Genomic DNA, 72,089 nt, shown 5'->3' on the forward strand with positions numbered 1-72,089 from the left:
CTAGGCAATGCATTAGTTACGGATCTTTTTGGAATTGATGTACGTATATTGGGTGCAAGGAATATGGGACTCATTGCAAAAATTAGACATGGAGGTTTATAATCAGTGACATAATATCAAAAGAGGACTCCTTAACTTGACATGTTCCATGTGGCTTAAGCAAATTGTGAATAAGATGGGATGGAAATTAGGTGGTGAGAGACTCTTCAAAATTTGATGAGGTAAATGCACCGATAGTTTAATAAATAGAAGAATCTCTTTTTAACTTCATTTGTTATAAGATAGACAAGAGTGAAAAGAAAAGAAAAACGAATGTCAATACGAATGTCAATATACCATCCTATCCTAGTTCCTTTGATTTATTTTATCGACGGCAAGGCAAGTGCATATTAAATTAGTTACGATAGAAAGAAGCATACATGTAGTGTTATTTTGTACATTTTGGATACTTCTGGGCCAAACAAAAAAAAAAGGACAAATACGGTAGTCTCTGTACAATTGAATTAACACAAGCACTTCTCTCTTTTCATTTTTAGCAACATCAAAGATATAACGTGAAAGAACAAGGATGTATATAAAAAGTTCACAGTTTTGGTGTTTTCCAGTAAGCATTTCCAATTCTTGAAAATTCAAATTCGCTAGACTTGTATCTACAATACTTTAGCATGCATTTGACATGTTACTAGTCATTAGAATACACTGTATCTTTAATTGTGGAGATTTATAAGTTGTCAGGGGTCACATGATACAACATATGAGACTCTCAACTTTTTATTACTATTAGGATGGATCAATGAATCATAGTCACTAAGCGCACATGAGTGTTGAGTCTAGCATATTAACAACTTACAATAACTGCACACAAGCGCAAAAGCTGAACCTAAAATGAGAACTACATTTGCTTTTTGAGCTTTGGGCTGCTTAATAAAAAACAAAAGCAAAAACAAAAACAAATGTAGACCATAAATCAGAATTAGCTCTTGCATGAGCGCTTCCTTAACTTGATGCAGCATGTATCACGCGGCTTAAGCAAATCGTGAGTGAGATGGGATGGAAACTATTAGGTGGTGAGAGACTCGTCAAAATTTGATGACGCAAATGCACTGTTTGTTTCATAAATAGAAGCATCTCTTTTTAAACCAACTCGTCAAACCCATATTGATATGTCAAATTTGGATATGGATTCCAGTCCCAGAGGTTCACCTTTGCCACATGACCAGTGCAGTTGGTGCACGAAATCCCTTCCCATTGACAGCAATCGCCGCCCAATCTTTCGAAGGGATCCTTGAGATCCTATTTAAAACTAAGAAGCCGGCGCACTTTTCTCTTCCTTGATGCATATTTTCACACTAGTGATTAGAACTCCATCACCCAAATAGAAACAGAAGTTTCTATCAGTGTGTATATATGAAGATGCCAAAAGCAAAAGGAGCAAAAAGTGAGAAATATTGAGAGGCTTGAATAAGTTTGAATACAAAATATCCATTATACAAATCAAGCTTTCTCAATTTGTTTGTTGTAGCATGGCTACTGATCAATAAGTGAACTAATTTATATATATATTAGGAAAATGAGTGTAAAAATTTATCTGAACGTCTTCTACAAGTTTGCAAGTCCGTTCAGACTCTGGTAGTAGATACGTGCATTGATGCATTCTCATGACTTTGGCTACCAAAGCAAAGTATCAATAGTACACCATGTTGTTGAGGATGAAAAATCTTCTCCATGTATGTGCTAAAATATGAATATGGTTTGCACACTTTGGGTTAGGTTTTATTCTTCTCCATAAGGAGGTATATATAGGAGCTTACATGAGTACTTTACAAGGAAATAGATACAGTAATCAATTAGGATAGTATCTCCTAATTATACAATGATTTGTCAACTATATAGAATAGGAAAGTAAATCCCGTAATTAATCAAGGAAATAAATGTCCTTGATTAATTAGGAGACTCACGTCAACACTCCTCCTTAAGTTGGTGCATATATGTCACCAATGCCTAACTTGGTAAGTGAGTCATGAAATACTCTACCATAAACAGCTTTTGTTAAGATATCTGCCAGTTGATCTTCTGATTTTACGAATGGTAGGTGGATGATCTTCTTCTCAATTTTCTTTGATAAAATGTATCCACCTCAACATGTTTGGTTTGATCATGTTGAACTGGATTATGGGCAATATCGATAGCTGACTTGTTGTCACAATGCAACTCCATTGGCTTTTCTGGCTTGAAGCCCAATTCTGTCAAGAGTCTTCTGATCTACAATAATTTACAAACTCCGTGAGCCATTCCTTGATACTCTGCTTCTCCACTAGACCGAGAAACTACATTTTGCTTTTTACTCCGCCAAGTGACTAGGTTACCTCCCACGAATGTAAATTAACCAGAAGTAGAGCGTCTATCTGTAATGGAACCAGCCCAATCAGCATCTGTATATACCACAACTTCAAGATCTCCATTTTTTGAGAACATTAATCCTTTTTCAGGGGCCGACTTTAAGTATCTTAAGATTCGATCAACTGCATTCCTATGAGAAACACTAGGTGAATGTATAAACTGACTAACCACACTCACAACATATGCAATATCTGGTCTTGTGTGTGCCAGGTATATCAACCTTCCAACAAGGCGTTGGTACTGTTCCTTATTGGTTGGTTCTTGGTTCATGTCTTCACACAACTTGTGATTCATCTCAATGGGTGTGTCAGCAGGCTTACATCCAAGCATTCCTGTTTCAGTGAGTAGATCCATTACATACTTCCTTTGAGACAGAAATATACCAGTTTTTGACCTTGCTACTTTGATTCCGAGAAAGTACTTCAAATCACCTAAATCCTTCATCTCAAATTCCTGAGACAAATACTTTTGCAACTTCAATTGCTCTTCTGCGTTGTTTCCAATTACGATTATGTCATCTACATAAACAATCAATGCGATAAGTTTTCCTTCATCATGCGTCAAGAACAGGGTGTGATCTGAATTACTTTATGTATATCCAAAATTCTTCATAGATTTAGTAAATCTGCCAAACTATGCCCTGGGAGATTGCTTTAACCCATATAATGACTTTTTGAGCTTGCAAACTTGATTTTTCTTGTTAGGAGCTGAATTACATCCTGGGAGTAAGTCCATATATATTTCTTCTTCCAAGTCTCCATGTAAGAAAGCATTTTTGACATCAAACTGATGTAGTGGCCAATCGAGATTTGCTGCTAGAGACAATAGGACTCTAATAGTGTTAATCCTGGCTACTGGGGCAAAGGTCTCCTCGTAGTCTATCCCATATCTCTGTGTATACCCCTTCGCCACCAATCTAGCTTTATATCTTTCAACGGATTCATCTGCTTTGAGTTTCACAGTATAAATCTACCTGCATCTTACTGTCTTCTTTCCATGAGGTAAGGGCACGAGTTCCCATATGACATTCTTTTGGAGAGCTCGCATTGCTTCATTCATGGCTTCTTTCCATTTTGAGTCTTCTAGTGCTTCAGTTATACTGTTAGGGACATATATGTCAGCCAACTACTTCACATAGTGCACACGTGACTTTGATAATCTGCTGAGAGATATATAATTATTGATGGGGTATTTCCCTTTGGCTTTAAGATCTACTTCATATTTACTCGAGGTTTACCACGGTTCTTCATTTCTGGAAGCTGATATGTAGGCTCTGTGCCTTCTGAAATCAAATCATCATGGGATATTTCATTAGTGTTATCAGTTTCAGGAAAATATGTTACCTGAATGACTTCCTCAGCAGGTGATTGGTGTGGAATTGGAGTTGAAGCGGGCAAAATCTCATAAAACGGTTCAATTTCCTCCTCCTGATTTTGACAGCTTGGAGACAACTGATTGTTTTCCTCTGACGACCGGTCGCTGTTTGCTGGCGACTGGTTATTTTGAAGCAGGTTCTCAGTATTTGAAGAACTAAGGGGGGGTGACCGGTTGCTTTCCATTGGCGACCGGTCGTTTTGATGTAGAGTGATGTCCTCGGGAAAAAAATCGAGAATTGGAGCAGTGGTGGATTCTCGATTCTCCTCATGGGCTGTTGAAAAATATAAGTTATGTTCCCGAAACACAACATCCATGGAGGTAAAGACCTTCTGACTAGGGGGATGATAACCCCGGTATCCTTTCTGATGAGGTGTATAGCCAATGAAAACACACTTTTTGGCTCGGGGATCCAATTTGCTTCGTTGGTGATCATGTAAGTGGACAAATACAAGACAGCCGAAAATCTAAGGTTCCAGGTTTGGGGTGGGAGGTGTTTGGATATGGTCGTGAAGTGTTTGAAGTGGTGTTTGGAAATTTAGGATACTAGAGGGAATCCGATTGATAAGGTATGCTGCAGAGACGACGACTTCGCCCCAAAAAGATCGTGGCATATTGGCACCAAAGAGAGAAGCACGAACGACTCCCAATAAGTGTCTATTCTTTCTTTCAGCCACCCCATTCTGTTGAGGAGTGTAAGGGCATGAGCTTTGATGTATGATGCATGGTCTTGTAAGAACTGGTTAAGATCATTATTGAGAAATTCTTCGCCATTGTCAGAACGAAGAACCTAAATTCTGGCATGAAACTAAGTCTCCATCATTTGATAAAACTGTTGAAACTTGGAACTGACTTCCCCTTTAGTTTTGAGAAGGGAAATCCAAGTCATGTGTGTGTAATCATCTATAAACGTGATAAACCATCGAGCCCCTGCTGAAGTGGCAATTTTAGCAGGTCCCCAAACATCAGAATGAACAAGAGAAAACGGAACCAAACTCTTATTTGAACTTAATGGGAACGGGACACGATGGCTCTTAGCCAATTCACACGCATCACACTGGAAGCTAGAAACATCAAGACTGAAAAATAATGATGGAAATAACTTCTTAAGATAACTGAACGAGGCATGCGCAAGACGTTTATGCCATAACCAAATTTTGTCTATCTCCCCCTCAGAACGAGTTCCACTGGTTGTGAAAGCTTGACCAACCTTGCTCTCACTATCTGGTGCCCAGTCCAAGTAGTAGAGTTTGCCTTGCCAAGTACCACAATCAATCGTCTTTCCTGTGAGGATGTCTTGAAAAACACAATGATTTGGCCAAAATGTTATAGTACACCCCAAAGTAGTAGTAAGTTGTGCAACAGATAAGAAGTTATGGTCCAAAGATGGAACAAGTAATACAGAATCCAGATGTAGGGAAGTAGAGAGAGATAGAGAGCCCTCCCCAACCACAAGGGAGGGGGTACCATTAGCATTAGACATCACTGACGGAGTGGAGGATTTGAGACTAATAAGTTGGCCAGGATCAAATGTCATGTGATCTGTAGCACCCGAGTTGATAATCTGTGTGGATTTTTGAGAGGACGTATGAAAAGTAGAACCTAAGGTGGTGGCGATAGAAGCACGAGTCCGGGTAGCCGGGTCAGCAGGATTGACCGCATGCTTCTGTGAGTCTGGAATAAGGGGGAGAATCGTAGGGGTTCCTAACATCACAGTGGAAGTAAGATGTGATATGAGAATGTGAGGAATTTTGATTGGAGGAATTTGATTTGAGGAATTTGATGTATGAATTTGATGTATGAATTGGATTTGAGAGGTATGTGTATAAGATTGAAGGGTATGTGTTTAGGGATTTTGATAAGAGGATTTGAGGGATTTGAATTTGGGGAAAAATATGAGGAATTTGATTTAGGGTTTTGGATTTGAATATGAGAAATTTGAGATAAAGGTTTAGAGACAACCTAGGATCGATTGCTCTGATACCATGCTAAAATATGAATATGGTTTGAATACTTTGGGTTAGATTTTATTCTTCTCCATAAGGAGGTATATATAGGAGTTTACATGAGTGCTTTACAAGGAAATAGATACAGTAATCAATTAGGATAGTATCTCCTAATTATACAATGATTTGTTAACTATATAGAATAGGATAGTAAATCCCTTAATTAATCAAGGAAATAAATTTCCTTGATTAATTAGGAGACTCACGTCAACAGTATGTAGTGGCCCCTATTGAAATCAACGGGGTGTGCAAGTTGCAACTGGTGATGGTTTATAATTTTTGGGTCAATCAAGTATTAATCACTATCATTATCATCTTTGCAGTTAGAGCTGCAAAGAACGTGAAAGAAGGGCAAGACTTCTCCATCACATGGTAGGAAGGACAAGGATATAAAAGCTCTTAAGTGTCACCGTTATTGCTTTCTGACTTATTCTTGTTTGTTGTAGATGGTGTACGTTCATAGCCATATATCTTTAAGGACACCTTTGGTGCTTGTGATTAGATTGGATTTGATCACTCATGAAATTCAAGACTTAATTATATCCACAATAAAATTACTCAATGCATTATTTATATACGTCTAGAAATTGGCATACATTTAGCATGTTCATATTACAATACACTTGTGGGCAGTTTGAGTTGTCAGGGATCACACCATACTACAGGCGAGTCTCTCAACTTGTTATTTTTATTACAAGATGCATGCATACACAGCACATAGTCACTAAGCGCACATGAGTGTGGAGTGTAGCATCAACAACTTACATTCACCATGCACAAACGCAGAATGAGAACTACATTTGCCCTTTCAGCTTTGAGCTTCTAATTCAAAAAACTAAAGCGAAAAAATGTAGACAAAAAATCAGCATTAGTTCTCGCATGAGTGCTTTATTAACTTGATATACACCATGTACCATGTGGCTTACGCAAACTGTAAATGAGATGGGATGGAAATTAGGTGGTGAGAGACTCTTCAAAATTTGATGAGGTAAATGCACCAATAGTTTCATAAATAGAATAATCTCTTTTTATTAACTTCATTTCTTATAAGATAGACAAGAGTGAAAAGAGAAAAAACAAATGTCAAAATACCATCCTAGATCCTTTGATATATTTTATAGTTGTATTGATGACAAGTGCATATAACATTAGTTACGATAGAAAGAAGCACACATGCATATTGTTATGGTTATTTATTTTTCTTGTTTCTTTGTTTTGACAATCTCGACGGTATGAGAGAAATTTATTGAAGAAATAAAAGAGTAACACCTAGAAGGGACGACAAGAACCAAAGCCCCACATGAGATCCAAAAGACAAAGGAAAGCACTAATACAAAACACACCAAACCAAATTAAAAAAACTAGCAAAAACAACAATTTAAAGCCAAGAAAAGTTCCAAAAGTAAGCTTCAACAGCAACAGGCGGACCAATAGCACACCAGAACTCATATGCACATTTTTATTTTCTCTTCATATCATAAACTCCCTTGCCAACGAGCGACTTTCAATGCAATTGTTAATGCTACCTTCTCTTTGACGTTGTCAAAGAAATTAAAATAGGCATACCTCCATGACTTCTTTAGGACCAACGTTCCACAAACAGCCCAAAAGCCTATAATGAAACCAAGTGCCATGCTAACGTAAAACCAAAACATTTCGTTATCATCTTTACTGTGATCTTCTAAAGGAAAAGTCTGTCTTGAATGTGTATCATCTCCAGGGCAAACAATTGAAAGAGGAGCCCCACACAATAGCGGATTACCTTCATAAATAGATGTATCATTGAAGGTTTCAAGTTGGTTGACCGAAGGTATTCTTCCAATTAAGTTGTTGTAGGACAAGTTCAAGTGAGATAGAGAGGTTAAAGAAGAAAAGTTTTGAGGGATATGACCTGAAAGGTGGTTGTGTGAGAGATCAAGAGTTTCAAGCCAACGTAATTTTCCGATGCTTGAAGGGATCTTTCCAGTTAATCGATTCATCGACAAGTTCAACGTACTCAATTCAACGAGACTGCCTACTTCTTCAGGGATTTCACCTTCAAAATTGTTTGACGAAAGATCGATGATGTTTCCCCAATAGGCTAATTGGACAGCATCATATTCGAGTTCTTTCCCTTTGGAGGTTATTGTTGTTTGTCCATAATATGTATCATAGAATACCAAACCAAGGTGTACAGCATTAGCATCGACTAGACAAGTCATATTTTTCAAACACTTGGGAATGGTCCCTGAAAAGTTGTTGTGAGCAAGGTCTAGGACGCGAAGGTATACAAGATTGCAGAAATGGTGAGGGATATGCCCACTTAAAAGGTTGGATCGCAGTTGTAACAGTTGCAATGTGGACACGTTTGATCCAATCCATAAAGGTAGGTTTCCAGTGAATTTGTTGTGTTCAAGATTAAGGGCTAGTTTGGCATTGCTGTGCTTTTAAAAAAAACTGATTCTACTGTGCTGCGAAAATAATCAGCTGTGAAAAAAAGCTATTAGGCGTTTGGTAAACTGTTTTTGAAAAACTGCTGTGAGTAGTCAAAGTGTTTGGTAAATTTTTATCAGAAGTGCTTTTAGTGTGTATAATGACCAAAAAGGACATGATGATAAAATTGTTTGTTATTTTCTTCATTCTTTTTCTACTTTAAAAAAAATAAACCAACTTCACTACATAAATTTTTTTCTTTTTTTAATTCACACTTTTTTATCAAAAAATTTAATCTTAAATTAGCATACATATTTTACCATAAATTATATATTACTATTGTAACAAAAGTAGTTCTAAATATTGTTATATTAATAATAACAATGTCTTTTGAGGGCTTCGAACATAACAAATATACAAAATTGTTCAATTTTAAAATGCCCCAATAGATCACTACAATACAAAAAAAGCTAATTAGATGCATTCATTAAACTTGTAGCGATGCTATTTCTCAATGCATTCATTAGCTTCTTTTTTTGGTTTCCAATGGTTCTCTACAACGATTTTAACTAAAAAAACAACCACAATGCTTTGTGAACAATAAATTCAAGTCCAAATATGCTATTGCCCACACCATACATATATATACTCAAAAATTGTTTCTTTCATAAAACTTGAAGATTCAATAGTAATTACACAGTTTACCAATCTTGATTACAACTATATCCATACAAAATACCATATCCATAAAATTAAACTATAATTAGAAATAGAGGAGCTGCATGTGACTGCTCATAAATGATGCCCATTCTCATCATCATCATCATCTTCTTCTTCTTCTTCTTCTGTACTTTGCCTTTCACAAATGGACAAGACCAGATGGTAACGTACACGACATGGTCCACATATAGATAAATTTTGGGTTCACTGGAGAACATAAAAGAGTTTTTACACGAATACAAAGTTAGTTAAGTAGTGAATGAAGTAAAACTATTCTGTACAATTATAGCTGATGCAGTCCAAAAAGAATATATGTCTAATAACTTAAATAACAATAAAGAGAAACAAAAACCTCATGAAAAATGCTAGAGTATAAGTTACATAACTGAATCGATGGATAGAGAACTCCACAGGCAGCGAAACAGCAACAAAAATTGTCAAAACAGTAGCAAGACCATGTTGGAGTCAAGGCCAAAGATCATATTTCCTGTGTATCTTCTTCCATTCTGAATTATGCTCGTATTCAAATACTGTAACTCTATTTCAAGTGCACCCCAAAAAATTTGTCTAAGGCCAGTACATAGGACTTCATAAAGGGTGCGATAAAAAATATTGCCCCTTAATTGATAAACAGAACCAAGATCCCAACAGCACACCAAAACTATATACCAACCACACCTACATAATATGGACAGAAAATCCTGATGTTCTGATCTCTAACCACACCAATGACATTCATTAGGAAAATACAAAAGATGGGTACCCTGCATTTCTAACATTTAAGCTAAAATTCACTGCCAGCTAATACAAATTTGAAAAGATAGCAAGAAAATTGGCTAAACAAATGTTCACAGCAGACTGAGCAAGAATCTTCCAACACAATAATAAGGAAGAAGTTGAAACCATGACCCAATAAAAAATCTTCTAACACAATAATAAGGAAGAACTTGAAACTATGACCACTAAAAAATAAAAGCTTTATTTACCAAAAATCTTCCAACACAACAATGGACGACAACTTAGATGGAACAGCAGTTTCAAAGAACAAGATTTTTTTTTTTTTCATTCTTGAGAATAGAGAAGCCCGTAGATCTGGAGCTAATGGCTTCTTCACTCTTTTCTTGTCTTGTAACTAAAAGAGAACTAAAACTAAAGTCCAAATGAATTATGTTTGAGCTTGAAGACAACAAGGTTAGGACAACGGAAAAATCAACACGGGACTTGACTTGGGGACTTGGGTTGCAATTATATATATATAGATGTATGTATATAAAGAACCAGATTGGCCTAGCGGGTTTTGTTCTTGAGATTTTGGAACTGTACCAAACTATACAATGAGCTATGAACAATGATGGTTGGGTAATCTAGAGAAAAAAGGCATCTAGCACAGACATGTTTCAGAGAAAGAGAAACAGAGACAAGTATCTGACCCAAACGCCAATTGAAAACCCCAGACCAAGCTAGGGAGAAAACAAAACCTTGCCAAAAAGCAACGAGAGACAAACCCAGTGCAAAAAACTCTCCCTCTATCTCTCTGTCTCTCTGTCTCTCTCTCTCTCTCTCTCTCTCCCGTGTCTTCCCCCTAAAGCCCCAAGAACACAAAGCCCCCAATCTCATAGAAACCAAAAAAAACCTAATTTCATAACATATATAAACCCAAAAATCATAAATGTAATGAAAAGATGAACTTACTGATGAATAGCTGATTGTTGTTAGCAATTAACTTCCTTGATTGAGACTGGAATTTTGAGATAGGGGAGGAAGAAGAAGAAAAGTGAGAAGAGCAGAGAGTGAAGGTCTCAGAGAGAGTGAAGGTCGCGTGATCTATTTTGTGAGAGGGTCAAACGTTGTCCTTTCGTAAAATATTTAGGGGCATTATAGGAATAATGAAACTTTCATTAATCAAAAAACCGGCTCTTTTTTTAAGCAGATTTTGAAAGCTGGGTATTGGCAACTTTGAGTTTTTGCTTTTTATGATGGGTATTTTTAAAATAAGCGTGTTTTTTTGGGTTTACCAAACACCCAACTCATGCCAAATTTTTATTAAAGCTGCTTTTTAAAAAATTTAAGCGGGGCCAAACGCCACCTAAGTATGCCCAAATTAGTGCAATTTTGCAAGGAAAAAGGAATCTCACCACCAAAATTATTATTATTCACCTTAAATTGTTGAAGAGAACTTGGGATACCCATTGAACTTGGAATATTACCAGAAAGATTGTTGTGTGAGACATCAATAACGGATATGCTGCTCCACAAACTCCATTGTTGAGGGAATTCTCCAAATAGTTGATTGTTTCTAAGCGAAATGATTTCCATATCCTTCATGTTGCAAATTGAGGGTGGAATAGTACCATTGAAATGATTCTCAGAAACATCCAAATGACTCAATTTGGGCATCAATTGGTCTAAATTGGAGGGAATTGGCCCAGAAAATAAATTGCTTTGAAGATCAAGGAAGTTGACATTAGTGGGCCAAAGTGGAAGTGGGCCTTCCAATTGATTATGACCCAAATTGATACTCTGTAGCTTTGGAAACTTCAATTGTAATGGAAGCCTTCCACTGAAGTTGTTGTAAGATAAATCCAAATCTGTGACTTGGGAAGATATCTTCGACAACCATTCCTCTGGTATGGAATCCGAGATGAAAGTATTACGAAGACTAACATATACTAGTTCAGTCTGAGATTGAAGCAATACCCAAAAACCATGACCTACTCTGCAATCTCCAATGTGAAGCGTGTGGAGCTTGAAAGAAGGAACCCAATCATAAGCCACGTTTAAAACGAGGGACATGGGCTTTGCTTCTTTCTCATTGAATATTGAAATAGCTTTTAATTTGGTGAGATTAATGAAATGGGCTTCTGTTAGAATGCCTTCCCAGGAATTATAGGACAGATCCAGTTTAACTAGCTTGGAGAGTTTTCCCAAACTTTCTGGAATGGAGCCGTTCATATTATTATAAGACAAGTCCAGTGTTTTCAAGGATGACAAGTTTCCAATAGATTCTGGAATTGAACCCCAAAGTAAGAGCACCCCAAGGTTGAGATGCTGCAAACTTTTTAACATTCCTACGGAGGTCGGCAGTTGGCCTTCCAGCCGAGAACCAGACAAATCTAGCGATTCTAATACTGCTGTATTATTTGGACAATTTGACAAACTCCTCCAAAATTCTTCAATTTTCTCACCATCAAATTCGTTCCTACTAAGACTTAAAAACTTTAGTTTGCACATATTTCCAATGACTCTGGGAATTCGACCTTTGAGGCCAAACTCAGTTAAATCTAGGTATTCCAGATATTTGAGGCTTGCAAGTTCACCGGGAAAAGAACCACCCAAAGAATTCCCACTCAGATCAAGTTTTCTGAGGCTGGTAAGATTGAAAAGCCAGCTGGGAAATGAAGAAGTATTGAAGTAATTATATGACACATCAAGGACCAAAAGTGAGGTGAAGTTAATCTTCTGTAGTGATAGTGGAAGGCTTTCAATGAAGCAATTAGATAAGTGTAACTCCAATAAGGAAGGAAGCATGTTAACATGATGCAGCCAATTTGTAACTCCAGTGCTGCTAAGATTCACTCCATTGAGATTGAGGTATTTTAGCGAAGAGAGATGAGAAAGCCAATTCAAGTTTTTGGAATGCATTTCTAATAAGGGAACATAATTAGAAAAGGAGAGCTCAATATCAAGATAGTTCAATTTTGATAAGTTACCCAGAGAATGGGGAATCTCTCCTGAAAATGATGCAGAGGATATATTGAGATACCTCAAACTTTTAAGCTCCCCAAAGAACTTAGGAATGTGAATCCCATCAAAATCATTGTAGCTTAGATCCATATAATTTAAATATTTCAAGCTAAGCAAAGAAGGATTTATCTTACCCCCCAAGCAAGACTGCTTATAAGCCAACTCGTCCCACTCTTCATCATACCTGACATATGTATATGGATTTCGAAGGTTCAGCTTGGCCACATGACCGTTGCGGTTGTTGCACGAAATCCCTTGCCATTGACAGCAATCGTGACCCACCCAAGAAGAAAGCCTTCTAGAGGGATCCTTAAGATCCCGTTTAAAACTGAGAAGCGCACTTCTCTCTTGCTCAATGCATGATCTCACAGTACTAGTGCTTGGAACTTCATCAACTAAACAGAAACAAAGGTTACTGCTAGTGTGCAGATATGAAGATGCCAAAAACAAAAGGAGCAAAAAGTGAGCAATATAGGGAAGGTTGAATAAGTTTGAATACAAAGTATCCATGATGCAAATAAAGTTTTTCTCAATTTGTTTGTTGCAGATGGTTACTCAATGAGTGAACTCATATATAGGAGGCAAGGCAAGGCAATAAAAATTTATCTGAACATCTTCTACAAGGTTGCAAGTCAATGGTTGTGGTTCTACAAGTCAATGGTTATTTTACTAGAGAACATTAACCAACACGTTCTACAAGTTTGCAAGTCTTTTTCCTTATCATCACTTTAACCTACAAAGAACGTGAAAGAAGGGCAAGACTTCTCCATCACGTGGTGGAAGAACAAGGATATAGAAGCTCCTAGACCTTGACCTCAGTGTCATCGTTCTTATTTATTGTCTCTCTATCCATGACGTTCTTATTCATTGTCTGATCCTTATTCTTGAAAATTCAAAATCGCTAGATTTGCATCCACTTTGGAAGCCCACACGAAAATTAGCATCGACCTTGACAAGTCATGCTTCCAAATTTCCAAACCGTGTCTTGAAAAAAGTTGGAGAATTCTTTAGAGATATAATTAAATTGATTGTCACATTCAACTAGCTACTGCAGAAAATAAAAAAGCCATCCCTATCTTTTCCTTTGTATGACCAAAAAAAAATATTTTCCTTTGTATGCGTAGTATGGGAATACTTTATTTAAATATATATTTTTTTAAAATAATAAATTAATGGAACAGAGTTTTTGCAGTGAATCCAATTGCAGCTTCTGTTGTAGATTTTGGAGTACTTCCTGGGCCAAACACCAAAAAGCCAACACAATAGATCACCCAATTGCCATTTCAAGACTCACAGAGAAGATCACCCAATGCTTGCTTTTATGCTCATTGCTGCACTTGTCATTGAAACTTTCCTTTTTAAATATTAAAAAAAAAACTTAAAAAAAGTGACCAAAATGGAAAGATGCTACAAGCAAATACATACAAGTGCTCTTGACCAAAAAAAAATACATACAAGTGATATTAGGAGAGGGGGATTCGAACACGACCTTAAGTGCAGGGTAATTATGTTTAACCACTTGAGTTACAAGCCCCTTGTGCAAGTATATTTTGTTTGGTGACAATACAAATTTAACAAACATTAGCATTTGGATTTGGATGTAATTGTTTTTTTCTCAGTCGTTTGACACTTTCCAAGTTGTCTTGAGCAAGATTGAGGCCTTACCTTAGCTATAGCTGAGAAGTGATAAGAAAACAAGGTACAAAAAACGAAATAGACGACGGGGATCCACCGTCGTTGTCATGCTTTGAAAACCGTCGTTAAATCGACCGCCGTCTTTTTGGGTGTCAAATTACGACGGCTTTTCACCGTCGTTGTTTATCTGTAAAGACGACGATTTTTAAAGAAAATCGTCGTTGTTTGGAGGTAAAGATCGTTAATTATAGGAGGAAAGACGACGGTTTTTAATAAAACCGTCGTGTATTGTAGGTTAAGATGACGGTTTTTTATGAAAACCGTCGTGTATTGTAGGTTAAGATGACGGTTTTTTATGAAAACCGTCATCTTTACATATAATAGACGACCCTTTTTTTAAAAACCGTCATATTTACTTCACAATAGACGACCCTGTTTAAAAAAAAACCGTCATCTTTACATATAATAGACGACCTTTTTTAAAAAAACCGTCATCTTTACATATAATAGACGACCCTTTTTATAAAAACCGTCGTTAATTATCTGTAAAGACCATGATTTATTATGAAAACCGTCGTCTAATAAGTTCCCAAACTGCTACATTTTAGTTCTTTCCATAAAAAAACTTGTAAAATGAGCATAAAAAAGACCATCGAGAACCTGCAAAAGGAAAAATATATAAAGAAAATGATGGTGAAAAGAGAAGGTAACAAATTTTGAACAACAAAAAAACATACGACTCGCATAGAAAACCTGCAAAAGAAAAAGTTATAAATCTGCAAGCTTCCTCCTCATCTCCTGAGAACCAAATCAGAAAATCTAAAAAGAAACCATAAAAAAAAAATATATATGTAAACAAACCAGACAAATCAAGAGAGACAGAAAATCTGAAATCAGGGAGACGAAGAACATACCAGAAACGCAAAGAGACTAATCCAGAATTCACTAGCAAAATATAGAAGGATATTGAGAGATTAGGTCACTTTCAAATCAAACCTTTCATGAGAGTGTTTTAGAGAGCTCAAGAGGGTTTCAAGGAGGAAGAGGTTTTCAGAGACGGGGGAAGATCTGAAAATTTGTCGAGCGCGAATTCACTTAAGCGGCCTTTTTTTAGCATGTTTTAAAAGACGACGCTTGTTAATGAGAGATAAGGTTTTCAAAGACGGGGAAAATTTGAAAATTTGTCGAGCGCGAATTCACTTAAGCGGCCTTTTTTTAGCGTGTTTTAAAAGACGACGCTTGTTAATGAGAGATAAGGTTTTCAAAGACGGGGGAAAATTTGAAAATTTGTCGAGCGCGAATTCACTTAAGCGGCCTTTTTTTAGCGTGTTTTAAAAGACGACGCTTTTTTAAAAAAAACCGTCGTCTTTACATATAATAGACGACGGTTTTTTTTAAAAAAGGGTCGTCTTTACATATAATAGACGACCCTTTTTAAAAAAAAACCGTCGTCTTTACATATAATAGACGACCCTTTTTAAAAAAAACAGTCATCTTTACTTATAATAGACGACAGTTCTTTAAAAAAAACCAGTCATCTTTACGTATAATAGACGACGGTTCTTTCAAAACAATCATGTCTTTACCAAAAAAAGGACACTTGATTTTTAAAAGACGACGCTTGTCATACCTGCTGTCGTTGTTTTTTTGTCTGATTTGAACTCTGAAGAAAACCTTTTTAATAAGACGACGCTTTTTTATTTGTCTGCGTCGTTATAAAAAAATATTCAACAGTACCTCCGTTTTTTAGTTGTTTAAGTCACTTATCCACGACGGTTTTTTTTGTTACCGTCGTCTTTTTAAACACGACGACGGTTTTTTCTTCTACCGTCGTCTTTTTCTGGTCGTCAATTTCACTTTTTATAGTAGCACATTCAACTATTTATTGCGGAAAATAAAAAGTCATCCCTGTCTTTTCCTTTGTATGGAGTATGGATATGGACCACATTATTCAGTGAATCCAATTTTAGCTTCTGTTGTAGATTTTGGATACTTCTTGGACAAACACCACAAAAAAAGAGAAAGAAAAGAAAAAAGAAAAAAAGAAGACAAAATATAGTAGTCGCACTTCTCTCTTTTCATTTTCAGCAACATCAAGGATATAACGTGAAAGAACAAGGATGTACATAAAAAGTTCACAGTTTTGGTGTTTTCCCGTAAGCATTTCCAATTCTTGAAAATTCAACATTGCTAGACTTGTATCTACAATACTTTAGCATGCATTTGACATGTTGTTACTACTCATTAGAATACATTGTATCTTTAATTGTGGAGAATTATAAGATGTTAGGGGTCGCATGATAACATAAGAGACAATCAACTTTTTATTACTATTAGAAAATGCATCAACGGATTATAGTCACTAAGCGCACATGAGTGTTGAGTCTAGCATATTAACAACTCACAATCATTGGACACAAGCGCGAAAGCTGAACCTAAAATGAGAACTACATTTGCTTTTTGAGCTTTGGGCTGCTTGATAAAAAAACAAAAGCAAAAACAAAAACAAATGTAGACCAGAAATCAGAATTAGTTCTCGCATGAGCGCTTCCTTAACTTGATGCAGCATGTATCACACGGCTTAAGCAAATCGTGAGTGAGATGGGATGGAAATGATTAGGTGGACTAGTCAAAATTTGATGACGTACGCATGGGCAACTACACCAATTGTTTCATAAATAAAAGCATTTCTTTTTAAGCCAACTCGTCAAACCCATACTCATATGTCAAATTTGGATATGGATTCCAGAGGTTCACCTTCGCCACATGACCGGTGCGGTTAGTGCACAAAATCCCTTCCCATTGACAGCAATTGCCACCCAACCCGGAGGGATCCTTGAGATCCTGTTTAAAACTAAGAAGCGCACTTCTCTCTTCCTTGATGCATATTTTCACACTATTGATTATAACTCTATCACCCAAACAGAAACAGAAGTTACTACCAGTGTGTATATATGAAGATGCCAAAAGCAAAAGGAGCAAAAATTGAGAAATATTGAGAGGCTTGAATAAGTTTGAATACAAAATATCCATTATACAAATCAAGCTTTCTCAATATGTTTTTTGTAGCATGACTACTGATCAGTTAGTGAACTAATTTATACATAGTAGGTATAAGAGCTTGTAAAAGTTTATCTAAACGTCTTCTACAAGTTCGCAAGTCCATTCAGATTCTGGTAGTAGGTACCGACATTCATGACTTTGGGAATTAAAAAAATTCATTAAAGATTCATCTCTGCTTCTTTTGAAAGCAGCTTTGAAAAGCAACCCATAGCTTGCTTTTAAAAGCTACTGTCAAAAGGTCATTGCTTTTAAAATAATCGGGATATTTTTATTTTTACCAAACACCTTAAACTGCTTAACTTTAAAGTGAAGCAGGTTTTTGGCCAAAAAAAGCAATCCCAAACGGGGCCTTAGACCTGCAAAGAACGTGAAAGATGGGCAAGACTTCTCTATCATTTGATGATATCATTAAATTCAAGATATGTTATCGATGCTAATTTCTAGATTTTTTCCCAATGTGTCCCTCCCAGCAATTGCAAAGAATGTTAATCGATGACTTTCTTATTCATTATCTCTATCCATGACGTTCTTATTCATTGTTTGATCCTTGTGCATTTCCAATTCTTGAAAATTCAAAATCGCTAGAATTGTATCCACTTTGGAAGACCACATGTCTTGCAATATGTTTTTGTTTTTGTATCCATGGAGCTGCTCCTTCTCATTTGGTCCATCATTTTATCTTACATTTACTCTCTCTCTCTCTCTCTCTCTCTCTCTCTCTCAAAAGACGTTAAACCTGTTTAAAATCTACCTCTCATTATTATAGTGAAGGGGAATGCTAGCATGTGTCATTCCTTTGTCATGGGGAATGCTAGTATGTGAAAATAAAAGTATTTTGGACCACCAAATTGGCATTATCTCTCACCAATATGGTACTTGCTTGTGATAATAGCATAATGTGAATAAGATGGAATGGAAATTAGGTGGTAATAGGCTCATCAAAATTCTATGATAAACTAGAAAAGAAAAAGAGATTTCAAGGCATTAGCTTGATCACATCAGAGATTTCTTTACATAGCTTTTAATTTAGGGGTACGCGTTTGGAAGAGATTTCAATAATAAACTAGAAATAAAGAAATAGAATTAAAAAAGACCTTAATGCAGGATGTATTTGTGCCTTTTATATGCTGGGAAAAGTCGAATTTTATATCAACAAGCAATATGTTTAAGCAAAATATGAGTGAGATGGAATGGAAATTAAGTGGCGAGAGGCGCGCATCAAAATTACTATGAGCAAAGGCACCGTAAGTTCACGTTTGAGGTCAACCCAAAGAAGAAGAAACAAAAGGTTTGGTTACTCTTTGGTACTATTGGGCTTTCTACATGGTGGTAAAATGTACACATAGCAGAACCCAGTCAGTATAAGATTTATATAAATATTTGTTATATATGTATAAACAGAGTTCTCAAATTAGGATAAATGAAAGCAACCAGAAATTGCAAATAACGTGAAAGAAGTGCATGTTGGAAAAATGGCTCACCTAAAGATACAAGGTTGGTTTTTGGCGCTGAAGGAGGATTTTGAGTTTGCCTAAAAGCGACCGGTCGCTAGGAATTTGCGACCGGTCGTTTAGAAGCAGTTTCGAAGTCTGGAGCAAAATCAACGGGCGACCGGTCGCTAGCTCTTTGCGACCGGTCGCAGGAAGCACGAGCGATCGGTCGCTTGACATTTGCGACCGGTCGTTTAGAAGCAGATTCAAATCTGGAGGGAAAGACTTCTGGCGACCGGTCGCTCATTCCTGCGACCGGTCGCCCCTGACGTGCTGTGATGTTTTGCTTACGTATTTTCAACTGTCTTTTCAAGGGCTATCGCTTTCCACAAGTTTGCAGGTGCTTAATGGGTCACTTCTGAGGTAAAAGAGGGTTGACTACCTGCTGGATAGTTGGGAGAGCACTCATGGCTAATTGGTTATCTTATTTTGAATAATCTCCTCTCCATTTTCTGGTTTAATGGAGGTGGCTGAGTGGGATTGTATTACCTACCTGATCTGACCCTTAGTCTAAGTGGTGACTAAAAGAAAAGAACGTGGAGGACAATCAGATATCCTATCTCTTGTCCATTGGCTTGTGTAGGTAATGGGATGAAGTAAGATAACACAAGGGAGAAAGCATGTTGAATATAGGTAGTGGCAGAAGCTGGAAATGATAGTTTCAGGTTGAGAGAGTTTCTAGCTGGAGTTTTTTCAGAAAAACCAAGGGGAGAGCAAGAGAGTTCTCTAAGTGTATCAAGGTGTTGAGCAAGGGTGTGAGAGAAACAGATTGTGAGGGTAGTGTTCTAAGGGGGTTTCCTTTTGTAAACCAAAGTTGTAACCTATCTTCATTAGTGAAATTTCTCAAGGGGATCACCAAGAGGATGTAGGCAAATTGCTGAACCTCTATAAACACTTGTGTCATTTGTGCTTGGTTAATTTTCTGTGTGTGTGTGTAAGACTCATCCATCATTGAGTTCTTTGTCTAAAGTCTATCAACAACAAGATCTCTAAGGGCAGTGAGTTAGTCATTAATTCACAACAAGTGGTATCAGAGCTGTGTTTGGCAGCTGGAGCTAGTTCTTCTCTTGGAGTGCTAGTGTGTTGAAGATGGCAAGTGACTTAGAAGCTGAGAGTGGTAGCAGTTCACAGCATGTGAAGCAACCACAGGTAGCAAGCATGAAGGTGGAGTTAAAGCCTTTCACAGGGAAGGAGAACTTCACTCTTTGGCAACGAAGGATGAAGTCAGCTCTTACACAACAACAACTCCATGTTGTGTTGGTTGGCAAAGAAAAGAAGCCAACGGGCATGACGGATGATGAGTGGGGAGTACTTGACGAGTTAGCCAGAGGTGCCATCGAAAACTATCTCTCCGACGAGGTGCTCATCAACGTGATAAAGGATACAGCGAAGCAAACATGGGAGAAGCTCGAAGAGATGTTTGCAGGGAAGTCGTTGTCCAACAAACTCTTCCTCAAGGAAGAGCTCCTGAATCTTAAGATGGAGGAGGGAGGAAATCTAATGGAACATCTAAGTAGTTTCAATAGATGTGTTGCTGACTTGCAGAGAATGGATGTGAATTGTAGTCCGGAGGATAAGGCTCTTATGTTTGGACTATAGGCACGTTTGAACATTAAAAACTGATCCTCAATCGCGCAAGACTTGTGGCTGCTACATTACTCACTGAATAAAGACTTTTTTTAATTTAAATTTATTGTTTTGCAAATAACTGGCTGCTCCTAATCACTTTTATTGTTTTTTTTGTTTTGCAAAAATCAACGTCTCTTCTTTTATTGTGTTTTTTTTCAATCACTTTTTTCTTCTTCTAATTTACCATTTTTTTCATTAAAACCCAGTTCATTTCACTCAAATTTAAACTCTCTCTTTTTTCTTTTTTTCCCTCTAAACATTTCTGCAAACAACGTCTATAAATGAAAATGTAGTTTCATAATCTCATTCAAATATTAATTTTTTTTAGTTAAAATGTTCATAAGAAAAAAATTAACAAAATATAAATATAAATTTCGTCACAAAAAAATTTAGAGCCCAAATATAGAGCCTACCACCATTGTGGGAAAGATACTTTTAAAACACATAATATTCCTTTTGATCTCTAAAAGGGCTCTATCCGCCATATTTAAACCCCCACCATTGGGCTTGTCCTAAGGGTGTCCAAGAACTAATTTTCTGACTGCACCAATTGCAGCTGCTGAGGATGAAAAATCTTCTCCATGTAGTGGTCCATTTGAAATCAACTGCGTGTGCAATTTGCAACTGCAACTTGAATGTCATGATGGTGATGGTTTTATAATTTTTGGATCAATCAATTTTGTTTTTAGTTGAAGTAGATAGTAATATTAGAAAGCACCGAAAGGAGAGCAAAAGCACACTAATGTCAAATATTAATCACTATAATTATGGTCATTGCTAGGGGTGTCAATTTCCTATACGACCCATTACACGACTCTCGAAACTCGCACAGAAAAAATACGACTTGAACCACAGAGCGGAAAACAAAATCAGAAACGGGTGTCATAATGGACGTCTATAAAAGGAAACAAGAGGAGAAAAAAAAATCACAACTCCTCAAACTCATAAAACAAAAAAGCTAGCTCCACCCATTTCTCACAACTCCTCAAACTCAGAAAAATCTAAACCCATCTCGTCAAACTCAGAAATAAAATGGCCTCTTCATTCCCATTCTCTTGATCTATACCTAGCTTCGCCAACATAGACATGGGGGCAAGGGGCTGCACTAGTGTGGATGCCCTACTTTGCTTCCTCACAGGAACCAGTGACCTTAAACGACTCATTACTCCTTGACAACGATGCTCCCATTAGAGTTGCAAAGAATATCGAAGGCCCTACTAGAAAAATGCTCTATAGGGACCCTTTATTAAAGACCAATATAAAAGCAATCTCTATAGAATACTATTAGGGACTGATAATATAAAATGTTATTGGATATGGATTAATAATTTTCATTACTAATTATTTGAATAAAGTAGAGAATAAGGCACGGAAAAACTTAAAACCGTGCCTAAAACCCTCCATCATTTCTAGTAAGGCATGAACCATCTCAAAGACAGTGCCAACTAAAGACTTTATACATCGGCTAAATTATTGAAATGCCCCGTTGAAATTTTGGTTTACAGTTTAGGTCATCATGAGATTCTATTGCCCATGTAGTGGTTGATGCCAAGTAACTCGTGCATATATTACATATTGGCTCCGTGGACGTGCTTAAAATAGGTACATAGTGCACTGCTCTTGGTTTGCTTTCATTCATTACAAATTGTGAATCCCCCGGCTCTTCTTGTTTTGTACAATTAAACTTGATATTTGCAGCTGTGGAACTAGATCCTTAATGTTTTGAGAACGTTTTTGTAGCTGTGGAACTTGTTGATGCTTTTTTTGGGAGGTCAACTTAGATAGGGAAGTCTTGGGTCTTCAGCAGGGAAGAATGTGAGGACCTTGGGTATTTGGAGAACCTGCAGAAGACAAAGTGGAGGAAGCGGTCGTCAAGCTTCGGACACCGGTGTGGTGCCTGCTGAAGGCTCTCCGACGCTTAAGTCAGCTATAAGTAGTAATTTTGGCAGAGTAACAGTAAAGGTGAGAAAATAGTTACCCCTTTTGTCTTGGGTAGTGTTCCTTATTTATAGGGAGGTGAAAATGGAAGGCTTGCACAAAGTTTCGATGTGAGACTTTGTGCAAGTTGCTATGGTGGTGACACGTGTCCCTGGAGGCTAGGTTCGGCAGTCGGGAGCTTCGGCAGGTGTTGGTCGCCTAGGAAGAGCGTCTTCCTTCGGCAGCGAAGAAGGAGTGTCTTCCTTTGGCAGGGAAGAAGACGTGTCTGCCTTGATGCTAGTCGTGTTTTTGCTAGATATGCTCGGTTGATTATGGTGTAAACAGAACTAGTATCTTCATATATAATATTTGGTTCAATGGCAATGGTATTTGTTTGTCGATGATATTCAATATGCATAATTTTCAGGCTTGCTTACAGTAAGAAGGCCCTACTCCTAGGCCAATTAATGATGAAGCGGCAAAAGTAAGGTATATTAATGCCTATTGTAGTAATTAAATGAAACAATCAAACAATTATTGCAACTACTCATTACCGTATGATGGACGTTGTGTGTTTTATGCAAGGTCTTAAATATCGATAGTTTCGGAAATATCGGTGGTTCAAAAACACAGAAATATCGATGGAAATATCGGGAAAATATCGATATCGATAAAAATTGAATAAAAACCATGGAAATTATGATAAATACATGGAAATTTTTAATGAAACTTTAGAAGAAGTTTATTTAGTCAATCATCTATTATTTTGACACAAAAAATTGGAAGGAAATGCATTGCATAGTGGGTTTGAGTGATTTAAGTTGATTATATTACGAGCTGACAACCAACCCCTAGTATATTGTAATTTTTTGAGAAAATAAGAAAGAAAATACAAAAAATAAAAGAGAGAGAGAGAGAGAGAGAGAGAGAGAGAGAGAGAGAGAGAGAGAGCAATAGATTAGCCACTTGCCCTGTAATTGTTCCTTATTATTTGAGTTAATTATGTATCTAGGGTTTAGGGTTTAACGTTTTAATCCCTAAACCGTAAACTCTAAACTCTAAACCCTAAACCCTAATCCCTAAACCCTAAACCCTAACCCTAAACCCTAAACCCTAAACCCTAAACTCTAAACCCTAAACCCTAAACTCTAAACCATAATCCCTAATCCCTAAACCCTAAACCCTAAACCCTAAACCCTAAACCCTAAACTATAAACTCTAAACTCTAAACACTAAAGACTAAACTCTAATCCCTAAACCCTAACCCTAAACCCTAATCCCTAAACTCTAAATGTATGTCTAGACTCTAGAGGACCGAATTGTTTATTTGATTTCAGGTTACGAAAGAAATTTTGTATAACTTATAAAATTTGTATCATGTCACTTGTTTATAAATAATTATTCATTATTTGTGATTATAAACTACATATCAATTGTGACTGGACACATTTTATTTTCTTCTCAAGATTCTTTTATCTACTATACTACTATTTCCTTTAAAATGTTCATAATTTTTTTTTAAAGATGAAATAAGATTTAATAAATAAAAGTTACATAAAAAAAAATCATAAACTACTATTTATATAACATTTCTAACAAAAACAGAAAAACAAAAGGCTTAATATGCCAGCAGCCCAAATGCCAAATAACCTAATTAATAACCCAAATCCAATTAATAATAATAACCCTACTTTCTTTTTCTTTTTTTATGAGAGAAGGGGGTTAAAGAACCCCAAAAGAAAAACCTAACCCTACTTTCTTAACTCAGCCGCCACTCCCATCTTTCCTTTACCTCTCTTTTTTTCTTTTTTTTTTTCTTCTTGCCTCTCTTCTTTGTGCCGACACTCTCTTATCCTTTTTTCTTCTTCTTCTTTCCTCTCTAACCCATCCTTGCTTCTTTATTCAAGCCTTCTTTCTCCAAATCAGATCAGATCCACTCTACTGCCCAAATCTGCCGACTCCATCTCCTTTCATCTTTTTTGTTTTTGTTTTTTTGGATAGCTCTCTATCTCCATATCCTTGAAGTGGAAAATGCAAATCAGACCCTTGATGTCAAGCTTTGGTGGGTATGGGTTCTCGGCGACACAAAGGCTAGTAGCAACAGCAAGTCTCCGATCGAATTGCTCGCCGCGAGATCTCGATATTATCGATAATTTCGATAATATCAAGATATTATCGATAATTTCGATAATATCAAGATATTATCACCGTTTGTGTGTTGACGTTGCTCGATAATATCTGGAGCGATATATCGGCGATATTTTCGGCGACAATTTTGATATTTGGACGAAATATACTTGGGTTGTTTCCAGAATATCGGCTTGCAAAAAAAACGATATTATCGCCGATCGGCGATAATATCGATTTTTTAGACACTGGTTTTATGCAATGATGTTTTGTAGGATGAGTTGGAGGAACTTGAGTAGAGGGAGCGGGATAAACAACCATGAAGGAGCAAGAAATGTTGCAGAGGTACAAAGTCCATTGTTGAATGTTTTGGTTTGGATGCAAATAGGTGGGGAAGCTAGAAGTAATAGGACTAACAAAAAGATTGAAAATTGGTTTATTGGCTGACTTTGGTGCCATTTTGTATTTATTGGGTGAAAAATATTGAAGAAAATATTTTGATGTGCTGGTGTAATTAAATTCACTTGTTGACCATAATGACATGCTCTAGATTCTATTATTTGTTGAATACATTAATGTAACTTGGTAAATATGATTGAATTGTGCCCAATTAAAATATTGGATAGCAGGGTTTTGAGAGAATGAAAAGGAAATTAATTGGAAACGGAAAAAAAAACCATAAATGTTTTAAAGGCACGGATGGAGGATGGGTTACAAATATATAATAAAATAATAAAATAATATAAAGGCACTGATATCTGTTCCTAGGCAATGCATTAGTTACGGATGTATTTGGAATTGATCTACGCGTATTGGGTGCTAGGAATGTGGGATCCACTACAAAAATTAGGCATGGAGGCTTATAATCATGGACAGAATATCAATAGAGGACCTCTTTAAAAGATACGGATATACATCAGTCCCTAATACTACAATATGCACTGTTTTCAGTCCCCAAAGAAGGCAAAAGAGTGATAGCACTCAGTGTCTTTTGAACCTTTTTTTAGTAGTGTGGTTGCAGCTTCTATTGTAGATTTTGGATACTTCTTGGCCAAACACAAAAAAAAATAAAAAAATATTGAAAATTGGTGAATGTTTTGGTTTGGATACAAATAGGTGGGGAAGCTAGAAGTAATACGACTAACAAAAATATTGAAAATTGGTTTATTGGCTGACTTTGGTGCCATTTTGTATTTATTGGGTGAAGAATATTTAAGAAAATATTTTGATGTGCTGGTGTAATTAAATTCACAATGGCATGCTCTGGATTTTGATGCTTTTTTTCATGTTCTGATTGTACTAGAGTAATGAATGAATGTGCTATTGTTAAATTTCTTTGACCTAACTCCGTTTTAAAGGACTAAATATATACTAGATTCCATTATTTGTTGAATACATTAATGTGACTTGGTAAATATAATTAAAATATTGGATAGCAGGTTTTGAGAGAATGAAAAGGAAATTAATTGGAAACGGAAAAAAAAAAAACCATAAATGTTTTGAAGGCATGAATGGGGGATGGGTTACAAATATATAATAAAATAATATAAAGGCACTGATATTTGTACCTAGGCAATGCATTAGTTATGGATGTATTTGGAATTGATGTATGCGTATTGGGTGCTAGGAATGTGGTGAGAGAGTCTTCAAAATTTGATGAGGTAAATGCACTGGTATCATAAATAGAAGCATCTCTTTTTAACTTCATTTCTTATAAGATAGACAAGAGTGAAAAGAAAAGAAAAACAATTGTCAATATACCATCCTAGTTCCTTTGATTTATTTTATCAACGGCAAGTGCATATTAAATTAGTTACGATAGAAAGAAGCATACATGTAGTGTTATTGTTTTCTTTTTCTTTTTCCTTTGTTTTGACAATCTTGACGGTACGAGAGAAATTTATTGAAGAAATAAAAGAGTAACATCTAGAAGGGACAAAAAGACCCAAAACCCCTCGTGAGAGACACAAAACACAAAGTGAGTAAAGCACACTAATACAAAACACGCCAAACCAAATTAAAAACTAGCAAAAGCAACAATAAAAGCTAAGACCAGTTCCAAAAGTAAGCTCCAGCAGCAACAAGAGGACCATATCACAATCTCCCTTGCCAACGAGCTACTTTCAATGCAATTCTTAATGCTACCTTCTCTTTGATGTTGTCAAATAAATTAAAATATGCATACCTCCATGACTTTTTTAGGACCAACGTTCCACAAACAGCCCAAAAGCCTACGATGAAACCAAGTGCCATGCTGACGTGAAACCAAAACCCTTCGTTATCATCTTTACTGTGATCTTCTGAAGTAAAAGTTTGTCTTGAACGTGTATCATCTCCAGGGCAAACAGTTGAAAGAGGAGGCCCACACAATAACTTATTGTGTTCATAAATAGATGGATCATTGAGGGTTTCGAGTTGGTTGCCCGAAGGTATTTTTCCAGTCAAGTTGTTGTAGGACAAATTCAAGTGAGATAGGGAGGTCAAAGAAGAGAAATTTTGAGGAATATGTCCTGAAAGGTGGTTGTGTGAGAGATCAAGAGTTTCAAGCCAACGTAATTTTCCGATGCTTGAAGGGATCTCTCCAGTTAATCGATTCATCGACAAGTTCTACATACTCAAGTTAACCATACTGCCTACTTGTTCAGGGATTTCACCTTCAAAATTGTTTGACAAAAGATCAATCATGTCTCCCCATGCGGTTAACTGGTAATCCTCATAATCGAGCTCTTTCCCTTTTGATATTATTGTTGTTTTTCCAAAATATGATTCAAACCTAATGGAATCATCATGGCATCGACCGCTATCTTCAACTAGACAAGTCAAACTTTTCAGACACTTGGAAATGGTCCCTGAAAAGTTGTTGTGAGCAAGATCTAGGACGTGAAGGCATGGAAGATTGCAGAAATTGGGGGGGATATGCCCGCTTAAAAGGTTGGATTGCAATTGTAACACTTCCAAGGCAGGTAGGTCTGATCCAATCCATAAAGGTAGGTTTCCAGTGAATTTGTTGCCTCCAAGATTAAGTAAGACCAAAGAAGTGCAATTTTGAAAGAAAAGAGGAATCTCACCACTAAAATTATTATTATTCGCCTTAAATGCCATAAGAGAAAATGGGATACCCATTGAATTCGGAATAGTACCAGAAAGATTGTTGTAGGAGACATCAATAAGTTGTATCACGCTCCACAAACTCCACCGCTGAGGGAACTCTCCAAATAGCTGATTGTTGCTTAGCGAAATTCTTGCCATATTCTGCATGTTGCAAATAGAGAGTGGAATAGTACCATTCAAATTATTCTCAGAGAAAAAAAATTGCTTTGAAGATCAAGGATATAGACATTAGTGGGCCAAAGTGGAAGTGGGCCTTCCAATTGATTATGACCCAATCTGATAATCTGTAGCTTTGGAAACTTCAATTGTAATGGAAGCCTTCCACTGAAGTTGTTGTAAGATAAATCCAAATATTTGACTCGGGAAGATATCTTCGACAACCATTCCTCTATGGAATCCGAGATGAAAGTATTATAAAGGCTGATATAGACTAGTTCAGTCTGAGATTGAATCAATGCCCAAAAACCATGACCTACTCTGCAGCCTCCAATATGAAGTGTGTGGAGCTTGAAAGGAGGAACCCAATCATAAGCCACATTTAAAAGGAGAGACACGGGCATCTCTCTATAAGAATTTAATATTGAAATTTCTTTTAAACTGGTGAGATTTATGAAATGGGCTTCCGTTAGAATGCCTTCCCATGAATTATTTGATAGATCCAGTTCAACTAGCTGGGAGAGTTTTCCCAAACTTTTTGGAATGGACCTGTTCAAATTGCTACTAGAGAGGTCCAGTGTTTTCAAGGATGACAAGTTTCCAATAGATTCTAGAATTGAACCCCGAAGTAAGAGGCTCGAAAGGTGTAGATGCTGCAAACTTGTTAACATTCCTAAGGAGGCCGGCAGTTGGCCTTCGAGCCCACAATCAGAAAAATCTAGTGATTCTAATGCCATTGTATTATTTGGACAATTTGACCAACTCCTCCGAATCTCTTCAATTTTCTCACCATCAAATTTGTTCCCAAAATCATCAAATGCGTTCCCAAGACTTAAAAACTTCAATTTGCACATATTTCCAATGACTTTGGCAATTCGACCTTTGAGGCCCAAATCACTTAAATCTAGGTATTCTAGAGATTTAAGGCTTGCAAGTTCATCAGGAAAAGGACCATCGAAAGAAGACTTGCTTAAATCAAGTTTTCTGAGGCTGGTAAGATTGAAAATGAAGAAGTATTGAAGAAATTATATGACAGATCAAGGACCGAAAGTGAGGTGAAGTTAATCTTCTGTAGTAATAGTGGAAGGCTTTCAATCATGCTATTAGATAAGTGTAACTCCAGTAAAGGATAGACAATTGCCTAGTTCAAATTAACTGAAAACAAACAAAATTTCTTTCAAATTTTATATTTGGATATATTGGTAGTTTTATTGAGTCCTTAACTAGTATCTTCATATATAATATTTGGTTCAAAGGCAGTGGTATTTGTTTGTCGATGATATTCAATCTGCATAATTTTCAGGCTTGCTTACAGTAAATTATATTAATACCTATTGTAGTAATTAAATGGAACAATCAAATAATTATTGCAACTACTCATTACCAAATGATGGACGTTGTGTGTTTTATGCAATGGTGTTTTGTAGGATGAGTTGGAGGAACTTGAGTAGAGGGAGCAGGATGCAGGCCGGAAGATGATGAATAAACAACCATGAAGGAGCAAGAAATGTTGCAGAGGTACAAAGTCCATTGTTGAATGTTTTGGTTTGGATGCAAATAGGTGGGGAAGCTAGAAGTAATAGGGCTAACAAAAAAATTGAAAATTGGTTTATTGGCTGACTTTGCTGCCATTTTGTATTTAGTGGGTGAAGAATATTGAAAAAAATATTTTGATGGCATGCTCTGGATTTTGATGCTTTTTTTCATGTGCTATTGTTAAATTTCTTTGACCTAACTCCGTTTTAAAGGACTAAATATATACTAGATTCTATTATTTGTTGAATACATTAATGTGACTTGGTAAATATAATTGAATTGTGCCCAATTAAAAATTGGATAGCAGGTTTTGAGAGAAGGAAAAGGAAATTAATTGGAAATGGAAAAAAAAAAACCATAAATGTTTTGAAGGCACGGATGGAGGATGGATTACAAATATATAATAAAATAATATAATAATATAAAGGCACTGATATTTGTACCTAGGCAATGCATTAGTTACGGATGTATTTGGAATTGATGTACGCGTATTGGGTGCTAGTAACGTGGTGAGAGACTCTTCAAAATTTGATGAGGTAAATGCACTGATGGTTTCATAAACAGAAGCATCTCTTTTTAACTTCATTTCTTATAAGATAGACGAGTGAAAAGAAAAGAAAAACAAATGTCAATATGCCATCCTAGTTCCTTTGATTTATTTTATCGACGGCAAGTGCATATTAAATTAGTTACGATAGAAAGAAGCATACATGTAGTGTTATTGTTTTCTTTTTCTTTTTTTTTTGTTTTGGCAATCTCGACGGTACGAGAGAAATTTATTAAAGAAATAAAAGAGTACCACCTAGAAGGGACAAAAAAACTCAAAGCCCCTCGTGAGAGACCTCAAAACACAAAGTGAGGAAAGCACACTAATACAAAACACGCCAAACCAAATAAAAAACTAGCAAAAGCAACAATTTAAAAGCTAAAACAAGTTTCGAAAGTAAGCTACAGCAGCAACAGTCGGACGAGTAGCCCACCAGAACACACATGCACATTTTTATTTTCTCTTCGTATCATAATCTCCCTTGCCAACGAGCTACTTTCAATGCAATTATTAAGGCTACTTTCTCTTTCACGTTGTCAAAGAATTTAAAATATGCATACCTCCATGACTTCTTTAGGACCAACGTTCCACAAACAGCCCAAAAGCCTACAATGAAACCAAATGCCATGCTAATGTAAAACCAAAACATTTCGCTATCATCTTTACTGTGATCTTCTGAAGTAAAAGTCTGTCTTGAACGTGTATCATCTCCAGGGCAAACAATTGAAAGAAGAGCCCCACACAATAACGGATTGCCTTCATAAATAGATGGATCATTGAGGGTTTGGAGTTGGTTTCCTGAAGGTATATTTCCAATCAAGTTGTTGTAAGATAAGTTCAAGTGAGATAGGGAGGTTAAAGAAGAAAAGTTTTGAGGGATATGTCCTGAAAGCTGGTTGTGTGAGAGATCAAGAGTTTCAAGCCAACGTAATTTTCCGAAGCTTGAAGGAATCTCTCCAGTTAATCGATTCATCGACAAGTTCAACGTATTCAATTTAACCATACTGCCTAATTGTTCAGGGATTTCACCTTCAAAATTGTTTGACGAAAGATCAATCATGTATCCCCACGAGGCTAAATGGTCATCTCTATATTCGCGCTCTTCCCCTTTTGACGTTATTGTTGTTTGTCCATTATATGTATCAAAGATCGGGAAACTCGTGCTTACAACATTAGCTTTGACTAGAGTAGTCAAATTTTTCAGACACTTGGGAATGGTCCTTGAAAAGTTGTTGTAAGCAAGGTCTAGGACCATAAGGTTGACAAGATTGCAAAACTGATTGGGGATATGCCCACTTAAAAGGTTGGATCGCAGTTGTAACACTACCAAGCTTGATACTTTTGATCCAAGCCATAAAGGTATGTTTCCAGTGAATTTGTTATGTCCAAGATTAAGTATGGTCAAATAAGTGCAATTTTGCAAGGAAAAAGGAATCTCCCCACTAAAATTATTATTATTCACCTTAAATATTCCAAGAGAACTTGGGAAACCCATTGAACTCGGAATATTACCAGAAAGATTGTTGTGTGAGACATCAACACTGAATATTCTAGTCCACAAACTCCACTGTTGAGGGAACTCTCCAAATAGTTGATTGTTTCTTAGCGAAATGACTCCCATATCCTTCATGTTGCAAATAGAGAGTGGAATAGTACCATTCAAATGATTCTCAGAAACATCAAGATGAGTCAATTCGGGCATCAATTGATCTAAATTGGAGGGAATTGGCCCGGAAAATAAATTGCTTTGAAGATCTAAGAAGGAGGCATTAGTGGGCCAAATTGGAAGTGGGCCCTCCAATTGATTATGACCCAAATTGATATGATAGAGCTTTGGAAACTTCAATTGTAATGGAAGCCTTCCACTGAAGTTGTTGTAAGATAAATCCAACAGTTTGACTTGAGAAGATATCTTCGACAACCATTCCTCTGATATGGAATATGAAATGAAAGTATTACGAAGGCGGACATATACTAGTTCAGTTTGAGATTGAAGCAATACCCAAAAACCATCACCTACTATGCAGTCTCCAATGTTAAGTGTGTGGAGCTTGAAAGGAGGAACCCAATCATAAGCCACATTTAAAACGAGGGACATGGACTTTGCATTTATCTCATTGGATATTGAAATGGCTTTTAATCTGGTGAGATTTACGAAATGGGCTTCCGTTAGATTGCCTTCCCATGAATTCTCAGAAAGATCTAGTTTATCTAGCTCGGAGAGTTTTCCCAAACTTTTTGGAATTGAGCCGTTCATATTATTATTAGACAGGTCCAATGTTTTCAAGGATGACAAGTTTCCAATAGATTCTGGAATTGAACCCCAAAGTAAGAGACTCTCGAGGTTGAGATGCTGCAAACTTGTTAACATTCCTAAGGAGTCCGGCAGTTGGTAAGATTTGAAGCTTGAAAGTTCACTGGGAGGAGGACCACCGAAAGGATTCCCGCTTAAATCAAGTTTTCTGAGGCTGGTAAGATTGAAAAGCCAGTTGGGAAATGAAGGAGTATTGAAGGAATTATATGACAGATCAAGGACCGAAAGTGAGGTGAAGTTAATCTTCTGTAGTGATAGTGGAAAGCTTTCAATGAAGCAATTAGATAAGTGTAACTCCAGTAAGGAAGGAAGCATGTTAACATGATGCAGCCAATTTGGAACTCCTGGGCTGTTAAGATTCACTCCATTGAGATTGAGGTATTTTAGGGAAGAGAGATGAGAAAGCCAATTCAAGCTTTTAGAATGCATTGATGGAGCATAATCAGAGGAGGAGATATCAATATCAAGATAGTTCAATTTTGATAAGTTACCGAGAGAAGGGGGAATCTCTCCCGAAAATGATGCATGGGATATATTGAGATACCTCAGACTTTTAAGCTCCCCAAAGAACTTAGGAATGTGAATCCCATCAAAATAATTGTAGCTTAGATCCAGATAATTTAAATATTTCAAGCTAAGCAAAGAAGGATTTAACTTACCCCCCAAATAAGACTCCTTAAAAGCCAACTCGTCCCACCTTTCATCATACGTCCAAATATATGAATGTGGATACTGGATGATGTCCTTGAGCTTTTCAATATTCCATGGATATGGATTCCATGGATATGGATTCCGGAGATTCACCTTCGCCACATGACCGGTGCGATTGTTGCACGAAATCCCTTGCCATTGACAGCAATCGCGACCCGCCCAAGAAGAAAGCCTTCCAGAGGGATCCTTGAGATCCTGTTTAAAACTGAGAAGCGCACTTCTCTCTTCCTCGATGCATGATCTCACACTACCAGTGCTTGGAACTCCATCAACCAAACAGAAACATAAGTGACTGCTAGTGTGCAGATATGAAGATGCCAAAAACAGAAGGAACAAAAAGTGAGAAATATAGGGAGGGTTGAATAAGTTTGAATACAAAGTATCCATTATGCAAATAAAGTTTCTCTCAATTTGTTTGTTGCAGACGGCTACTCAATGAGTGAACTCATATATAGGCAAGGAACGTCTTCTACAAGTTTGCAAGCATTTTTCCTTATCATCTTTGCTGTTAGACCTGCAAAGAACGTGAAAGAAGGGCAAGACTTCTCCATCACGTGGTTCATGTTTTGCTTTTTGATTTACTTTTTGATAATTGGCCAAAACGTGGTGCACGTTCATTGCATTATTTCCAGATTTTGTCCAAACTAGTGTTTTAATCCAATGTGTCCCACCCGGCAATTGCAAAGAACTTTAATCTAGGTTCTTATTCGTCGTCTGAGGTTCTTATTCGTCGTCTGATCCTTCTTTTTTTTTTTTTGGTGCGTTTCCAATTCTTGAAAATTCAAAATCGCTAGAATTGTATCCACTTTGGAAGTCCACAAGTTTAACAATACATTATATACTAGCCTCTTCGCACGCGCTTCCGTGCCTACGAGAGGTTTTTATAAAATAAAAAATTTATTTATTTATTTTGGAATTAAAAAATAATAATAGGTAGTTGTGTTCCATAAAAATAGAGTCCATGATTTGATTTTTCTTTTAATTTTAATTTTTTTAATATCAAGAAGTGTGAATTTACCATATTATCCTCATTTAATTAATAATTTCAATTCTTAATGTTTGCATTGACCAAAGACATCTTCTGTTATTTTGAATGTTTTACCATTCTCTGCTTTTTGCTTTATATAAATAGACATCTTTTGTTATCAAAACCTAAACCAACTTTGGAAGTTCACAAGTTGAGAGCTCATTCCATGGAGCTTCTCCTTCTCACTGGGTCCATCATTTTATCTTACATATTCTCTCTCTCTCTCTCCAAAGACGTTTAAGCCTCTTTAAAATCTACCTCTCATTATTATAGTGAAGGGGAGTGCTAGCATGTGTCATTCCTTAATTAACTTTGTCATGGGGAATGCTAGCATGTGACAATAAAAGTATTTTGGACCACCAAATTAGCATTATATCTCTCACATCATCTTTTCTTAGCTTGGTGTTGTGTATCAACTAGTCCAATTTAGTGGTACCTCTCTTTCGAATGTCGAAAGAAATCTCAAATTCGAATCCCCTAATCCTCCATTAATAAAATAGAAGAAAATCGTGTGTTTTGATATGCTAGGAAAAGTTGAGTTATTTATCAACAAGCAATATGTTTAAGCAAAATGTGAATGAGATGAAAAGGAAATTAGGTAGTGAAAGACTCATCAAAGTTTGATGAGGCAACCGAAAGTTCATGTTTGATTTACCAAAAAAACAAGGTCAACCCAAAAAAAAAAAACAAAAAAAAGTGTTTGGTATGGTTACTCTCTAGTACTATTGGCTTTCTCTATGGATCCATAAGTTTTTGGCTTCAACTTGCAGAGCTGGAGGGCATCCAATACACTGATGGAAACTAAAAGGATCTTATACCCTTTGTAGGTTGGTTTGTCTCTTTTGAGTTTTAAGAAGCACGTAGAATTAAAAGCATAATTAATTCTTAATTATGCACATAATGGATTTTTTTCTGTATTAATCCAGTAATCAGTGCCAGAATTTGGAATTTAGTTATGTGATTGTTAGATTGAATAATAATGTATGGCCCTTGCTTGCTCTTGTACTTGACGAGCACCAAGAACACATTTGGCCTGTTTCTCAAAATTCTATGATATAAACTAGAAAGAAATAGATTTCTACGCATTAGCGTGATCACATTGGGGATTTATTTACATAGCTCTTAGTTTAGGGATACGCATTAGATTTCAATAATAAACTAGAAATAAAGAAAGAGAATTAAAAAAAACCTTAATAAAGGATGTATTTGTGCCTTTTATATGTTGGGAAAAGTCGAATTTTATATCAACAAGCAATATGTTTAAGCAAAATGTGAGCGAGATGGAATGGAAATTACGTGGTGAGAGGCGCATCAAAATTACTATGAGCAAGGGCGGAACTATGTTAACGGCTAAACTGGGCTGTAGCCCAGTGAGCCTTTTGAGGATTAAATATTGCCCGATATTTTCCAGAGGATGATTTTATGCAGGCTAGTTTGGGGAGTTCGCCGTCACTGATATGGAGATCTATTATGTGGGGACGTGAGGTTATTGAGTATGGCTTGCTTTGGAGGGTGGGCAATGGAGCTTCTATCCGTGTTCTCCAAGATAAGTGGATTCCAAAACCATTTACGTTTAAACCGTTGATGACTAGAGGGCTGGAGCAGACGTCTATGGTCTCTGACCTTCTAACAGCTTCTCGCTCTTGGAATTTGCCACTGTTAGAGCAACATTTTAGTTTGGAAGATCGGGATATCATTACTGGCATCGCTTTGGGATCAGTTTCACAGCTGGGTGATAGCAAATATTGGTTTTTCTCAAAGAACGGGAAATATTCCGTTAAAACTGGGTATCGTGTGGCGGTAAGGCAGTGCGATGAGGATTTTGGAGTGGGAGGATCGGATCAGAGTGCTCAAGAAGGCTTCTGGAAGCGAATTTGGAAGCTAGATGTCCCCAACAAAATTAAGATGCTGTTGTGGCGGGCATGTACTGAAATTTTGCCAACTGCAGTCAATTTATTTAAGAAAAGGGTGCTTCCGTCTCATGTGTGCTCAAGGTGTGGGAACTATCCTGAAGATGCTTTCCACGCTTTGTGGTCGTGTAAAATGAGTCAAAAGCTATGGAAGTGTACCCATTTCATCCGGCGAATTAATATGGCGGGGGGCACCTTCGCCGATGCTTTTGAGGCTGTGGCTTCAATGCTGTCGAAAGCTGACTTAGAGCGCTTTGCTTGTTGTGTGTGGAGTGCGTGGAAACTACGTAATGATTCTTTGCATGGGAAACAGATTACACGGGTGGATAATATGGTGGAAAACACGATGGAAATGCTGGAAGTGTTTAAATCTTGTGAGGAGCGGTCCAAGCTCCCCCTCGTCTCTCCGCAGGCCCGTTGGTTGAAACCACGGGTCAATACTCTTCTCCTTAACTGTGATGGGGCTGTGGGACGTGAGCAAGGTGATCGGGGTCTGGGGGGAGTTTGTCGTGACCACGCTGGAAACTTTATCTGTGGTTTCGCATCGTTTGGTCCACCTGGTTTGGATGTTTTGGGCACGGAGTTAGTGGCTGTCCGGGAAGGGTTATTGATGATGGGATACATGGGTTTTACTCGGTTTACCATTGGTCTTGACTCTCAAGAAGCTGTTTCTATGCTTAAAGATGGTTTGGATTGGTGGAGTAATATTGGTAATGTGGTGGAGGATGTTCGTCGGTTAATGGTTGATCGAGAGGTGGCTGGAGTGTTCTACCAACACCGGCAGGGTAATGGGGTGGCACATAGTCTAGCTCAGCATGGGTTGAGAGTGAGATCTCGCCTTTTTTGGAAAGACCGTGCTCCTCCATGGTTAAGCATTCTTTTAGATAAGGATATAGCTATGGTGTAATTCATTGTTTGTTTTTGAGATGCGGTGGTACTCTTTTTCCTTGACCGGATTTTCCCCCATTGGGGGTTTTGGATGGCAAGGTTTTAATGAGGCCACACTAACGCTCTCCGTTCATTTGTAAACGTTATCATTGGTTGGTGCTACGGTTGAATGAATCTTTCTATTTGATCAAAAAAAAAGAACGGAATAATATGTTAAACTAATTCTATTGTTCTTGTGTTTACAACTAATATATATGTGAAACTTAATTATTTATATTTTTGCATTTTGCATTTTAGAAGCTTGATTAGTTGATGCCAATAAATTTTAAACAGATTCAAAATACAAAGGTAAGATTTTTTTAAAAAAATAATAATAATTAAATGTTAAGCTAAAAAATTTTAGCTAGTCCACTCAATGGAAAATTCCTAGTTCCACCTTGACTAATTTATGTAATTCTGTCAACATATCTTTAATGTAATGATCAATCCACTTGTAAATACCAAACACGTCCTTAAAGATAATTCAATGAACATACACCAGGGTCTTGGCCAATTATCAAAAGGTAAGTCAAAAAGCAAAACAGTGAGACTTAGGTCAAGGTCTAGGAGCATTTATATCATTGTTCTTCCACCACGTAATGGAGAAAGTCTTGCCCTTATTTCACGTTCTTTGAAGGTCTAACAGTAAAGATGATAATGACATTGATGGTGATTAATACTGGATTGATCCAGAAATTATAAACCATCACCATTTAAGACATGCAAGTTGAAGTTGCAACTTGCACACCCCTTTGATTTCAAAAGGGACCGCTACACTACATGGGGAAGATTTTCAAAGTGGATACAATTCTAGCGATTTTGAATTTTCAAGAATTGGAAATGCACAAGGATCAAACAATGAATAACAACGTCATGGATAGAGACAATGAATAAGAAAGTCATCGATTAACATTCTTTGCAATTGCTGGGAGGGACACATTGGGAAAAAAAATCTAGAAATATAACATATCTTGAATTTAATGATCATCAAATGGTGGAGAAGTCTTGCCCATCTTTCACGTTCTTTGCAGGTCTAACAGCAAAGATGATAATGATAGTGATGGGTTAAAGTGATAGGGAAAAATGCTTGCAAACTTGTAGAACACGTTGGTTAATGTTCTCTAGTAAAATAACCATTGACTTGCAACCTTGTAGAAGACGTTCAGATAAATTTTTACACGCTCCTTGCCTTGCCTCCTATATATGAGTTCACTCATTGAGTAGCCGTCCGCAACAAACAAATTGGGAGAAACTTTATTTGCATAATGGATACTTTGTATTCAAACTTATTCAACCCTCTCTATATTTCCCACTTTTTGCTCCTTTTGTTTTTGGCATCTTCATATCTGCACACTAGCAGTCACTTCTGTTTCTGTTTGGTTGATGGAGTTCCAAGCACTAGTAGTGTGAGATCATGCATCAAGGAAGAGAGAAGTGCGCTTCTCAGTTTTAAACAGGATCTCAAGGATCCCTCTGGAAGGCTTTCTTCTTGGGTGGATCACGATTGCTGTCAATGGGAAGGAATTTCTTGCAACAACCGCACCGGTCATGTGGTGAAACTGAGCCTACGGAATCCATATCATCTCATATGGTATGATGAAGAGTGGGACGAGTTGGCTTATAACCAGTCTTGCTTGGGAGGTAAGATAAATTCTTCTTTGCTTAGCTTGAAATATTTAAATTATCTGGATCTAAGCTACAATGATTTTGATGGGATTCACATCCCTAAGTTCTTTGGGGAGCTTAAAAGTCTGAGGTATCTCAATATATCGTCTGCATCATTTTCAGGAGAGATTCCCCCTTCTCTCGGTAACTTATCAAAATTGAACTATCTTGATCTTGATCACTCATTTAGAACACATTCCAAAAACTTGAATTGGATTTCTCATCTCTCTTCCCTAAAATACCTCAATCTCAATCGAGTGAATCTTAGCAGCGTAGGAGTTACAAATTTGTTGCACCATGTTAACATGCTTCCTTCCTTATTGGAGTTACACTTATCTAGTTGCTTGGTGGAAAGCGCAAGAGTTCCACTATCACTACAGAAGATTAACTTCACTTCACTTTCGGTCCTTGATCTGTCATATAATTTCTTCAATACTTCTTCATTTACCAACTGGCTTTTCAATCTTACCAGCCTTAGAAAACTTGATCTAAGCTCGAATTCTTTCGATTGTCCTTTTCCTGTTGAACTTGCAAGCCTCAAATCTTTGGAATACCTAGATTTAACTGATTTGGGCCTCAAAGGTCGAATTCCTAGAGTCATTGGAAATATGTGCAAATTGAAGTTTTTAAGTCTTCAGGAGAACCGTTTTTCTGGTGAGAAAATTGAAGAGTTTTTTTGGAGCTTGTCAAATTATCCAAATAATACAATAGCATTAGAATCACTAGATTTGTCTTATTGTGGGCTGGAAGGCCAACTGCCGGCCTCCTTAGGAATGTTAAAAAGTTTGAAGCATTTATACCTTTCGGGGCTTTTACTTTGGGGTTCAATTCCAGAATCTATTGGAAACTTATCATCCTTGCAAACATTGAGTCTCTTTGGTAGCTATAGGAACGGCTCCATTCCAGAAAGTTTGGGAAAACTCTCCGAGCTAGTTACACTAGATCTTTCTTGGAATTCATGTGAAGGCTTTCTAACGGAAGCCCATTTCACAAATCTCACCAGATTAAAAGCTCTTCAAATTTCCAAGGTTGAAATAGAGAAGCCCATGTGCCCCATTTTAAACGTGGCTTATGATTGGGTTCCTCCTTTCAAGCTCCACAACCTTGATATAAGTGACTGCAAAGTGGGTCCCGGTTTTTGGATAATGCTTCAATCTCAGACTGAACTAGTAGATGTCAGCCTTAGTAATACTTTCATCTCGGATTCCATACCAAAGGAATGGTTGTCGAAGATATCTTCCCAAGTCAAATATTTGGATTTATCTTACAACAACTTCAGTGGAAGGCTTCCATCACAATTAAAGTTTCCAAAGCTACAGAGTATCAATTTGGGTCATAATCAATTGGAAGGCCCACTTCCACTTTGGCCCACTAATGTCATCTCCCTTGATCTTCAAAGCAATTTATTTTCCGGTCCAATTCCCTCCAATTTAGACCAATTGATGCCCAAATTGATATATTTGGATGTTTCTGAGAATCTTTTGAATGGTACTATTCCACTCTCTATTTGCAACATGAAGGATATGGAAGTCATTTCGCTAAGAAACAATCAACTATTTGGAGAGTTCCCTCAACGGTGGAGTTTTTGGAGTGGAATAATCATTATTGATGTCTCACACAACAATCTTTCTGGTCATATTCCGAGTTCAATGGATATCCCAAGTTCTCTTGAAACATTTAAGGTGAATAATAATAATTTTAGTGGTGAGATTCCTTTTTCCTTACAAAATTGCACTTCTTTGATCATACTTAATCTTGGAGGCAACAAATTCACTGGAAACCTACCTTTATGGATTGGATCAAATGTATCCACCTTGGAAGTGTTACAACTGCGATCCAACCTTTTAAGCGGGCATATCCCTCCCCATTTCTGCAATCTTCCACACCTTCACGTCCTAGACCTTGCTCACAACAACTTTTCAGGGACCATTCCTAAGTGTCTAAAAAATATGACTTGTCTAGTTGAAGTTAATGATACATGCCAAAGTTTCTTCTCGCATGAAGACTATTATGGAAAAACAACAATAACGTCAAAAGGGAAAGAGCTCGAATATGGAGATCGCCAGTTAGCCATATGGGTAAACATGATTGATCTTTCGTCAAACAGTTTTGAAGGTCAAATCCCTGAACAAGTAGGTAGTCTGGTTGAATTAAGTACGTTGAACTTGTCGATGAATCGATTAACTGGAGAGATTCCTTCAAGCATCGGAAAATTACGCTAGCTTGAAACTCTTGATCTCTCACACAACCAGCTTTCAGGACATATCCCTCAAAACTTTTCTTCTTTAACCTTCCTATCTCACTTGAACTTATCTCACAACAACTTGACTGGAAAAATACCTTCCGGAAACCAACTCCAAACCCTCGATGATCCATCTATTTATGAACACAATCCGTCCCTGTGTGGGGCTCCTCTTTCAACTGTATGCCCTACAGATGACACAAAAACAGGACAAACTTTTCCTGCAGAAGATCATAGTAAAGATGATAAGGAAGGGTTTTGGTTTTACGTCAGCATGGCACTTGGTTTTATAGTAGGCTTTTGGGCTGTTTGTGGAACGTTGGTCCTAAAGGAGTCATGGAGGTTTGCCTATTTTAATTTCTTTGACAACGTCAAAGAGAAGGTAGCGTTAACAATTGGATTGAAAGTAGCTCGTTGGCAAGGGAGATTGTGATATGAAGAGAAAATAAAAATTGTGCATGCGTGTTCTGGTGGGCTACTGGTCCTCCTGGTGCTGCTGAAGCTTACTTTTGGAACTTGTCTCAGCTTTTAAATTGTTGCTTGTGCTAGTTTTTTTTATTTGGTTTGGCTTGTTTTGTATTAGCGTGCTTTACGCACTTTGTATTTTGGGTCTCTCACGAGGGGCTTTGCTTCTTGTCGTCCCTTCTAGGTGTTACTATTTTATTTCATCAATAAATTTCTCTCGTGCTGTCAAGATTGTCAAAACAAAGGAAAAAAAAAACAATAACACTAAGCATGTGTGCTTCTTTCTATCGTAACTAATTTAACATGCACTTGCTGTCTATAAAATAAATCTAGGGAACTAGGATGGTATATTGACATTTGTTTTTTTTCTTTTCACTCTTGGCTATCTTATAAGAAATGAAGTTAAAAAGAGATACTTCTATTTACGAAACTATTGGTGCTTTTACCTCATCAAATTTTGAATAGTCTCTCACCACCTAATTTTCATCCCATTTTATTCACAGTTTGCTTAAGCCGCATGGTACATGTCAAGTTAGGAAAGCGCTCATGTGAGAGCTAATGCTGATTTTTGGTCTATATTTTTTTGCTTTAGTTTTCTGAAGGGGCCTTTCAATATAAACTCAGTCAATGACCAAAGTGTTGGGAAAAACCCTCCTATTATAGTTATAGAATAAAAACCTAATTTTTTTTGTATTACTTAGTTTTTATGACTATTTTGCCCTTTAAGATAAATAATGGAAACAAATTAAAAGCACTTTATTTTTTTTATACAATTAAAAGTGTTTTTTTTTTTTTTGTACAATTAAAAGTGCTTAATTTGATGTATTTGTTAGTCCCAAATTCTGAATTTGAATTTTGAACATACACTCCATATATAGAGCAAACCTCATACCTTCTCTGACAGCCGCAGCCTCCGCAAGGGTAGGAGGAGAGGATGTTTTGGGAAGCAAATGACCGTAGCTAGCCTCCGTATGTGGGAAAACATACCTATGTGGCATATTGATGTACAGACCATATATCGAGCGATGTACATAATCGAGTACAAAAGGAAATAGAAATCAAAGTGTAATAAAGATTAGGGATTGACAACAAAAAAACTGCAAGAGGCTAAAATAGGCACACACAAATATTGATTATTATAAACCATAAATATCGGTGACTCATCAGCTCAATATGGTAAATTTGATGATGTGGAAAGATGGTCAATGGGTTTACATTGAAAATTGTAAATATGTGGGTTATTCATAATAAACCCTAGCACTTATAGCTTTTAATCTAATTTTCAATATTTTGAGATTGAAACCTAAACCTGAAAAGGCAAATGTAGGTCTCATTCTAGGTTCCATTTTTGCGTTTATGCAAAGTGATCAAATGTAATGCTAGACTCGACACTCATGTGCGCTTAATGATTATAAGCCGTTGATGCATTTCGTAATAATAATAACAAGTTGAGAGACCCATATGTTGTATGGTGATTCCTGACAACCCAAACTCCTCACAAGTGTATTATAATATCAACATGCTAAATGTATTCCAATTTCCAGACGTACATAAATAATGCATTGAGTAATTTTATTGTGGATATAATTAGGTCTGGTGATTTTGAATTCTTGAAAATTGGAAATGCTCAAATATCAGCTGACAATGTAGACAGAAGAGCAGCAGGTTTTGGCAATGTATATATGGGAAAAAAAATTACTAAACTCTGAGACTTATAGCTGAGTGCTTTCATATGGAACTTGTGAGTTGGGTCAGGAACAACGAGATCCAAGGGTCAAGGATAGAGAGCGAGGACAGGATACATATGTATGTATCCTATCAAATGAGAGGGAGAGAAGCTCCATTTATAGGCAAGAGGAATGAGCTCTCAACTTGTGGGTTTAGGATAGGTTGTCAGACTGCAGGCATATAAAACCAAGACTCTAAATAGACTTTATAGATCAAGTGGGTCTAGGAGGTTACACACGTCTTTGTTCTTCACGTCATGGAGAGACTATATATTAACGTTCTTTGCAATTTCTGGGTGGGACATAATTCGGAATTTTAATTTTTTCCTCCTATAATTTTCAACTACCATAAAGTAATCCATGTAGTTCTTTCAACTTGGACAAAATATAGAATTGTTAGCATTCACAACATATCTTGAATTTAACGAGTGATCAAATCCAATCAAATCACAAGCACCAAACGTGTCCTTAAAGATATATGGCTATGAACGTACACTAACAAACAAGATTAAGTCAAAAGGCAAAAACGGTGACATTTGGGAGCTTTTATATCCTTGTCCTTCCACCACGTGATGGAGAAGTCTTGCCCTTCTTTCACATTGGTTGCAGGTCTAACAGGAAAGATGATAATGATACAGTGATTATAATTGATTGATCCATAAATTATAACCCATCACCAGTATCCAGAAATTATAAACCATCACTAGTTGCCACTACGTAAATGGAGAAGATTTTTCATCCTCCGCAGCATGGTGCACTCTTGGCAAACCTTTTTTAAATGTTAGGACACGTATGTCGAAATGGTTTAAAACCATTGGACACCCTACACTTAACACTAAGCTTAATATTTACATCAAATCAGAAAATTCAGCCTTCAAGGAGCCAACAAAAGAAAACAGTATGAAGCACCTGATACAAAATCCATTCCATGTAATTTGTAAATGTGTAAAAAATACAAATATATAATACAGCACCAACAGTAGAAGTAGGCTAGTGTAGTACAATCAATAAATCCTTACTATTGGTATTTTGCTTTGGTAGCCAAAGTCATGAGAATGCATCAATGCCGTTACCTACTACCAGAATCTGAATGGACTTGCAAACTTGTAGAAGATGTTCAGATAAATTTTTACATGCTAGACTCAACACTCATGTGCGCTTAGGCCATCCCCAATGGGGGCTCTATATGGGGCTCAACCACCACAAGGCTCCAATATATACAAACCCTCTTTAAAAAGGCATCCCCAATGGTGCAAATTTGGGGCTCTAAAACTTAAAGCCCAGCCGGAGTAGTAGCTAAATGTATGACCTTGGTTGAAGCCCCTGAAATCGAGTGGGACCCACCAATTGAAAAAGCTGCAGCCCACTTTTGTGTTATTTCTCACTTGCCTGCGACTGTACAAGGCATACTTGCCTTCAATTTGATTGTTGATTTGCTGCTGGCCCACGTTCTTTGCATGTTGGCCCATATAAAACAAATTTGCAAAGTTGATTGTTGATTTGCATGCTGGCCCACGTTCTTTGCAAGGGATCCATATCCAACTTTGGGATGACCATTGTATCTATGAAATAAATGTTGATTTCCAAATCTTGTCCAAATTTTGATTTTTTTTGGTTGAAATGTTCACAAAAAAAAAAACTAACATAACATGAATAAACATTAAAGTAAAATAGTTAACAAAAAAAAAAAAACCATGTAAATCAAATTACATCATAAAAAAAATATAGAGCCCGCCATGAATATAGAGCCCCCCATTGTGGGAGAGATTCCTTTAGAGCCCCAAAGATTCCATCGGAGCTCTAAATGGGGCTCTTTAAACCCTTTTTAGAGCCCCAACCATTGGGGATGGCCTTAGTGACTATGATCCGTTGATGCACATCCTAATAGTAATAAAAAGATGAGAGTCTCATATGTTATCATGACAACATGTCAAATGCATGCTAAAGTATTGTGGATACAAGTCTAGCAATTTTGAATTTTCAAGAATTGGAAATGTTTACGGGAAAACACCAAACTGTGAACTTTTTATGTACATCCTTGTTCTTTCACGTTATATCCTTGATGTTGCTGAAAATGAAAAGAGAGAAGTGCGACTACCATATTTTGTCTTCTTTTTTTCTTTTTCTTTTTTCTGTGGTGTTTGTCCAAGAAGTATCCAAAATCTACAACAGAAGCTGCAATTGGATTCACTGAATAATGTGGTCCATATCCATACTCCATACAAAGGAAAAGACAGGGATGACTTTTTATTTTCCGCAATAAATAGTTGAATGTGACGACCAACTAATTTCCCAGAAGCCAACTTTTTTCTATTTCTTGCAATACACGTTTTGGAAATTTAGAAGCATGACTTGTGAAGGTCAATGCTTTGCCGTTAGCTGCAAACACATGGTTTTTAAAAAGAAAATTGTAAAAACCCGTGATGTGGGTTTAACTTTAAGATTGTATATTGCATCCAAAGTCTGAAATCTAATTATCTTTTCCATGGTTTTGTTTGTTAATGAATCTGTGACATACGACAAAAACATATTCCGTTATTCCGTACCTTGTTTTCTTATCACTTCTCAGCTATAGCTAAGGTAAGGCCTCAATCTTGCTCAAGACAACTTGGAAAGTGTCAAACGACTGAGAAAAAAACAATTACATCCAAATCCAAATGCTAATGTTTGTTAAATTTGTATTGTCACCAAACAAAATATACTTGCGCAAGGGGCTTGTAACTCAAGTGGTTAAACATAACTACCCTGCACTTAAGGTCGTGTTCGAATCCCCCTCTCCTAATATCACTTGTATGTATTTTTTTTTTGTTCAAGAGCACTTGTATGTATTTGCTTGTAGCATCTTTGCATTTTGGTCACTTTTTTTAAGTTTTTTTTTTAATATTTAAAAAGGAAAGTTTCAATGCCAAGTGCAGCAATGAGCATAAAAGCAAGCATTGGGTGATCTTCTCTGTGAGTCTTGAAATGGCAATTGGGTGATCTACTGTGTTGGCTTTTTGGTGTTTGGCCCAGGAAGTACTCCAAAATCTACAACAGAAGCTGCAATTGGATTCACTGCAAAAACTCTGTTCCATTAATTTATTATTTTTAAAATATATATATTTAAATAAAGTATTCCCATACTACGCATACAAAGGAAAATATCTTTTTTTGGTCATACAAAGGAAAAGATAGGGATGGCTTTTTTATTTTCTGCAGTAGCTAGTTGAATGTGACAATCAATTTAATTATGTCTCCAAAGAATTCTCCAACTTTTTTCAAGACACGGTTTGGAAATTTGGAAGCATGACTTGTCAAGGTCAATGCTAATTTTCGTGTGGGCTTCCAAAGTGGATGCAAATCTAGCGATTTTGAATTTTCAAGAATAAGGATCAGACAATGAATAAGAACGTCATGGATAGAGAGACAATAAATAAGAACGATGACACTGAGGTTCTTCCACCACGTGATGGAGAAGTCTTGCCCTTCTTTCACGTTCTTTGCAGGTTAAAGTGATGATAAGGAAAAAGACTTGCAAACTTGTAGAACGTGTTGGTTAAAGTTCTCTAGTAAAATAACCATTGACTTGTAGAACCACAACCATTGACTTGCAACCTTGTAGAAGATGTTCAGATAAATTTAAGCGACCCGTTTAATAAACAGGTTAAACAGGTATTTTAGCGGGTTGGCGGGTTGACCCGAAACACACCCGTTTAATAAACGAGTCATAACATGTTGACCCGAAAATTAGCCAATTATTAATTGTGCAGGTTCAAGTCGTATTTTTTTTGTGCGAGTTTCGAGAGTCGTGTAATGGGTTGTATAGGAAATTGACACCCCTAGCAATGACCATAATTATAGTGATTAATATTTGACATTAGTGTGCTTTTGCTCTCCTTCGGTGCTTTCTAATATTACTATCTACTTCAACTAAAAACAAAAACAAAAACAAAATTGATTGATCCAAAAATTATAAAACCATCACCATCATGACATTCAAGTTGCAGTTGCAAATTGCACACGCAGTTGATTTCAAATGGATGACATGGAGAAGATTTTTCATCCTCAGCAGCAGCAATTGGTGCAGTCAGAAAATTAGCTCTTGGACACCCTTAGGACAGGCCCAATGGTGGGGGTCTAAATATGGTGGATAGAGCCCCCTTTTAGAGATCAAAAGGAATATTCGGTGTTTTAAAAGTATCTTTCCCGCAATAGCCCCCTTTTAGAGATCAAAAGGAATATTCGGTGTTTTAAAAGTATCTTTCCCGCAATGGTGGTAGGCTCTATATTTGGGCTCTAAATTTTTTTATGAAGAAATTTGATTTATGTCCTTACTTTTTTTTGTTCATGTATATTTATATTTTGTTAATTTTTTTCTTATGAACATTTTAACTAAAATAAATAAATATTTGAACGAGATTATGAAACTACATTTTGATTTATAGACGTTGTTTGCAGAAATGATTAGAGGGGAAAAAAAAAGAGAGTTTAAATTTGAGTGAAATGAACTGGGTTTTAATGAAAAAAATGGTAAATTAGAAGAAAAAAAAGTGATTGAAAAAAAAACAATAAAAGAAGAGACGTTGATTTGCAAAACCAAAAAAACAATAAAAGTGATTAGGAGCAGCCAGTTATTTGCAAAATAATAAATAAAAAATAAAAAAAGTCTTTATTCAGTGAGTAATGGAGCAGCCAGAAGTCTTGCGCGATTGAGGATCAGTTTTTTATGTTCACGCGTGCCTATAGTCCAAAAATGAGTGGGTTCCGCAGGTTTTAGTGGCTTCAACCGAGTTCCTACATATATAGGTGTGGTTGTAACCCTCCGATGGCCGAGCCACTTAGAGCCCACTATTCATCATCATTGGTGTTACTTTTTTGAGTCGGGGCTTGCTCTTACAAACTGATTTCTAGAGACAAGTTGGTATATGGGCGGAACCACGGCCACCCATATCTACGTGGCCCACCGCAACAAGTTTACAGCCTTTTATTTTATCCTTCGTTAAACCTGCAGACATTTTTTTGGGGGGGAAATTATATGTTGGCTTCGGCAAAAGATTTTTGAAGAAGAAAAAAAAAACCTATATGGCTCGCCCTCAACTACAACACATTAGGGAAATATTATTTTCTCAAGTTTATATGTATTCTCATTCAAGAACGGAATAATATGTTAACCTAATTCTATTGTTCTTGTGTTTACAACATATATATATATATGTAAAACATAATTACTTATATTTTTGCATTTTTCATTTTAGAAGCTTGATTAGTAGATGCCAATAAATTTAAACAGATTCAAAGTACAAAGGTAAGATTTTTTTTAGAAAAAAAAATTCATTAAATGTTAAGCTAAAAAATTTTAGCTAACCCACTCACTGAAAAATTCCTAATTCCACCTTGACTAATCCATGTAATTCTGTCAACATATCTTTAATGTAATGAGCAATCCACTCGTAAATACCAAACACGTCCTTAAAGATAATGAAATGAACGTACACCAGGGTTTTGGCCAATTATCAAAAGGTAAGTCAACAAGCAAAACAGTGACACTTAGGTCAAAGTCTAGGAGCTTTTATATCCTTGTTCTTCCACCGCGTGATGGAGAAAGTCTTGCCCTTATTTCACGTTATTTGGAAGTCTAAGGCCCCGTTTGGTTCACGGAATGGATTTGAGGGGAAATCAATTCCCATGTCATTTCCCAAGGAATGGAAATGAAAGATTCCTTTCCCACGTTTGGTAATGTTGGGAAAGCAATCGGGAGATTTCACTTTGTTTCCTTTCCCATGTTTGTTTTGAGTAGGAATGGAAAACAAAATTTGTATAATTTTCCAATTATACCCATATTAAATCAAATAAAAAAAGAATGCATTTAATGATACGTTGTAATTATATATTGTTCATAGGGACAAAATAGTCATGAAAATTGTGCATTGAATGTTGGCACATTTTCCCAAACTTTCCCATGAGGAGGGAAAGCAAAACCCCAGTTAAGAGGGGGGCACCACTTTCCCCCCTACTTTCCCATGTGCCAGGAATCCGTTTCCCATTCCCGGACTTACCAAACATGGGAAAGCAATTGAATTCCCATTCCTATGCCTCCTTTCCCATGAACCAAACGGCCCCTAAAAGTAAAGATGATAATGACATTGATAGTGATTAATACTGGATTGATCCAGAAATTATAAACCATCACCATTTAAGACATGCAAGTTGAAGTTGCAACTTGCACACCCCTTTGATTTCAAAAGGGACCACTGCACTACATGGGGAAGATTTTCATCCTCCGCAGCAATTGGTGCAGTTGTTGTGAAATTTATTGCAAGCGCACAATCCGCACAAGTAATACAGTGATAAGTGAAATGTCGTTCCCACGAAGAGTGATTTAATTTACTAAGTACCAATTGTGATTAACCCAAGACTTTATTTGAACAATTGAATGATGAGATTTGGTTGATTAATTAACTAAAACAATGAATAAAAGCAAGCATAGAACAATAAAGTAGTAAGATTCAAGTTATGAGAGCACTAGAGCTTCCGATTTCACCATAGCCAATTCTACCCAATTTCCTTAGCATGTTAATCCTAATTATTCTCCACGTTGACAGTCGATTTTCCCTACTTTATTCGATACTCCATCCCTGATTATACCAAAAGTATTCTTATTACCAACCCACTCTATCCCTAGTGATGGAATTAAGATAATAAGAACCCATTAAACTCCTTGAAAAATCTGCAAAACAACCACATAAGTCATGACGAACATCCCTGTCTAATCATGTAACTTATGGCATCTATTACAAGAAGCAACCCTAAATTGGATATCCCTATCGTCAATTTAGCATCAAAACAATTAAATGTTGGCCAAACATTCAAAGCATTAAGCATGGTAATAGATACTCAACATGGAAAAATACTTGGAATTAACATTGACTAAAGTAATTGAGTATTCATGGCTAGGCTACATCGTAGCCCTAGCAAAAGAAATTAGTTCATGACAACTTTAATAAAAACCATGATAAACAGTGTCATAGGAAAGAAAAAACCAATTGAGGATTTAATCTCTGCACATCAGCAACTCTAGCTCCAGGTCTTGTCTTCTTCTCTCTAAAACTCTCTCTCGTGCCTTTGTAGTCTATGGTCTCCCAATAATCCTCCGAACTCCCTGGGCTTTAGGTTAAAGCTCAGTATTTATAGGCCAAAAAAAATTCTCCAAAAGAGAAAGAAGAATAATAATTAATTAGGAGTTAGATGAATAATAGGAAAGCCAAAAAGCAACCAAACAGAGGGGGAAAAGTAGAATAGAGTACGGCTGAGGCAGACTTGGGAATTATCCAAGTCAAAATAGGAAGTTGTTTTGTGGAGAGTTGGGTGCAACTGAGACTTTCAAAATACGGATTTTCCAAGTCAAAATAGGGAAACTCATATTGGGCTTTTTGGGGTAGAGAATATAGGGAAAAGCTGCGGTTGTAATTGGAGAAAAATTCTTCCAACTTGAAGAAGGAAACCAGCCGATATCCACACCTTGCTCCAAAAGTAGCTGACGCTGGCAGCTCAATCAACAAGGTAAGCCACAATTGCTTCACACTTGCAAAGCCAATCATCGTTTAATGATTACAATAATGTAATTCTCATGCGCGTTGCTTTCTTTCCTTTCAGCCATCTCTTTATTTTGACATTAATGTCTCAGTAATTGCTTAGATGACGCAGCCCACCATTTCTACAATGTCAACAATCAACGTTGGGTTCTTCTTCATGAGAAAGGCAGCAATGTGATGGTAAGCTTCTCTAGCTCAATCTTTCTGGCGCTGGTCACTGAGACCAGTTGTGGATATAAATTGACACTTGCACAGATGCACTCCATGTGTTTGATGAAATGACAGAGTGAATTCTTGATACTTTGTTGAGTTGATAATTCCACCCATTTGGATCCCTTAAGCTTCCAAAATTATAGTTTTTCCTCCAAAGCCTTGCTAAGTATGATTTCCTACAAAATCTTCACCAATCACATTAAACTAACCAATTTCACACGAAAACTATGCAAATAGAGATCGATTATATATGCAAAATATGAATCTATCAAACTACCTCAAACCTATCTTTTGCTAGTCCTCGAGCAAAATCAGAAACAAAAACAAACACAAAACAAAAATCTAACTAAACCACTTTCGCAGGTAATCTCGATGGCACTTAGCATGTGCCACAAGCCGTTAAACCTCTAGGTGCCCCTAGCAGGAGGAGTTGTGTCTCCTGAGGGTTTACCAGTTACGATACCCACAAACGTTTTACTGCAAAACAAAGTCGTTAAAGGCACCACTTTTAACAAGCTAATAAAAACCAATGCATGCTAATCACATATGCATCACTAAAGCTATGCCACTTTGAGTACATTGCATCATAGTGTAACGTGTAATACCAAAACCCATAACATCCAAGCTTAAAGACAACGACACTCGAACGCCATGGAATTATTTCGCCTTGACTCTAATCCTCACCGGATATAACTCTATATTTTTTTCTCTCGGAATCCTAGGCGTACACTCAAATGTCACATATGTGTATGAAGTTATGTAATGGAAATCAAATATTAACACATATGCTTAGCTTGAAGAATGGAAATTTCTGAAAATAATGTCTCATGAAAAGAATCGAATACTAAGAACTAGAGTACATACCTCACCTCCAAGCAAGATTTCCCAAAAGATCAGTTAGGTCTTCTACTCAGGTTGTAATGAAAGGCTAGGCTTGGGGTATGAAAGAAAGGAGAGGAATAACGAAAACTTAGGACATACCAAAGCGTTATTCAAGATCACATACACGGCCAGCTCCTTTAGACATTTTGTAGTACTCAGCGTCCAGGAATTGTGCATATTTCCTACTCCATTTGGAGTGATTTTGAACTTTTATTCTTTTGAATTGCAAAATACAGTTTTTTTTTCTTTTGTCTTTCTTCTTTTCTTAAACTTATTTTTTTTTTCTTCTTGCAATTTTTGCACAAACACCTCGGTACACGCCAATTCTTTGGTGTAGAGCTCAACCTTCTTATTTTCATCACTTTGGCACATCCTAAGTTATAAGGTATGGCTTAGAAACAGGTTGTATAGGTTAAAGATAATAAGGGTGGTGAAAGAAAGGCTAAGTGTTTGGTTACAAAGGGGCTAATGATGCACACAAAAGGGTAGGATGAAAGGTCTTTTAGAGGGTGAAAACATGCATAGCCTAACATCATCTCTCATGGTCCATCCAACTTGGAAGCGACGTACCTACAAAAATAAGAGAATTCTTTAGTATCCAATACAAACCTAATGAGAGCAATCTAATTAAGAACAACATAGAAGAGTGTTTAAGAGTAGAAACAATAAAACCCCTCTCAAAGAATGGCTTTTGGCTCAATTATCTCACAAAGGTAGTCTCCACTAATATTCCATACTCATTCGAGCATAGCACCCTTGTCCACCAAAACATTACGAGTATGGTATTGTGAAGTGCAAAGATTATAATGCAATAACCCTTCCTGGCAAAACGTTAGTAAAGCATTCATGATCAAAACATGGCATATACATCTCCATTAGCAAGAAAAAGTAGTAGCTTTAACTAGATTTCACGTTTCAGAAAGACCTGCTTCGTTTTAGTTTTGACTGCATATCAGTTTTCAGTGAGTATCTCACAAAGTATTGAAAAGTTTTTTTTTTTTTTTTTTCACAAGCCTTACATGCTCAGACAACAGACAAACAAATGCACAACTTCTGTTTTAGATAAAATCCCATAACACAGATTAGAATTGCACGAAAACTGATGTTAACCACAGATACCATTGCAAACTCGCAGAAAATTTCCTGCTCCAGACCCTTGTTTGGAAAAATAGTTGTAACTTTCAAATGAAAAGTCAGAAAATTACGGGCCTTATATGGATGGATTCAGCACGAAAAACTGAAGAAGGCAACGCGGGCCAAATCTTCAATTCAGTTACAGAACAAAACAGTTTCAACGAAACAGAAACACCAATGTTTTGCATGACTCGAAAAAAAGACAAAAACAAAAAAACAAAAAATTTAAAATAAAACGAATGTTACCCACCTCAAACCTAAACCAAACATTGTCCTCAATGTTTAAAAAGAAAATAGAAGCAAGGACAAAGAATAGTAACAGCAAAGAACGCGGGAAACAAACCACAATGAAAATTAAAAAGGTAAAGAAAGAAGGTACCTAGTTGGGTTGCCTCCCAACAAGCGCTTAGTTTATAGTCCCCAGCCCGACTTGCGAGGTCATCACTCTGGATCATGCAGAGGAATGGAAGTCCGTTGTTGATCAAAATTGACTTCCAAGTATGGCTTCACTCGTTGGCCGTTTACTTTGAAAACAGTACCCTTTTCGTCATGCCTAACTTCAATAACTCCAGAAGGAAACACTTGCAATATTGTAAATGGTCCAGACCAACGTGATTTAAGCTTCCCAGGAAAAAGTCGGAGGCGGGAATTAAATAGGAGAACTTTCTGACCAGCAGAGAAATCCTTCCTTAGAATATGCTTATCATGCCATTTCTTCGTACGCTCCTTGTAGATCTTGGCAGTCTCATAAGCTTCATTACGAAGCTCATCCATCTCATTCAATTGAATTGCCCATTTTTCTCCTGCTGCAATCATGTCAAAATTGAGTGTTTGGAGTGCCCAATATGCCTTATGTTCTAGCTCAACCGGTAAGTGACAAGCTTTCCCAAAAACTAGACGATAAGGAGACATGCCAATTGGCATTTTGAACGCTGTTCGATAAGCCCATAATGCATCATCCAATTTCAGTGACCAATCCTTTCTTGAAGCACTCACCGTCTTTTCTAGGATTCGTTTCAATTCTCTATTGGAAACTTCAACTTGTCCACTAGTTTGTGGATGATAGGGAGTAGTAACCTTGTGGGTAATACCATATTTAGCCAAAAGAGAATTGAATTGACGATTGCAAAAGTGTGTACCTCTGTCACTGATGATGCCACGCGGAGTCCCGAATCTGGTGAAAATATTTTTTCTGAGAAATTTGACAACACCCTTGGCATCATTAGTAGGGAGAGCGACGGCTTCAACCCATTTCGACACATAATCAACAGCCACCAATATGTACTTGTTCTTCCAAGATTCAGGGAAAGGTCCCATGAAATCTATTCCCCATACATCAAACAATTCAACTTCTAGAATATTATTCAATGGCATCTGATTTCTGCTAGAAATATTTCCAGTGCGTTGGCATCGATCACAGGCAGCTACAAATGCATAGGCATCCTTGAACAAAGTTGGCCAGAAAAATCCGGATTGCAATACCTTGGCAGCGGTTTTGGATGCACCAAAATGCCCCCCACACGCCAATGTGTGGCAATGCCGCAATATGTCTTCCATCTCTTCCTCAAGCACACATCTCCGTATAACTTGGTCAGGGCAATGTTTCCACAAATACGGATCGTCCCAATAATAATGTTTAACCAAGGAGAAAAATTTCTTCTTCTGATGAAACGATAAATCAACTGGAATGATAGTACTAGCTAAATAATTCACAAAGTCAGCATACCAAGGAGCTGTAGATGATCGAATAGCATATAACTGTTCATCAGGAAACGTCTCCATAATGGGTGTTGCGTCATCACTCACCTCTGCCTCACTGACCAGCCGCGAAAGATGGTCAGCTACCACGTTTTCAGACCCCTTTTTGTCTCGAATTTCAAGATCAAATTCCTGGAGCAATAGTACCCAGCGAATTAATCTTGGTTTTGCATCCTTCTTCGAAAGTAAATACTTTAAAGCTGAGTGATTGGTATACACTATCACCTTTGCTCCAATCAAGTAGGATCGAAATTTATCCAAGGAAAAGATTACTGCTAACAATTCTTTCTCCGTGGTGGTATAATTCCGCTGGGCGTCATTCAAAGTACGACTGGCATAATAAATTACATGAAGTAATTTATTTCTTCTTTGACCCAAAACTGCCCCTACCGCATAGTCACTAGCATCACACATAATCTCAAAAGGCAAGTCCCAATCCGGTGCGACAATGATAGGTGCAGAAGTAAGCTTCTCTTTCAAGACATTAAATGCTTCCAAACAGCTTGAATCAAAATTAAATTCCACATCTTTAAGAAGGAGATTGCATAAGGGCTTCGTGATTTTGGAAAAATCTTGGATAAATCGTCGATAAAATCCAGCATGACCCAGAAAGCTTCGAATCCCCTTTACTGTAGTGGGCGGTGGCAATTTCTCTATGGTATCAATTTTTGCCTTATCAACCTCTATTCCTTTGGCTGAAATTTTGTGCCCTAGGACAATTCCTTCTTGCACCATAAAATGGCACTTCTCCCAATTCAAAACCAAATTGGTTTCTTCACATCTTTTCAGAACTATTGCCAAATTATGTAAACAAGAATCAAAGGATGAGCCAAAAACAGAAAAGTCGTCCATGAATACCTCAATGAAGCGCTCCACCATGTCTGAAAAGATGCTCATCATGCAACGTTGAAAGGTGGCGGGGGCATTACATAATTCGAAGGGCATGCGCCTATATGCAAACGTACCGAATGGGCATGTGAATGTCGTCTTTTCCTGATCTTCAGGTGCAATCGGAATCTGATTATACCCAGAATATCCATCTAAGAAACAATAATATGAATGCCCAGCAAGTCTTTCCAACATCTGATCAATAAAAGGCAAGGGAAAGTGATCTTTCCTTGTTGCAGTGTTTAATTTCCTGTAATCTATGCAGACGCGCCATCCTGTAGTTGTTATTGTCGGGATTAACTCATTCTTATCATTTTTCACCACTGTAATACCCCCTTTTTTCGGTACAACTTGAACTGGGCTCACCCAACTGCTATATGAAATCGGGTAAATTATTCCAGCATCCAATAACTTTAATACCTCAGCTCGCACAACTTCTTTCATATTCGGATTTAATCGGCGTTGATGCTCACAGAAACCCTGTGAACACGGCTAAAAGGACACCGAAACTTCTCTTCAATTCTCTTCTCCCCCTGAAGAGAAGGGTATGTTGGAGTCAACAAAGAGGCAAAACCTCCATGATAAAGAGAAACATATCATTTTTCACTCCCCCTCCCCCCCTTGAAGAGGAGGGGAGGAGAAATCTGGATATGAGAATTTAGAGACAACCGAGAATCGATTGCTCTTATAGCATGCTAAAATATGAATATGGTTTGAATACTTTAGGTTCTTATTTTATTCTTCTCCATAAGAAGGTATATATAATAGTTTACATGAGTGCTTTACAAGGAATTAGATATAGTAAAGGATTAGGAAAGTATCTCCTAATTATACAATGATTTGACAACTATATAAAAATAGGAAAGTAAATCCCTTAATTAATCAAGGAAATAAATCTCCTTGATTAATTAGGAGACTCACTTTAACAAAGCTGGTCTAGGAGCTTTTATATCCTTGTTCTTCCACCACGTGATGGAGAAAGTCTTGCCCTTCTTTCACGTTATTTGCAATTTCTGGTTGCTTTCATTTATCCTAATTTGAGAACTCTGTTTATACATACATAACAAATATTTATATAGATCTTATACTGACTGGGTTCTGCTATGTGTACATTTTACCACCATGTAGAAAGCCCAATAGTACCAGAGAGTAACCAAACCTTTTGTTTCTTCTTCTTTGGGTTGACCTCAAACGTGAACTTACGGTGCCTTTGCCTCATAGTAATTTTGATGCGCCTCTCGCCACTTAATTTCCATTCCATCTCACTCATATTTTGCTTAAACACATTGCTTGTTGATATAAAATTCGACTTTTCCCAGCATATAAAAGGCACAAATACATCCTGCATTAAGGTCTTTTTTTAATTCTATTTCTTTATTTCTAGTTTATTATTGAAATCTCTTCCAAATGCGTACCCCTAAATTAAGAGCTATGTAAAGAAATCTCTGATGTGATCAAGCTAATGCCTAGAAATCTCTTTTTCTTTTCTAGTTTATCATAGAATTTTGATGAGCCTCTTACCACCTAATTTCCATTCCATCTTATTCACATTATGCTGTTATCACAAGCAAGTACCATATTGGTGAGAGATAATGCCAATTTGGTGGTCCAAAATACTTTTATTTTCACATACTAGCATTCCCCATGACAAAGGAATGACACATGCTAGCATTCCCCTTCACCTATAATAATGAGAGGTAGATTTTAAAGAGGCTTAAACGTCTTTTGAGAGAGAGAGAGAGAGAGAGAGAGAGAGAGTAAATGTAAGATAAAATGATGGACCAAATGAGAAGGAGCAGCTCCATGGATAAAAAAACAAAAACATATTGCAAGACATGTGGTCTTCCAAAGTGGATACAATTCTAGCGATTTTGAATTTTCAAGAATTGGAAATGCACCAGGATCAAACAATGAATAAGAACGTCATGGATAGAGACAATGAATAAGAAAGTCATCGATTAACATTCTTTGCAATTGCTGGGAGGGACACATTGGGAAAAAAAATCTAGAAATATAACATATCTTGAATTTAATGATCATCAAATGGTGGAGAAGTCTTGCCCATCTTTCACGTTCTTTGCAGGTCTAACAGCAAAGATGATAATGATAGTGATGGGTTAAAGTGATAGGGAAAAATGCTTGCAAACTTGTAGAACACGTTGGTTAATGTTCTCTAGTAAAATAACCATTGACTTGCAACCTTGTAGAAGACGTTCAGATAAATTTTTACACGCTCCTTGCCTTGCCTCCTATATATGAGTTCACTCATTGAGTAGCCGTCCGCAACAAACAAATTGAGAGAAACTTTATTTGCATAATGGATACTTTGTATTCAAACTTATTCAACCCTCTCTATATTTCCCACTTTTTGCTCCTTTTGTTTTTGGCATCTTCATATCTGCACACTAGCAGTAACTTCTGTTTCTGTTTGGTTGATGGAGTTCCAAGCACTAGTAGTGTGAGATCATGCATCAAGGAAGAGAGAAGTGCGCTTCTCAGTTTTAAACAGGATATCAAGGATCCCTCTGGAAGGCTTTCTTCTTGGGTGGATCACGATTGCTGTCAATGGGAAGGAATTTCTTGCAACAACCGCACCGGTCATGTGGTGAAACTGAGCCTACGGAATCCATATCCACATCCCATAGGGTATGATGAAGAGTGGGACGAGTTGGCTTATAACCAGTCTTGCTTGGGGGGTAAGATAAATCCTTCTTTGCTTAGCTTGAAATATTTAAATTATCTGGATCTAAGCTACAATGATTTTGGTCGGATTCACATCCCTAAGTTCTTTGGGGAGCTTAAAAGTCTGACGTATCTCAATATATCCGACGCATCATTTTCGGGAGAGATTCCCCCTTCTCTTGGTAACTTATCAAAATTGAACTATCTTGATCTTGACTGCTCTTTTTCTTATTTTCCCCCATTAGAAATACATTCCAAAAACTTGAATTGGATTTCTCATCTCTCTTCCTTAAAATACCTCAATCTCAATCAAGTGGATCTTAGCAGCGTAGGAGTTACAAATTTGCTGCACCATGTTAACATGCTTCCTTCCTTATTGGAGTTACACTTATCTTATTGCTTGGTGGAAAGCGCAGGAGTTCCACTATCACTACAGAAGATTAACTTCACTTCACTTTCGGTCCTTGATCTGTCATATAATTTCTTCAATACTTCTTCATTTCCCAACTGGCTTTTCAATCTTACCAGCCTTAGAAAACTTGATCTAAGCTCGAATTCTTTCGATTGTCCTTTTCCTGTTGAACTTGCAAGCCTCAAATCTCTGGAATACCTAGATTTAACTGATTTGGGCCTCAAAGGTCGAATTCCTAGAGTCATTGGAAATATGTGCAAATTGAAGTTTTTAAGTCTTCGGGAGAACCTTTTTTCTGGTGAGAAAATTGAAGAGTTTTTTTGGAGCTTGTCAAATTATCCAAATAATACAATAGCATTAGAATCACTAGATTTGTCTTCTTGTGGGCTGGAAGGCCAACTGCCGGCCTCCTTAGGAATGTTAAAAAGTTTGAAGCATTTATACCTTTCGGGGCTTTTACTTTGGGGTTCAATTCCAGAATCTATTGGAAACTTATCATCCTTGCAAACATTGGCGCTCTTTGGTAGCTATAGGAACGGCTCCATTCCAGAAAGTTTGGGAAAACTCTCCAAGCTAGTTGAACTAGATCTTTCTTGGAATTCATGTGAAGGCTTTCTAACGGAAGCCCATTTCACAAATCTCACAAGATTAAAAGCTCTTCAAATTATCAAGGATGAAATAGAGAAGCCCATGTGCCCCATTTTAAACGTGGCTTATGATTGGGTTCCTCCTTTCAAGCTCCACAACCTTTATATCAGTCACTGCAAAGTGGGTCCTGGTTTTTGGATAATGCTTCAATCTCAGACTGAACTAGTAGATGTCAGCCTTAGAAATACTTTCATCTCGGATTCCATACCAGAGGAATGGTTGTCGAAGATATCTTCCCAAGTCAAATATTTGGATTTATCTTACAACAACTTCAGTGGAAGGCTTCCATTACAATTGAAGTTTCCAAAGCTACACACTTTCAATTTGGGTCATAATCAATTGGAGGGCCCACTTCCACTTTGGCATACTAATACCTCCCACCTTAATCTTCAAGGCAATTTATTTTCCGGGCCAATTCCCTCCAATTTAGACCAATTTATGCCCAAATTGTATTATCTGGATGTTTCTGAGAATCATTTGAATGGTACTATTCCACTCTCTATTTGCAACATGAAGGATATGGAAGTCATTTCGCTAAGACACAATAAACTATCTGGAGAATTCCCTCAACGGTGGAGATTGTGGAGTGGAATACGCATTATTGATGTCTCCCACAACAATCTTTCTGGTAATATTCCGAGTTCAACAGGTATCCCAAGTTCTCTTGAACAATTTAAGGTGAATAATAATAATTTTTGTGGTGAGATTCCTTCTTCCTTGCAAAATTGTACTAATTTGGTCCTACTTAATCTTGGATGCAACAAATTCACTGGAACCCTACCTTTATGGCTTGGATCAAAAGTATCCACATTGCAACTGTTACAACTGCGATTCAACCTTTTAAGTGGGCATATCCCCCACAATTTATGCAGTCTTCCCTACCTTCACATCCTAGACCTTGCTCACAACAACTTTTCAGGGACAATTCCCAAGTGTCTGAAAAATATGACTTGTCTAGCCGATGTTAATGATTCATGCCACGGTTTCGATGGGTATTTTTCATATTATGGAAAAATAACAATAACGTCAAAAGGGGAAGAGCTCGAATATGAAGACGACAAGTTAGCCCGGTACGGAAAGATGATTGATCTTTCGTCAAACAATTTTGAAGGTGAAATCCCTGAACAAGTAGGCAGTCTGGTTGAATTGAGTACATTGAACTTGTCGAGGAATCGATTAACTGGAGAGATTCCTTCAAGCATAGGAAAATTACGTTGGCTTGAAACTCTTGATCTCTCACAAAACCAGCTTTCAGGAGATATCCCTCAAAACTTTTCTTCTTTAACCTCCCTATCACACTTGAACTTATCTTACAACAACTTGATTGGAAACATACCTTCGGGAAACCAACTCCAAACCCTCAATGATCCATCTATTTATGAAGGCAATCCGTTATTGTGTGGGGCTCCTCTTTCAATTGTTTGCCCTAGAGATGATACACGTTCAAGACAGACTTTTACTTCAGAAGATCACAGTAAAGATGATAGCGAAATGTTTTTGTTTTACATTAGCATGGCACTTGGTTTCATTATAGGCTTTTGGGCTGTTTGTGGAACGTTGGTCCTAAAGAAGTCATGGAGGTATGCATATTTTAAATTCCTTGACAACGTGAAAGAGAAAGTAGCCTTAATAATTGCACTGAAGGTAGCTCGTTGGCAAGGGAGATTATGATACGAAGAGAAAATAAAATGGTGCATGCGTGTTCTAGTGGGCTACTCGTCCGACTGTTACTGCTGAAGCTTACTTTTGAAACTTGGCTTAGCTTTTAAATTGTTGCTTTTGCTATTTTTTTTGTTTGGTTTAGCATGTTTTGTATTAGTGTGCTTTCCTCACTTTGTGTTTTGAGGTCTCTCACGAGGGGCTTTGGGTCTTTTTGTCCCTTCTAGGTGTTACTCTTTTATTTCTTCAATAAATTTCTCTCGTACCGTCGAGATTGTCAAAACAAAGGAAAAAGAAAAAGAAAACAATAACACTACATGTATGCTTCTTTCTATCGTAACTAATTTAATATGCACTTGCCGTTGATAAAATAAATCAAAGGAACTAGGATGGTATATTGACAATTGTTTTTCTTTTCTTTTCACTCTTGTCTATCTTATAAGAAATGAAGTTAAAAAGAGATGCTTCTATTTATGAAACCATCAGTGCATTTACCTCATCAAATTTTGAAGACTCTCTCACCACATTCCTAGCACCCAATTCGCGTACATCAATTCCAAATACATCCGTAACTAATGCATTGCCTAGGTACAAATATCAGTGCCTTTATATTATTTTATTATTTTATTATATATTTGTAACCCATCCCCCATCCGTGCCTTCAAAACATTTAGGGCCCGTCTGGTAACGTTTTCGGAGAGTGTTTTCTGAGAATATTTCCAAAGAATGAAAACAAGAAAACGAATTTGCATTTTCAGGAAATGAAAATGCGTCTGGTAGATTAATTAGAAAACATCTTCAGAAAACAAAAACAATGAAAACGTGTCTGGTAGTACAATTTGAAATAATAATATGTGAGTTATTTTTATGAAAACGTTTTCCACGAGAATGAAAACAACTTTTTTCTGTTTTCTACAAGTATACATGAACTTGTTTTCATTTTATGAAAACATTCTCAGTGTTTTCTGTTTTTGGGCCACCGAACGTGTTTTTGCCTCGTTTTTGTTCTCTGAAAATGAAAACAACCTCTTAAAACGTTACCGAACGGGCCCTTATAGTTTTGTTTTTTTCCGTTTCCAATTAATTTCCTTTTCATTCTCTCAAAACATGCTATCCAATATTTTAATTATATTTACCAAGTCACATTAATGTATTCAACAAATAATAGAATCTAGTATATATTTAGTCCTTTAAAACGGAGTTAGGTCAAAGAAATTTAACAATAGCACATTCATTCATTCCTCTAGTACAATCAGAACATGAAAAAAAGCATCAAAATCCAGAGCATGCCATTGTGAATTTAATTACACCAGCACATCAAAATATTTTCTCTTCGTATCAAGTGTAATTGTACAAAACAAGAAGAGCCGTGGGATTCACAATTTGTAATGAATGAAAGCAAACCAAGAGCAGTGCACTACGTACCTATTTTACGCACGTCCACGGAGGCAATATGTAATATACGCACGAGTTACTTGGCATCAACCACTACATGGGCAATAGTAAACCAAAACTGTAAACCAAACTGTAAACCAAAATTTCAACCAAAATTTTTACCTAAACTGTAAACCAAAATTTCAAGGGGGCATTTCAATATAATTTAGCCTATGTATAAAGTCTTTAGTTGGCACTGTCTTTGTGTTGGTTCGTGCCTTACTGGAAATGATGGAGGGTTTTAGGCACGGTTTTAAGTTTTTCCGTGCCTTATTCTCACTTTATTCAAATAATTAGTCATGAAAAATATTAATCCGTATCCAATAACATTTTATATTATCAGTCCCTAATAAAGGGTCCCTATAGAGCATTTTTCTAGTAGTGCCCATTGGATTCACTGTAAAAACTCTATTCCATTAGAAATTTTTAATTTAAAATATATATAAATAATGTGTTCCATATCCATACTCCATACAAAGGAAAAGAAGGGGATGCCTTTTTATTTTCCGCAGTAAATAGTAGAATGTGACAACCAATGAATTTCCCAGAAGCCAACTTTTTTCTATTTCTTGCAATACACGTTTTGGAAATTTGGAAGCATGACTTGTGAAGGTCAATGCTTTGCCTTTTAGTCTTTCTTTATTATAGCGCTTACAAAGGTGTTCGATTGGTATTATTACTTCGGCAGCCGAAGTCAAAAAAATGCATCAATAAGAATGGGCACACCTGAGTCTAAGTGGGCTTGCAAACTTTTAGAACACGTTGAGCTTAGTGTTTTAGGTAAAGAACCATCCACTTTAATTAAGATATAAATTTTTAATACGCACTTATTGAGTGGGGATCTGCATCAAACAAATTGAGAAAACTTGATTTGTATAATTAATGGATGATAATGATAGTGATGGATTAAGTGATAAGGAAAAAATGCTTGCAAACTTGTAAAACGCTTTGTTTAATGTTCTCTAGTAAAATAACTATTGACTTGCCTCCTATATATGAGTTCACTCATTGAGTAGCCGTTTGCAACAAACAAATTGAGAGAAACTTTATTTGCATAATGGATACTTTGTATTCGAACTTATTCAACCCTCCCTATATTTCTCACTTTTTGCTCCTTTTGTTTTTGGCATCTTCGTATCTGCACACTAGCAGTAACCTGTTTCTGTTTGATTGATGGAGTTCCAAGCACTAGTAGTGTGAGATCATGCATCGAGGAAGAGAGAAGTGCGCTTCTTAGTTTTAAACAGGATCTCAAGGATCCCTCTGGAAGGCTTTCTTCTTGGGTGGGTCGCGATTGCTGTCAATGGGAAGGGATTTCATGCACCAACCGCACCGGTCATGTGGCGAAGGTGGACCTCCGGAATCCATATCGATGTCTATATTGTGGGCGTCATGATGAAGAGTGGGACGAGTTGGCTTATAACCAATTTTCCTTGGGGGGTAAGATAAATCCTTCTTTGCTTATCTTGAAATATTTAAATTATCTTGATCTAAGCTACAATGATTTTGATGGGATTCACATCCCTGAGTTCTTTGGGGAGCTTCAAAGTCTAAGGTATCTCAATATTTCCTTTGCATCATTTTCAGGAGAGATTCCGCCTTCTCTCGGTAACTTATCAAAATTGAACTATCTTGATCTTGACTGCTCTTTGTCGTCCTTATTCGAAATGCTTTCCAAAAGCTTGAATTGGCTTTCTCATCTCTCTTCCCTAAAATACCTCAATCTCAATGGAGTGAATCTTAACAGCATAGGAGTTCCAAATTGGCTGCATCATGTTAACATGCTTCCTTCCTTACTGGAGTTACACTTATCTAATAGCATGATTGAAAGCCTTCCACTATCACTACAGAAGATTAACTTCACCTCACTTTCGGTCCTTGATCTGTCATATAATTTCTTCAATACTTCTTCATTTCCCAGCTGGCTTTTCAATCTTACCAGCCTCAAAAAACTTGATTTAAGCAAGTCTTCTTTCGGTGGTCCTTTTCCCGATGCTTGCAAGCCTTAAATCTCTGGAATACCTAGATTTAAGTGATTTGGGCCTCAAAGGTCGAATTGCCAGAGTCATTGGAAATATGTGCAAATTGAAGTTTTTAAGTCTTGGGAACACATTTGATGATTTTGGGAACAAATTGTGTGGTGAGAAAATTGAAGAGATTTGGAGGAGTTGGTCAAATTGTCCAAATAATACAATGGCATTAGAATCACTAGATTTTTCTGATTGTGGGCTCGAAGGCCAACTGCCGGCCTCCTTAGGAATGTTAACAAGTTTGCAGCATTTACACCTTTCGAGCCTCTTACTTTGGGGTTCAATTCCAGAATCTATTGGAAACTTGTCATCCTTGAAAACACTGGACCTCTCTAGTAGCAATTTGAACAGCTCCATTCCAAAAAGTTTGGGAAAACTCTCCCAGCTAGTTGAACTGGATCTATCAAATAATTCATGGGAAGGCATTCTAACGGAAGCCCATTTCATAAATCTCACCAGTTTAAAAGATATTTCAATATTAAATTCTTATAGAGAGATGCCCGTGTCTCTCCTTTTAAACGTGGCTTATGATTGGGTTCCTCCTTTCAAGCTCCACATACTTCACATTGGAGGCTGCAGAGTAGGTCATTGTTTTTGGGCATTGATTCAATCTCAGACTGAACTAGTCTATATTAGCCTTTATAATACTTTCATCTCAGATTCCATAGAGGAATGGTTGTCGAAGATATCTTCCCAAGTCAAATATTTGGATTTATCTTACAACAACTTCAGTGGAAAGCTTCCATTACAATTGAAGTTTACAAAGCTACAGATTATCAGATGGGTCATAATCAATTGGAAGGCCCACTTCCACTTTGGCCCACTAATGTCTATATCCTTGATCTTCAAAGCAATTTATTTTCCGGGCCAATTCCCTCCAATTTAGACCAATTAATGCCAGAATTGAATTCGCCGGATGTATTTGTTTAATATATTGTTTAAAAAAGAGAGAGAGAGAGGAGAGAAAAAAGAAGGAAAAGACAAAGTTGTATGTAGAAACATTATAAATATCAAATGGTGTATCACATAATCACAAAGTTGTTTGTAGCATGGTGGATAATGTGTTGGAGAGGAATGAAAGTGAAAGGGCTTGTATGTGTGTTGAAGTCTCAATTTCCTTACACTTTTTAGCGGGTTGGCATGTATTACACGGGTTGACACGACCCGTTTAATAAACGGGTTAAACAGGCATTTTAGCGGGTTGGTGGGTTGACCCGAAACACACCCGTTTAATAAATGAGTCATAACGGATTGACCCAAAAATTACCCAATTATTAATCGTACGGGTTCGGATCGTGTTTTTTCTGTACGAGTTTCGAGTTATGTAATGGGTCGTACAGGAAATTGACACCCCTAGCAATGACCATAGTTATAGTGATTAATATTTGACATTAGTGTGCTTTTGCTCTCCTTTCGGTGCTTTTTAATATTACTATCTACTTCGACTAAAAACAAAAACAAAAACAAAATTGATTGATCCAAAAATTATAACACCATCACCATCATGACACTCAAGTTGCAGTTGCAAATTCCGCACACAGTTGATTTCAAACGGACCACTACATGGAGAAGATTTCATCCTCAGCAGCAGCAATTGGTGCAATCAGAAAATTAGCTCTTGGACACCCTTAGGACAATCCCAATGGTGGAGGGTCTAAATATGGTGGATAGAGCCCCCTTTTAGAGCTCAAAAGGAATATTCGATGTTCTAAGAGTATCTTTCCCGCAATGGTGGTAAGCTCTATATTTGGGCTCTAAATTTTTCTATGATGAAATTTGATTTATGTCTTTACTCTTTTTTTTTGGTTCATGTATATTTATATTTTGTTAATTTTTTTCTTATGAACATTTTAACTAAAAACAATTAATATTTGGACGAGATTATGAAACTACATTTTGATTTATAGACATTGTTTGCAGAAGTGTTTATAGGGAAAAAAAAAATAGAGTTTAAATTTGAGTGAAATGAACTGGGTTTGAATGAAAAAAATGGTAAATTAGAATAAAAAAAAGTGATTGAAAAAAAAACGATAAAAGAAGAGACGTTGATTTGCAAACAATAAAAGTGATTAGGAGCAGCCAGTTATTTGCAAAACAATAAATTTAAATAAAAAAAAGTCTTTATTCAGAGAGTAATGGAGCGGCCGCAAGTCAAAAATGTTCACCCGTGCCTATAGTCCAAAAATGAGTGCATTCTGCAGGGTCAAGTGGCTTCAACCGAATTCCTATATATATAGGTGTTGTTGCAACCCTCCGATGGGCCGAGCCATTTAGAGCCCACTATTTATCATCATTGGTGTTGCTTTTTTGGGTTGGGACTGTTCCATCTGCACCCTTGAGGCAGATAGAGCCCTCCATTGGGCTTGCTATTACAAACTGATTTCTAGGGAGAAGTTGGTATATGGGCAGAACCACAGCCACCCATATCTACATGGCCCACCACAACAAGTTTATTGCCTTTTGGTTTTTTCCGTCGCTAAATCTGCAGACTTTTTTTTTTTTTTGGGCGAAATTATATGTTGGCTTTGGCAAAAGATTTTTGAAGAAGAAAAAAAAACCTATATGGCTCACCATCAACTACAACACATTAGGAAAATATTATTTTCTCAAGTTCATATGTATTCTCGCTCAAGAACGGAATAATATGTTAAACTGGTCTAGGAGCATTTATATCATTGTTCTTCCACCACGTGATGGAGAAAGTTTTGCCCTTAGTTCACGTTCTTTGAAGGTCTAACAGTAAATATGATAATGACATTGAGAGAGAGAGTAAATGTAAGATAAAATGATGGACCAAATGAGAAGGAGCAACTCCATGGATACAAAAACAAAAACATATTGCAAGACATGTGGTCTTCCAAAGTGGATACAATTCTAGCGATTTTGAATTTTCAAGAATTGGAAATGCACAAGGATCAAACAATGAATAAGAACGTCATGGATAGAGACAATGAATAAGAAAGTCATCGATTAACATTCTTTGCAATTGCTGGGAGGGACACATTGGGAAAAAAAATCTAGAAATATAACATATCTTGAATTTAATGATCATCAAATGGTGGAGAAGTCTTGCCCATCTTTCACGTTCTTTGCAGGTCTAACAGCAAAGATGATAATGATAGTGATGGGTTAAAGTGATAGGGAAAAATGCTTGCAAACTTGTAGAACACGTTGGTTAATGTTCTCTAGTAAAATAACCATTGACTTGCAACCTTGTAGAAGACGTTCAGATAAATTTTTACACGCTCCTTGCCTTGCCTCCTATATATGAGTTCACTCATTGAGTAGCCGTCCGCAACAAACAAATTGGGAGAAACTTTATTTGCATAATGGATACTTTGTATTCAAACTTATTCAACCCTCTCTATATTTCCCACTTTTTGCTCCTTTTGTTTTTGGCATCTTCATATCTGCACACTAGCAGTCACTTCTGTTTCTGTTTGGTTGATGGAGTTCCAAGCACTAGTAGTGTGAGATCATGCATCAAGGAAGAGAGAAGTGCGCTTCTCAGTTTTAAACAGGATATCAAGGATCCCTCTGGAAGGCTTTCTTCTTGGGTGGATCACGATTGCTGTCAATGGGAAGGAATTTCTTGCAACAACCGCACCGGTCATGTGGTGAAACTGAGCCTACGGAATCCATATCCACATCCCATAGGGTATGATGAAGAGTGGGACGAGTTGGCTTATAACCAGTCTTGCTTGGGGGGTAAGATAAATCCTTCTTTGCTTAGCTTGAAATATTTAAATTATCTGGATCTAAGCTACAATGATTTTGGTCGGATTCACATCCCTAAGTTCTTTGGGGAGCTTAAAAGTCTGACGTATCTCAATATATCCGACGCATCATTTTCGGGAGAGATTCCCCCTTCTCTTGGTAACTTATCAAAATTGAACTATCTTGATCTTGACTGCTCTTTTTCTTATTTTCCCCCATTAGAAATACATTCCAAAAACTTGAATTGGATTTCTCATCTCTCTTCCTTAAAATACCTCAATCTCAATCAAGTGGATCTTAGCAGCGTAGGAGTTACAAATTTGCTGCACCATGTTAACATGCTTCCTTCCTTATTAGAGTTACACTTATCTGATTGCTTGGTTGAAAGCGCAAAAGTTCCACTATCACTACAGAAGATTAACTTCACTTCACTTTCGGTCCTTGATCTGTCACGTAATTTATTCAATACTTCTTCATTTCCCAACTGGCTTTTCAATCTTACCAGCCTTAGAAAACTTGATCTAAGGGAGAATTCTTTCAGTGGTCCTTTTCCTGGTGAACTTGCAAGCCTCAAATATCTGGAATACCTAGATTTAACTTATTTGGGCCTCAAAGGTCGAATTTCCAGAGTCATTGGACATCTGTCCAAATTGAAGTTTTTAAGTCTTAAGGGGAACTATTTTTCTGGTGAGAAAATTGAAGAGTTTTTTTGGAGCTTGTCAAATTATCCAAATAATACAATAGCATTAGAATCACTAGATTTATCTTATTGTGGGCTGGAAGGCCAACTGCCGGCCTCCTTAGGAATGTTAAAAAGTTTGAAGCATCTACACCTTTCGTGGCTTTTACTTTGGGGTTCAATTCCAGAATCTATTGGAAACTTATCATCCTTGCAAACATTGGACCTCTTTGGTAGCTATAGGAACGGCTCCATTCCAGAAAGTTTGGGAAAACTCTCCGAGCTAGTTACACTAGATCTTTCTTGGAATTCATGTGAAGGCTTTCTAACGGAAGCCCATTTCACAAATCTCACCAGATTAAAAGCTCTTCAAATCTCACCAGATGAAATAGAGAAGCCCATGTGCCCCATTTTAAACGTGGCTTATGATTGGGTTCCTCCTTTCAAGCTCCACAACCTTGATATAAGTGACTGCAAAGTGGGTCCCGGTTTTTGGATAATGCTTCAATCTCAGACTGAACTAGTAGATGTCAGCCTTAGTAATACTTTCATCTCGGATTCCATACCAGAGGAATGGTTGTCGAAGATATCTTCCCAAGTCAAATATTTGGATTTATCTTACAACAACTTCAGTGGAAGGCTTCCATTACAATTGATGTTTCCAATGCTAGAGAATATCAATTTGGGTCATAATCAATTGGAAGGCCCACTTCCACTTTGGCGCACCAATGCCCACTACCTTGATCTTCAAAGTAATTTATTTTCCGGTCCAATTCCCTCCAATTTAGACCAATTGATGCCCAAATTGATATATTTGGATGTTTCTGAGAATCTTTTGAATGGTACTATTCCACTCTCTATTTGCAACATGAAGGATATGGAAGTCATTTCGCTAAGAAACAATCAACTATTTGGAGAGTTCCCTCAACGGTGGAGTTTTTGGAGTGGAATAATCATTATTGATGTCTCACACAACAATCTTTCTGGTCATATTCCGAGTTCAATGGATATCCCAAGTTCTCTTGAAACATTTAAGGTGAATAATAATAATTTTAGTGGTGAGATTCCTTTTTCCTTACAAAATTGCACTTCTTTGATCATACTTAATCTTGGAGGCAACAAATTCACTGGAAACCTACCTTTATGGATTGGATCAAATGTATCCACCTTGGAAGTGTTACAACTGCGATCCAACCTTTTAAGCGGGCATATCCCTCCCCATTTCTGCAATCTTCCACACCTTCACGTCCTAGACCTTGCTCACAACAACTTTTCAGGGACCATTCCTAAGTGTCTAAAAAATATGACTTGTCTAGTTGAAGTTAATGATACATGCCAAAGTTTCTTCTCGCGTGAAGACTATTATGGAAAAACAACAATAACGTCAAAAGGGAACGAGCTCGAATATGGAGATTGCCAGTTAGCCATATGGGTAAACATGATTGATCTTTCGTCAAACAGTTTTGAAGGTCAAATCCCTGAACAAGTAGGTAGTCTGGTTGAATTAAGTACGTTGAACTTGTCGATGAATCGATTAACTGGAGAGATTCCTTCAAGCATCGGAAAATTACGCTGGCTTGAAACTCTTGATCTCTCACACAACCAGCTTTCAGGACATATCCCTCAAAACTTTTCTTCTTTAACCTTCCTATCTCACTTGAACTTATCTCACAACAACTTGACTGGAAAAATACCTTCCGGAAACCAACTCCAAACCCTCGATGATCCATCTATTTATGAACACAATCCGTCCCTGTGTGGGGCTCCTCTTTCAACTGTATGCCCTACAGATGACACAAAAACAGGACAAACTTTTCCTGCAGAAGATCACAGTAAAGATGATAAGGAAGGGTTTTGGTTTTACGTCAGCATGGCACTTGGTTTTATAGTAGGCTTTTGGGCTGTTTGTGGAACGTTGGTCCTAAAGGAGTCATGGAGGTTTGCCTATTTTAATTTCTTTGACAACGTCAAAGAGAAGGTAGCGTTAACAATTGGATTGAAAGTAGCTCGTTGGCAAGGGAGATTGTGATATGAAGAGAAAATAAAAATTGTGCATGCGTGTTCTGGTGGGCTACTGGTCCTCCTGGTGCTGCTGAAGCTTACTTTTGGAACTTGTCTCAGCTTTTAAATTGTTGCTTGTGCTAGTTTTTTTTTATTTGGTTTGGCTTGTTTTGTATTAGCGTGCTTTACGCACTTTGTATTTTGGGTCTCTCACGAGGGGCTTTGCTTCTTGTCGTCCCTTCTAGGTGTTACTATTTTATTTCATCAATAAATTTCTCTCGTGCTGTCAAGATTGTCAAAACAAAGGAAAAAAAAAAACAATAACACTAAGCATGTGTGCTTCTTTCTATCGTAACTAATTTAACATGCACTTGCCGTCTATAAAATAAATCTAGGGAACTAGGATGGTATATTGACATTTGTTTTTTTTTCTTTTCACTCTTGGCTATCTTATAAGAAATGAAGTTAAAAAGAGATACTTCTATTTACGAAACTATTGGTGCTTTTACCTCATCAAATTTTGAAAAGTCTCTCACCACCTAATTTTCATCCCATTTTATTCACAGTTTGCTTAAGCCGCATGGTACATGTCAAGTTAGGAAAGCGCTCATGTGAGAGCTAATGCTGATTTTTGGTCTATATTTTTTTGCTTTAGTTTTCTGAAGGGGCCTTTCAATATAAACTCAGTCAATGACCAAAGTGTTGGGAAAAACCCTCCTATTATAGTTATAGAATAAAAACCTAATTTTTTTTGTATTACTTAGTTTTTATGACTATTTTGCCCTTTAAGATAAATAATGGAAACAAATTAAAAGCACTTTATTTTTTTTATACAATTAAAAGTGTTTTTTTTTTTTTTTTGTACAATTAAAAGTGCTTAATTTGATGTATTTGTTAGTCCCAAATTCTGAATTTGAATTTTGAACATACACTCCATATATAGAGCAAACCTCATACCTTCTCTGACAGCCGCAGCCTCCGCAAGGGTAGGAGGAGAGGATGTTTTGGGAAGCAAATGACCGTAGCTAGCCTCCGTATGTGGGAAAACATACCTATGTGGCATATTGATGTACAGACCATATATCGAGCGATGTACATAATCGAGTACAAAAGGAAATAGAAATCAAAGTGTAATAAAGATTAGGGATTGACAACAAAAAAACTGCAAGAGGCTAAAATAGGCACACACAAATATTGATTATTATAAACCATAAATATCGGTGACTCATCAGCTCAATATGGTAAATTTGATGATGTGGAAAGATGGTCAATGGGTTTACATTGAAAATTGTAAATATGTGGGTTATTCATAATAAACCCTAGCACTTTTGGGTTTTAATCTAATTTTCTATGTTTTTTTGAATTAGAAGTCCAAAGCTGAAAAGGCAAATGTAGGTCTCATTCTAGGTTCAATTTTTGCATTTGTGCATGGTGATTGTAATGCTAGACTCCACACTCATGTACGCTTAGTGATTATAAGCTGTTGATGCGTCTCGTAATAATAATAACAAGAAGTTGAGAGATTC

The 72,089-nt window shown here is 36.9% G+C and overlaps 5 protein-coding genes, 1 long non-coding RNA gene and 3 pseudogenes across 8 annotated transcripts; 5 read left to right on the forward strand and 4 right to left on the reverse strand.

Moving 5' to 3' along the window:
• Positions 1–6,940: 6,940 nt before the first annotated feature.
• LOC110767423 (receptor-like protein EIX2) lies at positions 6,941–13,252 on the reverse strand. Its single transcript, XM_088251311.1, has 2 exons — positions 11,006–13,252; positions 6,941–8,184 (listed from the first exon to the last, which is right to left on the reverse strand). The coding sequence occupies exons 1-2, from the start codon at positions 13,164–13,166 to the stop codon at positions 7,256–7,258; spliced, it is 3,090 nt and encodes a 1,029-aa protein (XP_088107437.1). The 5' UTR covers positions 13,167–13,252; the 3' UTR covers positions 6,941–7,255.
• LOC110774071 (uncharacterized) lies at positions 8,837–10,755 on the reverse strand. Of its 3 annotated transcripts, none has more exons than XR_015834995.1 (3): positions 10,605–10,755; positions 9,299–9,590; positions 8,837–9,119 (listed from the first exon to the last, which is right to left on the reverse strand). It is a non-coding gene; the product is annotated as an uncharacterized LOC110774071 (long non-coding RNA). The 3 variants fall into 3 exon arrangements; XR_015834996.1 differs by having other exon boundaries at positions 9,299–9,450; positions 10,605–10,751; XR_002529417.2 differs by lacking the exon at positions 10,605–10,755 and having other exon boundaries at positions 9,299–10,598.
• Positions 13,253–26,611: 13,359 nt separating the features above from the next.
• On the reverse strand, positions 26,612–28,590 carry LOC148295204 (receptor-like protein EIX2; annotated as a pseudogene).
• Positions 28,591–30,051: 1,461 nt separating this feature from the next.
• On the reverse strand, positions 30,052–33,396 carry LOC148295205 (receptor-like protein EIX2). Its single transcript, XM_088251320.1, has one exon. The coding sequence runs from the start codon at positions 33,277–33,279 to the stop codon at positions 30,337–30,339; it is 2,943 nt and encodes a 980-aa protein (XP_088107446.1). The 5' UTR covers positions 33,280–33,396; the 3' UTR covers positions 30,052–30,336.
• Positions 33,397–37,733: 4,337 nt separating this feature from the next.
• On the forward strand, positions 37,734–39,539 carry LOC148295206 (receptor-like protein EIX2; annotated as a pseudogene).
• On the forward strand, positions 39,468–40,643 carry LOC148295207 (uncharacterized). Its single transcript, XM_088252424.1, has one exon. The coding sequence runs from the start codon at positions 39,468–39,470 to the stop codon at positions 40,641–40,643; it is 1,176 nt and encodes a 391-aa protein (XP_088108550.1).
• A 16,220-nt stretch (positions 40,644–56,863) lies between these two features.
• LOC110771204 (receptor-like protein EIX2) lies at positions 56,864–61,276 on the forward strand. The gene has a single exon (XM_021975462.2). It carries the CDS (start codon positions 57,619–57,621, stop codon positions 60,712–60,714), a length of 3,096 nt encoding a protein of 1,031 aa, XP_021831154.2. The 5' UTR covers positions 56,864–57,618; the 3' UTR covers positions 60,715–61,276.
• A 1,895-nt stretch (positions 61,277–63,171) lies between these two features.
• LOC148295208 (receptor-like protein EIX2) lies at positions 63,172–65,136 on the forward strand (annotated as a pseudogene).
• Positions 65,137–67,102: 1,966 nt separating this feature from the next.
• LOC110767424 (receptor-like protein EIX2) lies at positions 67,103–70,835 on the forward strand. The gene has a single exon (XM_021970961.2). The coding sequence runs from the start codon at positions 67,496–67,498 to the stop codon at positions 70,589–70,591; it is 3,096 nt and encodes a 1,031-aa protein (XP_021826653.2). The 5' UTR covers positions 67,103–67,495; the 3' UTR covers positions 70,592–70,835.
• The last annotated feature ends 1,254 nt before the right edge of the window (positions 70,836–72,089 follow it).

This window comes from Prunus avium, chromosome 4 (genome assembly GCF_965620075.1).
Source record: "Prunus avium chromosome 4, drPruAviu1.hap1.1, whole genome shotgun sequence".
NCBI classification, from domain to species: domain Eukaryota; kingdom Viridiplantae; phylum Streptophyta; class Magnoliopsida; order Rosales; family Rosaceae; genus Prunus; species Prunus avium.

Coding starts and splice junctions, on each gene's coding strand:
- LOC110771204 (XM_021975462.2), top strand. CDS start 57,619: ATGGATACTTTGTATTCAAACTTATTCAACCCTCTCTATATTTCCCAC.
- LOC110767424 (XM_021970961.2), top strand. CDS start 67,496: ATGGATACTTTGTATTCAAACTTATTCAACCCTCTCTATATTTCCCAC.
- LOC148295207 (XM_088252424.1), top strand. CDS start 39,468: ATGTGCCCCATTTTAAACGTGGCTTATGATTGGGTTCCTCCTTTCAAG.
- LOC110767423 (XM_088251311.1), bottom strand. CDS start 13,166: ATGGATACTTTGTATTCAAACTTATTCAACCTTCCCTATATTGCTCAC. Junction 8,185..11,005: donor AAATTGCACTAATTTGGGCA/TACTTAGGTGGC, acceptor ATGCCAAACTAG/CCCTTAATCTTGAACACAAC.
- LOC148295205 (XM_088251320.1), bottom strand. CDS start 33,279: ATGGATACTTTGTATTCAAACTTATTCAACCCTCCCTATATTTCTCAC.